This window comes from Sinohyriopsis cumingii, chromosome 14 (assembly GCF_028554795.1).
Source record: "Sinohyriopsis cumingii isolate HCF-2022 chromosome 14, ASM2855479v2, whole genome shotgun sequence".
NCBI classification, from domain to species: domain Eukaryota; kingdom Metazoa; phylum Mollusca; class Bivalvia; order Unionida; family Unionidae; genus Sinohyriopsis; species Sinohyriopsis cumingii.
In genome coordinates, this window is record NC_142974.1 from 96,316,844 (window position 1) to 96,388,932 (window position 72,089).

At 35.0% G+C, this 72,089-nt stretch overlaps 1 long non-coding RNA gene across 1 annotated transcript; it reads right to left on the reverse strand.

The window, feature by feature from the left end:
- Nucleotides 1-24,931: 24,931 nt before the first annotated feature.
- On the reverse strand, nt 24,932-34,508 carry LOC149784438 (uncharacterized). Its single transcript, XR_016413869.1, has 2 exons — nt 34,386-34,508; nt 24,932-25,985 (listed from the first exon to the last, which is right to left on the reverse strand). It is a non-coding gene; the product is annotated as an uncharacterized LOC149784438 (long non-coding RNA).
- Between the last annotated feature and the right edge of the window lie 37,581 nt (nt 34,509-72,089).

A 72,089-nucleotide genomic window follows, 5' to 3' on the forward strand; every position in this document is an offset into this window, starting at 1 on the left:
TAATGGGTTCTTGTACGATCAAATATCCAGGAGGTACTTGAGGTGTAAATGTGTATAAAATATATCCTTGCTGAGACTGACTAGATTTTCAAGATTAACTGCAATTGTTGATGTTATATTAACAATTCCTGGTGAAATTTGATGGCCGACACACTACAGATTATTGTTTCAGAATACCTACTGGCAGGGCTATTTTTCTCCATGGCTCAACAATGTTTAGAAAGTTTTCATTAAGATCGTTTACCGATTTTTTTTTATAGCTCGTCAGCGGAAAGTACTGGTATTACAAATTTTTAGCAAATCTGCTTTGGCTATTTTATATTGATCAATAAATACATTTTGAGTGTTGTATTATATTCAATACCTTTTGAGGTTTGTCCACTTCAATTCTTCATCAAACATCACCTCTTCAATGATATGCCAGTTGAGATATTCCTGATCTGAAGCAACTTGATTTAAATGTTTTTTTTTATATTTTTTTAATTTTATTGACCATCGTAATAGGTTGACCAGTGGGTCGGGGAACCATCCCAATGTGACCTTACAATCAAACATTTCTGTTTATCATATAATTTAGGGATAAGAAATATAATTTACAGGAAAAGAAAACACACACACAAGCATGCACACATGCATATGGCACACACTCTATGTGACATGGACTTTTGTGATATTACAGTATTTTGTTCCTGTTTACCGTCAAGTCAGATACAAGTTACATGTTCATTATTGAGGTCCATTTTTAAAGAAATTGGTCTTCTTTTTTATTTACCTTAGCAGTATTTTTTCAATGTTCTTATGCATTGCAACTATTGGCTTAAAAGCAAAATTAGAAGGATTTTTCATATTGAATTTGCAAGTATAAATATAATATTTTGCCATAATAAGCAGGAAATTACACAAACTGTCCAGTTGTTCACTCCCTAAGAATGTTTCTTTTTTTTTGACAAATGTACAATATTTGGGCAAAAAGGTGCAAAAATTTCAAAGAAACGGTACCAAAACTGTGAAGTAATACTGCAGTCATAAAAGAGGTGCTCAATACTTTCATTTTGACTCTTACAGAAAATACATTTGTTGTCATCTAATATGTTAATTCGTTTCAGAAAATCATTAGTAGCGATTATTATATGGATTAATTTAAAGTTAAAACAGATCAACTTGGTATCCTTGGTACAGCATTTCGTCCAGCTATAATTCTCAGACCACTCCTCACTATTTATGTTTTTATTAAATACTTGCATCCAGGTTTCTTGCTTCGCAGTGTGTTGCTTTTTAGCTTTATTTTAAAAAAAGATCTTTGTAAACAAACTTGAGTGAATTTTGCTTTTGCAAGTTCATTGTTTTATCCTCCTGCTTATCAAAATTATTATGTACTAAATGGTTTTTTATGGCATCTTTCATTGCTTTTGTAATTTTGGATATTAAGGATTATTTTAAAAAGTCATCGCTTCTGGTTTTTTGTTTTATCACTAAAAAAGGTATTAAATTACCGTGATCATCTACTAGATCATTCACAATTTCAAAACCGGCTTCTGTCCAGCATTTGTATTGATAAAACATTTTGGGGGGACAAAATTTAAAATATTCATGAATAGATGATATTCGTTAGACTTTGTGGTTCCTCTTTCCAATTAGATACTGCCAAATTACATCTCCCCCAAAACTGTTTTTAATGAACTTACTAAATTCTTCTAATTTCCTACAACCTAAATTCCAAATATCCTTTCTAAGTATAGTTGTATTGACTAAGTTCTGCCACATTCCATTTTCCATTTCCAGCAATCTTTTAACCCATCTTATCTTAATATACCTAATGAATGAAAATAGGTGTATATTTAGTCCTTCCTCGTTTTCTGGGGAAACTAGTATATCACGTTTTATTCTCTCTACTTTAGTGTGATTTAGTTCTACTTCAACTTTTGCTGCTGGGTTTGGAAGAGCTGAAAAAAGATGTATGAATATGGGCAGAACAAGAGTTTTTACAACAATTTCTTTACCAACTATTGACAGATGTCTTTGACTCCAGCTTGCCAGTATTCGTTTCACCCTTGTTAGTTTCTTCATATAATTAATTTCCACCATTTGTTTTAAATCTGTAAAAATTCCATGCCAAAAAGTGAAAAGTTAGAAAAGGACCAAATTAGCCCCATTTCGGGACATGTTCTTTCATTACAAAATTTCCTGTTTCCAATCCAAAAAGCATTTATTTTTGTCATGTTACATTTAAGTCCAGAAAAAAGAAAAACACCTGCAAGACATTCATAGTTGCTTCAAGAGAAAGTTGAGATCCATCAAGAATAATAAAAGCATCATTGGCATACTGACATCGGATGTCATGCCAATTTCCCCACAAACAATTCAACAATTGTTCTCAAACAATCTTCTTTCCTCGTTCTTTTCCATGTTTTCCATTCTTTGAATTCCTCCCTGCCCTCTGGAGTCACACACCAAGAACGTTAATGGCTAGTTTCTTGCCCCAACTTCATAAATTTCATCAAACTGACATGAATTTCTTTTCCCTATACTCAAGTCATCGTGTTGCTGATATTGTTCTGTGGCAGGAACATATTAAATTTCATTGACTATAAAAAGCGTGTGCCCATGATCGAGTGCATGAAACAATTTGAAACTCACCAACGTTCCTGTTAAGGATCATTCTTGATCATCATGGCGACAAAGCTGGTCTTAATATCATGGCAACAAGGGTAGTCCTAATTACATATTTCAACACGAGTACGGCATAAATGAAACATAGTTATCCCTAATAATCATTAGGTAAAACAAGATCTTACAAGTCTGACAGTGGCAACACAATGCATTTTGCTCAGACCACCAATATTGGCAAATGTGTTCCACTCCATGTGTTCTGTACACGTTTTATGATGACCAGCAGGGAATCGACCATATTCACACACCCATAGGTACAAGGAATACACACTGGATTTTCTCTAATTGAAATTTTTCCACTTCGTACAACATGTGTGTAGCATTCGTTAGTCCTATAAAAAAAAAATTCAGTGGATTTAAAGGTTGAAAGTCCACCACACAGCAATCTTAGGCAATGCGTTTAAATCCTCTGTCCGTTTTTAAAGATCGATCAAAGTCCTGCTCCCACATTTTAATAAATTGGTATCATTAACTTTCTAAACACTGGCTGGCATTGTTGATATGTTTAGTTGTACAACTCTTTTATTGTAAATTCTGAGAATAAATTTTTCAGGTCTAGTTGAGGAAAACAAGTTGAACCTCAATGAACTAAACATCCCTAAACAATTTATGCACTGAGTGCTTTCCAAATCCTAACTATGCACAAAAAATGGTTAAAAGTTTCTGCAGTTTCTAGCACTTTGTATCCACATGTCTTCAGTATCAAATACGTACTGAAGCCAGCGCAAGGCTTTTGCTAAATATTGACAGCAGAAAAAACAATAGGACTGAGGCGGTGTGATTACTAGTTTGTTTTCGGGTATCAACCTTTTGCGATCAACTCATCAACATGGTTTAGCAGTAGTAGAAATTCCCTTGATGGGATCATTACCTACTTGATCCCGAAATAATGTCGAAAATTTTCCACAATACCACCATAAAATGTTTTTTTCTTTTTTAAATTTAAGAGTCAAAATAGGGGAGCTGGTACCAAGCGTAGGAAGATTTCATTGTTCTCTGTATATACTGTCATAGTGCACTACATGCAAATATGGTAGCACATCATGTACATTAGCTCCGGTATTGAAAAAATGTGATAAACGCTTTTTACCATTTCCGTTATTCCAAATGTTTAGGTACTCTACTCAAACAATAGCCTAATAACTTTAAATTGCATGTTTCCCATATTCATGTAAGTAATTTTGGCTCCTTTTATGGTACCTGTTAGAAACGCAGTTCTTTATTCTGAATATTTCAAAAGAAAGTGTTAGTCTTAGCCCGATAAATTACTATAGCGTATCCATGGCAGTCATAATAACGAGCAACTTTTCTTCACTTCAAGTGTTGTAGGTGGGATCTAAAATCCATTCTGTAAAACCATAAGAATTATGACAGCCTCAGAATATCTTTTCTTGTCCTCCTAGTATAATGATGAAAAAGGATGTCTGATGCATGTCTGCGTCTATGGACAAGGTGTAACAGGGAGAAGGCGAAGAGGAACCGTAAATCGGCGCCACCCATGTTTACCCTCTTTGGTTTACCCACACCTACTCAAAGCTCTCTCAGAAAATAGAGTTACTACTAAAAAATGATTCCTACTAGTACAAGTCACATAGCTCATGTACGCGGTCTAAGTCACTTTTTGAAGCTACAAGTGTCATTTTGGAGAATTTGATCACATATACCTATACCTATATATATATATAGAGTTTATTCTCTTTATTCTGAGCCTTGTCCATCAAACTTCCATTAAAGATTATTGTAAAAATCCCTCTAAAAATGCTTAATGGCAAATTCAAGTTTTAGGCATAGTCAAGCAGGCAGGAAGATCTCGTTTATACCGGTTTCGTCGTGCGCTATGAGGTAGTGGGAATGCGCCTGCAGTAGGGAAAAAGTTGTACTCCAAACATAAACAGAGACGCGACAATGTCGTGATTTATAAACACAGCCTGGGAAACCACCCGCGGGAAAAAAGTCAATTATGTAACTTTGTATATATCTTCTGTATGGTAGGTCATATCTTTTATTTCAATTTGAACACAATACCTATTTTTGCCATACTAGTATACATGTATGAGCTTTAGTCCACGCAAAAGATTGGTCAAATTTTACATCAGGTTAAATTATCATTTTGAAGAAATATCATATGTACATGCCAAGTTGAACATCCATACAGGAGATAATTAAAGATACACGTGACTTCTTGTTCACGCGATCGTACACTTGATTCCCCCTGTACTAGTAATAGTTTAATCCAGTAAAGACTTGCTTGACCCGGTGTATGTCGAACTACCATTATAAAAATCCACAGCGATCAATAATTTTTGCCTGGAAATTTTTTTATGACAATTAGTGTGAAGATCACTCAAAAATCATGACTGAATAAACTTTGTTATAAATATATTACAACTAAATTTTATAAATAAAATTATATTTTAAACCAATATCAGTAAATGCACTTACATGACCTGTGTGACTTGTACTTTGTATATGTTTTCTATGTTTGTATATGTCTGTTCACAAACTTCAAAGCCCTTTCTTCCCCGTATTGTGCAAGATAATGTGTGTGTGTGTGTGTGTGTGTTGCGTGATGTGATAGTATGTTTGTCTGATTTCATCCCCCTTTGCCCTTTTCAATGGACAGAATATGTTGGGTCTATTAGTGCAATTTGTTGAAAAGTATGCTATTCATTATTGGTCACTACATACAGCTTGTTAGATACTAATAACAAGTGCTGGATAGTAAACAAAATGTAGGTGGTGGATACTTATCAAAATGTGGGTGTTCGATAGTATTAAATAAGTAGGCGTAGGATAATACAAACTTAGCGCTGGATATTTATAAGGAAGTATGTGTCTGATAGCAGATCACTAAGTTATGGGACAGTTGATAAAGTAATGTTAAACTCCCATTTGGGTACCTATTTTTCAGCCAAGAGGAGGGACACTTTGAACATTACCATTCCAAGTCGGGTCCGTAAATGTTTCAACCTAGAGGAGAGATATTTTAACATTACTATTCCGGTTTGGCTCTATATGGTATGCTATTGTTAAACTACGGCATAATGTTAATCCAGTAGGACTCTCGAGTACTGAGGTTGACAATTTCAAATAATGTATACAATATTTCCCCACGAAGATGGCAAATCACTTATAACAAATTAGCATAGTACCCTCAATTTGAAATTCACTTTTCATGCCATATAGTCCCCCCACCCCTGTATAAACCCATGGTATAATATTAAAAACAAGAAATTTGTTATACTTCTTTTGCAAAGAGTGGGTCATAAAGTTGCAACATTCCCATTCTGAAGTATGTTCTAAAATGCAGTAAAGCAGGTTTGGTTTTGTTGAAAGCGGGAAGATTTATACCAGAAAGTGTCTATGATGTATTTTTTTAAAAAAAAGGCTTCAAATGAAGCAAGAAATTTCTGTTTACTTTTTGCATTGGATGCAAGTTATGATGTAGAAAGGTCATAACACTGATAATGCTCGTAAATATTTAAATGTGGGTATGGTGTTAAATGGCAAGATTTCTCAAGTCTTTTATAGTGCCAACCACAATGTGTACTGACACTGTGAATACGATGGAGTTTATGTCATTAAGTGTTTTATAGTGCCAACCACAATGTGCACTGAAACTGTGAATACAAGGGAGTTTATGTCATTAAGTGTTTTATAGTGCCAACCACAATGTGCACTGACACTGTGAATACAAGGGAGTTTATGTCATTAAGTGTTTTATAGTGCCAACCACAATGTGTACTGACACTGTGAATACAAGGGAGTTTATGGCATTAAGTGTTTTATAGTGCCAACCACAATGTGTACTGACACTCTGAATACGATGGAGTTTATGTCATTAAGTGTTTTATAGTGCCAACCACAATGTGTACTGACACTCTGAATACGATGGAGTTTGTCATTAAGTGTTTTATAGTGCCAACCACAATGTGCACTGACACTGTGAATACAAGGGAGTTTTCCTTAAGTGTATTATAGTGGTAACCACAATGTATACTGATTTTATTGGTATGAACGCATAAAGTTTAAGTACTTTAGATAATATTATGAGCATTTATTTTTGGTAGTAGTTGTAATATCCAAGCATTTTTATTCTCATCCTTATTAAATATTCAACAATACAAGCTGTTAAGTGGCTGGTCTGGGCAGGCAGCCTAGACCTCTAATTCAATAGTGCAAAAAGTGCGCACAAACATGAAAAATAATCGACTCATTAGCTAAGAAAACAGACACCCAAAAATATAATATATTTTGTCTTGTAATTTCTTTAATGCTTAATCCAATCTTAAAACAGTTGGAAAATAAATTCAAGCCAAAAACAAAACAGGAAAATTAAGGGTTGTTCTACAAATATAGAAAAATATAGGATTCTTGACGCTCTAGATTAGAAAATTAAATAGAAAACTTTCTTGATTCCATTCACAATGTGACACTTTGTTTCATGTGTGGCTATTTTCAAGATAATTTTAGATTATATTATTCTCTAAGCATATTTCTTGCATTCACAAAATAACACTTTGTTTTACATGTGAACATTTAAAACAAATTCACTCTTGGATTATATTATTCTCCCTGAGCATATTTGTACACCAAATATTTCTAAGCAACATTTGTTTGATTTTCCAGTATCAATTTAATTATCACTGTGCATTCTCTCTCCCTCCCTCTCTCTCTCTCACACACACATTTAAAAATCATTCAGCAAAGAGAAAGTGGGTTAAATCTCTCTCTTTTTGCCACTCTCACACAAAAATTAAAGTAACTATGTGAAATAGAAGGCTGTGCTACTTAATTCTGACCTTCTGAAAATTGGAACCGATATACGGTTACATTCAATTTTTGGTTTAATGAGAAAATTTCAGAGGTGATCTGAATGAATTCCAATTTGAATGTGATGATGTGCCAATATCCTGGAATCTGGCAGTAGTTAACTAGTCTTGATGTGTCACAATGAATAATCTAAAGTGTCCCTGAACGAATTCACAGTAATCTCAAAATAATAATAGAATTCAAGAAGTATTAATTAGTACTTTGAAAGTCCAGTGAATAATTTAAATAAATAACTCTCTCAAACAAAACTGAACACACCAGTAAGACCGATTCCTCATAATGCAGGAATGAGTCATCCTGAACCAAACAATTTTATGTATCCCTCCACTTGACCCAGGTTGCAATTATAATTTTCTAAAGATACTCTGTCAGCTTAATGGAAAATTTGTTTCTGGAACCTTCTAAGGTCAGAATCAAGATATGAGTAAACATGTTAATAATTAATAATTATCTTAATACATAACATATCATGATTGAAAAATATTAACTATCTATTATGTTGTTACAAAAGAAATTTCACTAGTAAGGTAGGCCCTTACAATCTATAATTATAAACAAAAGAAATATTAAACACACAATACAAATTAAATATGCATAACACATCCCCTCATAAAGGAAAGGAAAGATTTATACCATAAAGCTTTCTTTCACATATTAATCAAATATACATATGATGCTATTAAAATTACATAAATGTCACAATATATACACACATAAAAATATCTTAGATTATCTTTACCATTGATGTGCAACATATCAGGTTTATTTCTGAAACAAAAAACTCCACCCTAACAATTTCTGATGTATTTTTCTTCATTTTTAATAAAGAAGGGGGCTTCTGATCACTGAATACAGTAATCGGAGAAGACACTGGTATAACCAATTTACACTTCAGAGTTATGCAAACCCAATATCAAAGCCAAACATTTCTTATCAGTTTATTTTCTGATGCTTGCTTAATTTTGTTTTGAAATATAGTATACTGTATGATAAACACCATTTTTCTCTTTCTGAATTGATACTCCACCAATCCCAACATCACCAGCATCAACAAACCGTAAAAGGCCTTGTTGATTATATGCTAGAAAGGTGAAGGAGAATATTTCATAATAAATGGCAACACTTCATATTGATAAAGACACAAATGCCAAAATTTTCTTTTCCCTTTCTGTTGGTGGAATTTGCCAGAATACTTTCAAAATGTCATACTTGGTGACATATTGTGCCTTTACAATTTTGTCCATGTAGTCATCGATTCCTGGCATTAGAAATTAATGTTTTGGTGACACCATTCACCTTTCTATAGTCAGTGCACAGGTGGAAAGTACTATCAGGCTTTGGCACTAGAATTAGTCACTTTTCCTTGGTTCAACGAAACAAATCTCAAGCAAATATTAAATTTGTTTCTCCAAACATTCCTGTTTGAAAGGATGCATGCTGTTAGGATGCCGTTTCACATGTGTGGAGTCCACAATTTCAATGTCATGGTAAACTTTGTTCTTTTCGGAACATTTGGATACAACTGCTCATATTTAAATAATAACTGTTTTAGTTCACTCTTTTCTTGTGACTGTAGATGTGAAGTTTCTTGTCCAGATTATTCAATATTTCTGTATTCTGTAGATCGGTTCAATCAAAGTCACCATAGTCCAATTGCATTCTATCATTAAAATCCTCTGTGTGTGGGATATGTGCAACTAAACTGAATGAGTGATTAATATGGCCATCTCTACCTACATACTCCTTTAATATATTTATATCACAAAGTTGTTTCTGTTTTCGCTTTCCAGCTTCCAAGAGTGTTAATGATATGATTTAAGTCTCTGACTTTCTTTTCGACTGTGTAACAAAAATAATACTTAGCCTAAAGAGCACTCTGAGGTATAGGTATGAAAACCTGAACTTTATCACTGAAAAGTACTTTCCATTGTATGAAAGCCATAGTGTTACGTGTTTAGGCTCTTACAAAACGTAACAAGAAAAAAAGTGAAGACAACGAGCTTTATAAAATTTAACAAATAATTTATTTCCCTAGAAAAACAACATAAAAATGAGAAAACGAACTTACGAATCAAATCAAAAATTAATCCAATTAAAAAGACCTAGCAAGAAAAAGTCCTAATGAAACTGAGTTTGAATCCCAATGAAATCCAAAATGGAAGACGATGTATGCTGTGGTCAGCATTGTCTTGACGTGTCAACAGTTCTTTATTGAATCACAAAAAAATAATATTCCAGTTTTTGAATTCTACGTAAATTTTGATACATGTCTTTGTCCAAGAATTAATTTAGAGCACTAGTATTTCCAGGGAAAACAAACTTGAAATCCAAATAAATTTAAGAAAACAGAATACATGTAATTAGCCAAAAACTGGTCATAACATGAAACACTTTAACTTCTCAATTGTTAAGGCACTAATAACTATTACTTCTCAAAATATTAATAATAAATATAGCTACAATGCAAAACAGATACCCCGATGTGAGTCAATCCTCTGAAAAGACCAGAATTTGTAACAACTGCTACATATTTGTCACGTACTCCAAGTATGACCTAGATTTAACTTTATGAATCTTACTCTGAGAAAGAATAAAAAAATATCAAAAATGTTGTTTACTTAAACTCTCACTGATTTCTGAATCAAGGACAGGAACTAGGTCAGCATTAGATACAAAGTTTCTATTATTAGTTGTTTACTAACGAATTAATTTCTGGATGATGTCAAATCCAGTAAATAAAATTACATTACAATAGCAAGTAATGGAATAAAAAAATTAAAACTTATAAACAAATAATTTAATTAAATTAAACATACATCACAATAGCTTGAGTAGGGGGGAAGTTTCATTTTTGCTACTTCACAAACTTTTGACAACTTATTTTTGAAATCAGAAACATAATCTAGAAGATTAATGTCTAAATCTTAATTTGAAAGAAGTTCTCTTTTAATAACTTCAATGGCCCACAGGCAGTATATCAGAAAACTAGTCCAAATGGACTAAAAGCCTAACAATTCTTGAATTGATTCCCAAACAGTAAATAACTGTAAATCTCTACCCTCTTACTAATCTTTTCCTGTATCAAAAACAATATGACCAAATCAAATTCTTCCGAGCTTAATGAAATCTTTCTAAAGCCCCTTGGCATTCAGGAGGATAGTCAGAAGATTCAAACTGTTGGATGCCTAATTCATGCATAACTTGCTGGAATATTCCAGACATAAAAGTTGACCCTTGATTAGACTGAACAAATTCTGGAAGGACAAAACTTGTATGAAAAAATAGGTAATGAAAAAGAAGAAGAAAAAAAATGTTATCAGCGATTTTACTTTTTACTATGGTTTTTACATTCATATTCCTCAATGAAATTGCCTCTGGAAACCTTGTGAATTATGATCAAAAAGTATTGGCAGCCTGACTTAGATAGATAAGGGATCGACACAGTCTACCGTTATTCTGCTAAATGGTTCATCAAATTGAGGAATTGGTTGTACATTAGACTTAGGTATCTTCTAATTGGATTTTCATACCATTTAACAAGCGTAAGCGATCTACAGTATTTACAAATATCACTTTTAATTTTCAGTAAATAAAAATTATTCAAAAACTCAGGTGATAAGACTTACTGACTCTTAAATGACCAGCCAATGATGTTTCATGAGCTAGACTAAGAATTTGCTATCTATACAACTTAGGAAGAACAAACTGATACCTTACGGACCAATCTTTACCAGCGGGTACCTCGTGTGGTCTCCATTTTCTCATAAGGACCCAATATTTCAACCAAAAAAAAAAAAAAAAGGAACTTTTGTGGCTTCAGTTTCGAAAAAAGCATTCTGAAAAAACAGAAGGATTCAAGATCTTCTTCCTGTTCAACAATGAATGATAGTCGTTATCACCCTGATTAAAATAGAGAGAATGAGCAGTAAAAAGAGGACTGATGTGCTCAATACCTCTAGAGTGATCAATACATGGAGCGCGCATGACTTGATCAAAAGACTGACCAATAAATAAGTCAGCTAAAGGAATAATTTCCTGATCAACGTCATTCTCAAGAGCTCTTTCTGCTATAGCTTTAGTAACTGCTTAACAAGATCAACGTTTTGATCCAAACAAGGTCTGTCAGTTACAAGTTACTAACCACAATCTTACCTTCAGCTGGTAATATATTAATACTTTGAATAGGTAAAGAAGGCCATCTTCCGACTGTCACGAGTCCTGAAAATAAGCCTGATAACAAATTTACACAGCGGAGAGGAACTAAACAAAGCCGCGCTATATTCTCTGAATAAAAACACTTCCATTAGAAGAAGACTTCTCAGATAAAGGCAAAGTACCTGCTAATAAAAGACTGTGAAAAGCTCATGTGTCCCTTTATACTGTAATAGAGATAAGATTGGCAGAATCAACAAGGGATGCAGAAACTTTTGACATTAATGGTTCATGATCCTCCATAATAAAATTAACTGTTTTTTTTAAAACAAATATATTGAAGACAATTCATGACTGTGACTTTTATGTCTTTTAAATAAGAGAATTTAGAATAGCTCTGTCTTTATGAGACTGAGATGGTCCTTTACCAAAAGAACTGCTGAGAGGAAGACTGATTCATAAATGAAACTTGTGAGTCAATGAATACTCGTCAGCTGTACAAGCATCATTGTCCAAAGGTTCCACCATTTTTCTCAGCAAGAAAAGTCTTCATATTGCTATGGATGTAATCCTTGAGCTCTTCAATTAATATGATCGTAATCTTTATCAACCTTCTTGGCCGAGGAACACCTGCTAAATGGTTTGTATTTTTCCTTTGCAAATTCGATGCAGTTTTGTCCAATTTATTTTTTTAAAGTTCCACAGCCTTTGTTGATATGCCTCTGGAACCAACATTTAATCCGTTAAACTACATTTCTTATCCGCATCATATTTTGCAGTTTGTTGTGCTGACAGTAAAGTGTAGACTTCATGAGCTTTGCCAATAGATACAATTTGTAATATTCGAGTCCAGTGTCCTCTTTGTCATTTCAAATATTCAGCAATTTTCTCTAAACCTAACATTTCTAGTAACATTAAAACCCGAACTTAGGTGTGACGAGAGAGAGAGAGAGAGAGTGCTTTCACATGCAAGTTCTTAGTTCTACTGAGATATATTACATTTACATTTCTTCTTTTTTCTCTTTCTTTCTGCATTTGCATCTTTTCATTTTTCAATTGCATCTATAGCTGCATTTGCATCTCTCTCTCTCTCTCTCTCTCATTTTCCTCTGCACAGAATTAAAACCTATTCTGCATTTGTCTCTCTCATTCCTCAATCTGTAATTGCATTGGTCTTCCTTCTTTCTCGCTTTGAAAGTGAAGCCTTCTTAACCTGATTTCAATGGGGTTTTTTTTTCTTCAGTTTCAATTTTTTTTCTTTCATTTTGAACCAGATAGAGACCAACTGATCAAACCCAAAGCACTTCTATCCCAAAAATTATTTTCCATCAAACACCGAACCAAAATATTTGTTATTTCTTACTTCGCTATAGAAGCATTTGCTTCAAAAATATCATTTTATCTGGAAAGGTGAAGCAATTTGTCCTTTTCAAGAACCTTAACGCTACCTAGGTAGGGTTTAAAATAACATTCTTGCCTTTAGATGACATTATGATAGCTTGTTACGTTTGCATTAGATTTCCCAAACGTGTAAAATTAGAATACCAGGAGACTGACAAAATTCCAAAGAAAGGGAAATGAAATTTCAAAAACAACTTGAAATTTTCTGAAATATTTTAGGGATATGTCAATTTAGGTTGAGCTGCCAATCTTCTGTTACGAATTTCTTACAAATAAAATGTCACTATATATATATATATATATATATATATATATATTTATATATGTGTGTGTGTCTCTCTCTCTCTCTCTATATATATGTTTCATTTCATGATATGATATTGATAAAATATAAAATAACATTGCGTGTTAGACTTGACCCTAATCCAAAATCTACTTTATTTTCTACTTGACCTGAATCATTGATCTTTTTTAATTCTGTAAACGGTAAACAACCAATACATATCCAAATAATTTCATATGAGAAAAGAGAAGCAAACATTTATTTGCGTCTGGGTCTAGGTTTTTTGAATTCCCCTGAAATATACCTTACCTACCTGATCTATTCCAAATTCTATATTATAATTTTATTAACAGACCTTCTAATTATAACTAAAATATTAGTTTGTGAACATTAAGAGGCTTCTAGAAGGTTATTTTCCAATAAGTAATAGCTTTTTTGTGTGAAGAAGATGCTAATGGTGATCTGAGGTCAAGTAGAGGATTATATATTCTTGTTACTAGAAGAATCAATTATTTATGCTATTTGATCTTGAGGGAGAATCTGCTGTATTATTATTGTATTCAGTAGTTCATTTGGGCTGTAATTTTATTAATTCAAATTATTTAATTCAAATGATTCTTCTCTGGAAATACAAAGTGCTCTTCAAAAATAACATTATTGGATACAGACTTGAACTTATAGTGAAACTGCAAATAAGGATTTAATTCTTAGATTGTATTATTGTGATCCAACAAAAGACTATGTAGATTGCCACAGGCATATCATTACTTTTCAGCATTGGATTTAATTTGGATATCCACTAACGTTTATTCAGAATATAATTATTAGGAAGTGTGTCTGTAATTCTATGATTATTTGGGATTTAATTCACAATACCATATTTATTTTTTATATTTTCACTTTTTATTTCAGGTGAATAAATTAACTGTTGAATTTTACAGAGCTCTTTGCTTCTCACTATTTTCTATTATTTGATTTAAGACCACCCACAGAGTGAAAAAATAAAAAATAAACATTGTTGGCTTGGCTGGCAAACCTAAACAAGCGCAGTTAGGTGTGCAACCACCAACACCCCATTCTAAGACCACAATTTCAGCTGAACAAAGGGACACAAAACATAAGCCAGGACAATCAAGAAAAAATAATAATACTAGAACAAAACAAACAGCAGTACCAAACACATCAGCATCCGCCATATAATTCAAAATTCAGATCAACCAAAAACAAAGTCAACAACAAACAAAAAATAACAAATATAAAACACATTTTACAAATCTACTCTTGTCAGTAAGTATTAAACATACATTCACTAACGACATAAATATACAACACAGGGTGTTACTATAAAATAAGTATGAACTGAGTTCTACAAACACTCACTTGCGAGACTTTGGCTGCCCCATCTTCGCTAGCCAAGGTTCTGACAACCCTATCTACACATTGGCATATTGAACAAACATTTCTGTGATTCGGGTCTTTTAATTTCAGCCACCATATCCTATCAAAATTAAGTTGTTCAAATTTGAACACTGTTCCTACGTGATCAAGTCAAGGGGTTCACACAACCTAAATGGACTGCTAAATAAACAATTTTCCTCTGCCGCTCAGTGTTTGCACAAATACCTTTCACTTGAATACATCTGTAATGGCTTCCCTCTGGTACATACTTTCAATGCTAAACTTAACAAACATGAAATCTAATAGATATTGCTTGGACAAGCACCAATGTAGCCGTTCGATCTGCCAAGGTGTAGATAGGGTTATCTGAATCTTGGCTAGAGAATATGTGGCTGCCGAAGATGGGAGAAAAACGAATAAATAAATAAATGTATTAATGTTAACTGAAATTTTAAAAATAATAAACAAATAACAGAGGGTTATTTCTCATAAATACGCGATAAAGAGAGAAGACAGGATGTAGACCACAGACATATTCTCAGTCACTGAAAACGAGGGCATGAAAAGATGGGTACACAAGCAGACAAACGGGGGTTAGGTGGTTGGGTTGGTAAGATATACTACACATTTTTAGTTAAAATATGCAGACCAAACAAACAGCCAGTACAAGAAACAAATTTTTCCTTTTTCATTGAATAGTTGTTGTCTTTTTCTGTTATATAAAGGACTGATGAATAAACAACACATAACATATTTGATCAAAGGAGAGGGAGAGAAAGAGAGAACTCGCTAACTAGAGATAGTAAATAAATCAATCCACAGGAAGGACACAAACTTTTTTCAATGGGTGGTGAAATCAGCCAAAAGGGTTTTTAACATCTGTGGAGAAGAATACAAGCCTATTTTCAAAAACAATTTAGGGGATGGAACGAATGATGACCTAGCAATGGTATTCTAACCAATTATGCCCCAATCCAGAAAGAAAAAAGAAACTAAAGGGAAAAAAATACCTTGAAATATATTTTTTTGTTTTTAAATATTAATCACAACAAACTGGACAGGGAGAGGGAGGCATTACTAAAAATATATAACATACTTTAACGTTCAGACAAATGGGAGGGGTACATCATAATCCTGCTAGTTTATCATTGCCAACAGTGAAAGAAAAGCTTTAAAAGTTCAGTTGTTGATATTGACACTGTCTGACTGTTGATCTTTTGCTTTAAAATTAAAATACAAAATCTCTGAAACACTTGTAATTGGATATATATTCTGATGCTACATTAGATTTATTTTATCAAATAATGAATTGATATACTGCATCTTGTCGAGATATTTCCATCTTAAATCGGTACAAAAAGGTGTACATTGTCTACATACTTGATAATTAACGACGAAGTTGGCTAACATTTTGAGTTTCAATATGAGAGTGTCTTCCTTTTCCGATCATTAAATCAGGTTTTGAGCACCAAAGAGACGAGATTCCTTTTCTGAAACTGAAAGGTAGATTTTATGTCAAATATATTTCAATTTCCATTAACGATCTGTACTGACTATGATATACTTTTTTGGTGGTAAAATTGCCTATCTTACTTGACTAGACCAATATTGACGAATCAGACATTGTCTGGCCATAGCTAGAACAGTGTTTCTTTTGTCCACTTTGTGTGTTGTCCATGCAGAGCCAAAACCACGAGAACAAATTTGCAACTTTACTGTCGCATGTGTATTTTGCTATCATCATCTAATTTCTTTAATACCAGTAAGGACATCTACTTGCAGACATATTGTTATGTATATTTAATTTATATTTTGTGCTGAACTTTATGTTCATGGTTGTAAGTTATAAACATATTTACATATGTAATGTTTGTGCATAATTGTTGTATATAAGTTGTTTGCGCAGCAAAAATACAAGGTCAGTCTTATTTACAGTTAGACTAGATTCTCTGTTGGAAAAATCAACATTCTAGTATGTTATAGTGTGAAGGAGCAAATTTCTGGCGATCTATGAAGTACACATTAACTTGGGCCAGAGAACAATTAATTAGATTTATGGGGACAGGTGCATATCAAATCAACATACTGCCATGATTGGTAATGTCTTTTTGACGGTAGAATTTTATTCTTAATTAAGCATTCATTTATTTAGCCAACAGAAGACTGGTGGAGACAAAAGTTAACTTCAATTCCATAGTGTAAATATCAGAATTGAAAGATTCCAGAACACTGTTACTCAAACTACAAGGTCAAGTCGACCACGACTTGAAAAAGGCGGCAGATACATTTGATTCTGATTGGTAATAATAAATTTAGGGCGCGTCTTTCACACGAAACTCATTGGGCATTAAATACTGTTTTCATCGAAATTCACTCAGTCTAAGCTTTTCTGCAAGAGAAAACAAGTGTAAGAAGATCCTGAGAGTAAATCTGGGAGAAATTCTCTCATAAAACTGTTGTCAAGGAAACCTGACGAACAAATTCGGCTGTAGAAGTGAGGAACGCTTGAAAGCTCAAAGGTAGCATGATTTCATGTATGTACAGACTTGAATGTGTGTATTCACTTAATACGACATAGCAAGCCATGTAATGTATATTTCATTCATTCACTTGTGTAAATTGAGGCTGACTCGGAACCGTTATGCCTCATGTGGTGTTAATGTGTTATGAATTAGCCATTAAACTAACTAGGGTCGTTATAGGACATATGGGGCCGACTGATAGCTTTGGCATCTGTTTAGCACCGATAGTAAGATCTGACAACGAGAGGGGATAATGCAAACCCCTGTATCATAAACAACAGAAAATTTAGGTTGTCTCTATTTTTTTTATGGGAGAAAATGGCTCCTGTGACGTATTATCTCTGAGGCATAATATCCGAGACGTATCCTGTGACATATTATCTCTGAGACATATCCTGTGACGTATTATCTCTGAGATGTATCCTGAGATCCAGGTGTCTGTGAATCTACGCACTAAGCACAGAGTTGAGGGTCAAAAGTCGCAAGACAGAGGGAAGTCGAAGGAACAGCTACAGTGGAAGTGGAGTGAACTGGAGCAGGTTATGCAATTGTACAAAGCATTGACTTTGATTGTTCACTCGATCCTATGATGAACTAATTCTATCAGTAACACAGGTCGGCTACTTTATTTAAATATATTTGTGTTTTGTAATTTGGTGAAAGTTTTATTTCTAAAAGCAGAGTATATTCCTGATGTAATGAATTCTTACAGTTGTTTTATGTAATTGATTAAGTTGTTTGTTTACATGTATGGAGGCTTGAGTTGTTCTGTTCTATATGTCTGGTCAGATCTCCATCTATTCCACTTATAAGTTTCACCACTTATATTTATATTTACTCAAATCAGACAATAACATCGAAGGCAGTCAACCTCTATATAGCAAGAACCAAATTAAGTGGACACCTTGAAAGAGGGTACAATCTGCCAACCCACAAACCTCTTGCACGAAGAGGGACTTTGTGTAAGGTTTCTACAAAGTGGACTGTGGGTTGCTTACATACAGGTCAAGTGAAAGTGGATACATAGGGATTTAATAAATAAATCAGTCTGTCAGATATAATTTGAGACGAATTGGAATTACTAGGAACTTATTGACTTTTGGATTAATTAATACACTACAATGGATTTTTGTGAACTCATTCAAAGACATACTGGATTGCGTCATTGTATTATATCAGGACATTCAAAATTATTGGAATGTAATTGAAACACTACACTTTTACACTTGGGATAAGCTATTTAGGATTAGTTGGGATTAAATACACAAAACAACATGGGTCTCTTAAACTTTCACTTTGTATTATATACCACTTTATTGTTTACCAATTTTACTTCAAACTGTTGGTTTCACTTTTTTCTGTTACACAATCTAAGACATAGATTCATAGCATACACAAACTGGTGGCTCATGTGGATCTGAAGTTCTTTAGAATATTTCTGAGATATTAAAAATTATCTTTAAAATTTAAACATATGCTGTTTCGGAATTTTCATTGTCCCTGGCAAAGATTTTAATTTCATACATTTTAAATTATTTTTAGCTAAACAAGTAAACATTCACAGTATTAACTAACTTTGTTTCCAATCCTACCAAGGATAGGTTTGAGCTTGATCTTTCAAAAGTGAAATCATCTTCAAAAAGGCTAGAGATAAAGAATATTTTGATTGAATATTTGGTGTAAAAGGAAATTTTGGTTGATAGCGCTTTGGGTTTCATTGGTATGTCAATATCTGACTTTGATAGGAAATCAATAGGAACTACAGCTATCCCAGATGGGATTGGAATTAAGAAAGTGACATCTTCGAAAGGGAATGATGGAAATGCAAATGGAGAGGGTGGGAGGAGGAACAACAGATGCAGAGAGAAGAAATGGAAATGCAATATAGATCTTTTTATAAAACTGAACTGAGCACTCACTTCCCATTTACATACAAATTCAGATTTCGGTGCTACCAGAAATATTAGGTTAGTGCCTCCTTTTAAAGAAAAAGAAGTAGCTGAATCCATTGATAACTTTGAGAAAATGGCTGAAAACTTGAAATGGCCAAGAGATCACTGGACTCTAATATCACAAAGTAAAGTTACTGGCAGAGCTCATGAAGTCTAGACTTCACTGTTAGTACAACCATGTGCTGATTATGATGTAGTTAAGGTTATGAAGGGTTATGAGTTGGTACTCAAGGCATATCAACAAGGGCTTAGGAACTGTAGAAACGAAACTGCTTAAGTCCATGTCGAATCTGCAAAGAAAAAAACGAACAACTTTATTATAGATGGTGTACAGCCAAGAAGTTTATAAGGATAATGATAACCTTAGAGACCCCATATTAAGTTAAGAGTTTCAAAAATGCACCTGTAGTGATGTCAAAACATATATTGATGAGCAAAAAGTATAAACTTTGGAAAATGCTCCACATACGGCTTTTGATTTTTCCTTGACTCACAAACTTTCATTTGTCAGTAAGTGTTCCTCTTTTGCAAAAAGTAATCTCAGACTCATACAAGTACTTTCAAAATCTCAATCTGGTAAAATCAAACACATCTGGTAAGACTGATCTGAAATTCCTATCTCTTCTTACGTGTACTTACTGCAAGAAGAAAGGACATATCATTTCTGATTGCTACAGGTGGAAAAATAAGCAACAGAAAAAGACAGAGCTGTTAAAAATGTTCTTATCTCAAAGAGGTAAATATCAGTGTCCTGTATTGAAGGCAATACATTTGTTGTATAACCCACCCACCACGCCCGATTCTATTTTGGAGATATATGAACCTTTCCTGTCACAACAGTTTACATCATTTATTGGTGATTCTGCCAAGCCTACAATTATAAAGATATAAAGAAGAGCTTCTCTGAGCCTTTTGACTTCTTTACCTTTAGAGGGTATTCATTATATTTACTTGGCAATGACCTAACTGGAGATGAGGTCAAGGTTAATATACTTATAACTGACAAGCCTTGCTTGGATCAAAATATTAATCGTATTTAGAATGAAATCCACAATTTCTATTTGTCCAGTTACCAGGGCTGTGTAAAAAAAAGAGCTCTTGCAAAGGATGTTGAAACATTCATTCAGCTTACCCATTGATTGATCATTCTTTTAATGTGGTCATCTATGCTCCTGGTATTGATCTATCTATAATTACTAATCTGTGATCTATTTACTACTCATTCTCTTTATTCTAATCAGGGTGACAAACGACAATCACTCATTGTCAAATATAAAAAAGATCCTCATATCTCCTGTCTGTTTCAGAGGGCTGTTAGTGAAACTGAAGCAACACAAGTTCAAGTTCATGGTCAGTAGGCTAAAAAGTTGTCGCTACAAGGTCATATCGCTGAGAAATTCTTAGTCTAGTTAACGAAACCCATTTGGCTAGTCATTTAAGAATTCAATATTACTTATCCCAAGATCCTGAATCATTTACAATGACTGAAAAATAAATGAGATGTTTGTAATACTGCAGATCCAGTCACTAGGCTCATCCACAACATACTCCTGCATTTCACGAACTATTTAGTAGAGTAATGGTAAAATGTGTTGGTCCCTTACCAAAAATTAAGTCAGGCAACCAACACTTGTCACCATAATGTGTGCATCAACAAGATTTCCAGTGGCAATTTTTTTAAAGAAATATTACAACAATAACCAGAATAAAAGCTTTGGTAAAGTTTTCTACACCTGTTAGCCTTTCCAAATGTGTCCAGTCTTGTAAAAGAGTCAAATGTTATATCTGGAATTTTCCAGCGAGTTATGCACAAATTAGGCATCCAATAACTTAAATTTTCTGCCTATCATCTTAAAAGTCAAGAGGCTTTGGAAAGATTTCAACAAACTTTGAAAAATATGATTTCATATCGCTTTGACACTAGAAGGGATTGGAATATGGGTGTTCATTTTCTGTTGTTTGCTGCTAGGGAATCAATTAAAAAATCATTGGGTTTGAGTATTTTTTAACTAGTTTTGGGACATATTGCATGTGGACCACTGAAGTTATTACAAAAACCTTTTTACTGCTCTAGTGGCCTACTGGTTAAAGCGTCCACACCAGATGTAGCAGGTCATGCGTTCGAACCCCGGCAGAGTCATACCAAAGACTTCTAAAAATGGTAATAACAGCTGCCTCGCTTGGCGCTCAGCATTACGAGGTTAGTGTTCCGACTGGTCGGCCTGGTGTCAGAATCATATGGTCATTTGCTACATATATTTAATTTACATTATATGTTATTTATTCCTTATATGCTGTGGGTTATATAAAATTATATCTTACAGATAACCTTGTCCAAAATCAAATTTATTGTCTACCTGAACAAAATAATTTTTTGGATTATGAAAACAACTAATACATAGTTTTTATTTCTATGTGAGTGTAGATTAAATATTATTATATTAGCATGAGTTAAGGACATTATGTTTATCATTTTCTTTATTATAATTCTAGTAACAGACCTTCTAAACGCAACTTAGATTGTTCAACAAATGAACTTTTGGCCCTAATATTCTTTTTGTCTTATTTTTTTAAATGCAATATTGTTTACTGGAAAAATATTTATTCATCATGTAAAATCTTGAAGCATAATTATTTTTTGTGTTCAGTGTTTGATTTAGGCTTGAATTTATTTATTCAAATTATTTATTCACTGGAAATAAAAAGTGCACATAAATATTATTCTTGAAGATTAACTTGGAATTAAAGTGAATTCAAACAATGACTTCTTGGATTATATTATTGTGTTAAAAAGAACACAAATAATGATGGCACATCATTACACCTTATGTCATTAGTTCATTCAAGACTACAGGCCACTACCCACAGGTCAACACCTTCAGTGTGGGATTTTATTTGGAATACCACTAAAGTTTATTCAGAATTTTAATCATTGTGTTAGAGATTCTAGCACTATTTGGGATTTAATTTGCAATAATGTAGGTTCTTTTTAAGTTTTCATTTTGAATTCTTGGGAAATAAATTATTTGTTGTATTTTACAAAACATGTTCTCACCCTTTTCTAATTATTTTAGTTAAGATCAATGAGCCACAATATCTTACAAAACTGAAAAGAAAGTAAATGACTTAAATTTATGATTAATTCTCATGGGAGGTGGAAACAGAAACAACTTCGTTATATAAATATGTTAAAGAAATATGTAGACAGAGATAGACCAGTTAATTATTCAATGAATTTAGTTATACCTATCCCATACAGTGAGGATGTAAATGATGAAATGTAATCTAACTGTAGTGACTTTGGTTTGACCAATCTTTACAACTCAAAAATATTAGACAATCTGGACAACAAATTTTCACAACAATAGGAAAAGTGTAAACTAAAACAACTATTTTATGAGCATGTGTTTCCACATATCCAACAGATACAAATAAAATCTCTCAACAATGAGAGTGTAGATTCTACACCTGTGAAACAGGAACCTTGCAGGATGAATCCTCTCAAGCATTGCTGCATGAATATTAAAATAAAAACAAATATATTTAAAAAAATAAATTCAATAATTGCCAGAAAATAGTTTTACAAAACCAAGTAAAAGTAACTAGAATTCACCAAGTATTCTTGTGCCTAAACCAGATAATACATTCCATATGTGTACTGGTTATAGAAAAGTCAATAGTAGTGTCACCAAAACAGTTTCATTTCCATTGCCATGAACAGATGATTGCATTGACAAATTTGAAAATGTGAACTATGTCACCAAAATGTGAACTTTTAAAAGGATCCTGGCAAATTCCATTCACAAAGGTTAAAATCTGACCAGCTTAAAATTTGTCCCGGGTCTTCTTGAGTGTAAGGTCACTGCAACTTAAATTGGAATGAAATAAAATCTCCAGAGAAATAGGTACGCACATTTTAAGTTGATCAAGGCCATAGTTATTATAAACAAAAGTAAAATCTACTCATCAAACTCATCTGAGACCTTGCAGATGTGAAAATTCACAAGCAATTTTACTGAAATCATATAAGGTGGATGCTAGAGTGCTCACAAACCAATAGGGTGTCTATATCTTCTATTACTATAAAATATGATTAAAGCCTGGCAATAATAAAACTATGTTGTGCTCTTGTTAAACTGCAGGGATCATGCTGGGCTTTGCCAATGTAGCAAGTTGCAATTTATTTTTTCCTTTTTGGTGACAAAATATACTATCTGGTGATCTTTTGGGTGTCAACGTTTTTGGCTTTTAAAAACTGTATATACAGTCTTGGGTTTGGAGTGAAGAAATTCAAAGGCACCATGACTGGAAGCCACAAACTTGGATATAAAATTGCACTGGAATCTACTGTTACATAAACAAATCCTCTGATCATATTGACACACCACCCTAACACAGCATTATTATATTTATTATAATCCACTTATGCTGAAGTCTGACTTTAGTACTCTGTGCTGTAACATAATCCAAATAGTCATGCTACCTGACTAGCTACAATCGACCACATGAAAACATGAAATCACCTTATTGGTAATATAAATGAACATTTTAAATGTTCGTTTATATTACCAATAAGGTGATTTCATGTTGTCAGAGATTTTTCCATACTTTATTTATAAAACATCAGACTCCTGTGGTGTATGTACCATGTAAACAGATATACAGTCATGTGCTACTAAGATAGTGAATATCAGCGTGAATTGTTTCATGAAACATGTTTGTTGACAATGGGATATAGATCAAACGAGAACTACCATTTTTTTATATATACATTAGTTATGTTTTCTAACAGGATTTGACCGTTGCATGAATTTTCTAACATATGATATATCACTCTAAATTATAGATTTTTCACATACATGTACATTATTTAACACATTGTGGAGTGTTCTACACAAATATATGCTGTCATTATACAAGTGTATTTAACACTAGTTGTCTTCATTTAATCAAACTTTCCATTGATTTTTTTTCCCTTTGGGTAAATCATAGTCACTAACTACAGGTCACTTCTTAAAAATTTCACCTGACAACTTAATTTCAATTTATTTTCAGCCACCACCACCCTACCCCCTAACTTATCTAGACATCCGCTTATGCTGACAATATTACCTTGGTCCTGAGGATGTTATGATAAATGGATAGAACTGTATTTTGAAAATGGCAACATTTTTTGAAAATTGGTAACAAAATATTGAGGTTAGCGATTTTTTGGGGACAACTTTTTAAAGCCAGCAACAACCCTGAACTGGATTGTAGTTGTGAATTTGATTAAAATCAGTGTAAATAGTGAATAGTAATGTTCACAAGCCATTTAGGGGCTGTCCATTTAGTACATAAGTATGGTTTTTATATATAACCCAAATGTATACACTTGCGCATGGGGAGGGTCTACTGATAATGTATGTACACATAGGAAATGGGGTGGGTGGGGTTAAAACATCGATAATAATTTGTCTGATATGTAACATAACCTGTTCAACTGGATTCAGTCGGCATTTGATGTTGTTGTGGGGTTTAATGCTATTTTTCATCTTGCTGAAGTTTATGCTGCAAAATATCTCTAAATTTTGTTTCAGTACATGTGATATACAGAATGCTTAAGTGAAATGAAAATGATGTGTCAAATAAATCTGGCAGCCTAAGAAATGTATGTACAATAGAGAATTAATTATCCTTTTGTGCTCCTTATCTTTATGAAACAAAAACAAGAACACACCTTTTTATAAAGAGACAAGAGGATTTATTTAGTGAGTCACAGTATTATTTGCTGATTAATACATCCAATAGTGAATTTGAATGTTCTGTTTGTCAAACAGATCCAGTAATAGTGAATTTCAATGTTTCTGTTTGCTGAACAAATCCAGTAATACTGAATTTGAATGGTTTTGATTGCTGAACAGATCCTGTAATACTTAATTTGAATGGTTCTAATTATTTAACAGATCCAGTAATGCTAAATTTGAATGGTTCTGAGAAATGTTGTTTCATACAAGATATAGCAACATGTAAAATGAATATAACAAAACCACTTGTATGATTCAACAAAATGTTTTGATAATAGCTACTTTATTTATATATGAAAAATCAAATGTAACTTTCAAGAAGTATAGATAGATAATAATTTTGTTTCTGGACCTACCCAGACATTAAAATCTCTCTCCACATATTTACAGGTCTGCTTACAACTCCTTAGATCCATGGAGCAATTATTAAAGTTAACATCTTCCTTTCCAACGCTGACTTCACAATGGTTCATTTGGGTATGTACATCATATTTCCTGTATCCTACTGGTATGTACATTGTATTTCCTGTATCCTACTGGTATGTACATTAGTGTTCCATATGGAGGTCTTCATTTCCTTGCTCAGCTGCCATTAAGTTGCTTATGGATAGCACATTTTCATAACTGAAACCAGGCTGTCCAAGACACATAAACTGTGTTACCAGAATTAGTATATTGAAAGACTTGGAGTCAAAATCTGACAACCTAAATGTTTTTTAAATCTTCCACTGTGAGAGATAATGTATCTGAAACACGCAGTACTGCATTTGGAATAATTCCAATTGGAGTCTGGAGATCTGCAATTTGAATCTGTTGAATGTTGATATCTATGGCTCTAATTTTTCCACTAACTTTTGTTTTCTCAAACATAAAAATATCTGCTTCCTGCCCATTTAGAGAACCCATCATCCGTAAAAATCTTTCACGAAGGAAAGAGCGAAATTCCTGCTTCACACAATCCTCTTTTACTGTCTCCATCATGATGGTACTGGAAGACAATAAAACGCTGAACATAGCTATAATGGATGTTATAGAATGTTATAGCTGCACAACAGTAAAGTACTAGCATTTGTGTCTTCTACAATAGCATTATTTGTATTTATGAACAGTGCAACTGCTAAATTGGTTTGCTTTAAATCTAACATACCTGGGCCCCTGCTGAACATGTGGTCCTCCTGACAGTTTTTAAACCTGGACCCCAGTAATCTGAAGACCGAGACTAGGACTCCTAATCTCAAAAGCTTACAAAGTTTTATCAATAACTATCTAGTACTCATAACAAAGCAAGTTCTATTCATTTTCACCTCATTACACTGTGTCTTATTCAGGTGTTACAAGAAAATAGCACCAAGCTACATTATGTCATGAGGTATTACTAGTCAGCCCTACTCTACAGTGTCATGAGGTATTAATAGTCAGCACTACTCAACAGTGTGTCATGAGGTATTACTAGTCAGCACTCCTCTACAGTGTGTCATGAGGTATTACTAGTCAGCACTCCTCTACAGTGTGTCATGAGGTATTAGTAGTCAGCACTCCTCTACAGTGTCATGAGGTATTACTAGTCAGCACTACTCTACAGTGTGTCATGAGGTATTACTAGTCAGAACTACTCTACAGCATGTCATGAGGTATTACTAGTCAGCACTCCTCTACAGTGTCATGAGGTATTACTAGTCATGACAATTTACATCTGAAGTCCTTGAAGTGAATATGACCAAGTCGTTCTAACAGTTTTTTTTAAAGATGCACATCTGGATTAAGGCCAAGCTGTATACTCTATACCCATATTACACACATCAATCATATACCAAAATAATGGTAATTAAAGGTTTTTTGAACAATTCCTAAGATACACAAGGTCTTTTCTAAATAGCCAATATAACCAGTGAGGAAACCCGGTGAAATTCTTTTTCTTTAAAATTCTAACCCTATACAAAATATTAAACTGTAGAGCACCACCATAATAACAATAATAATGCTTTATTTGTAGAGAGTGACTCGTTAGTAAATGACTATTCTCCCTTGAGGCTTTCATAAGAAAAGTATAATAATCTGCATGAAACAAAAAACAGTAATTACTATTTATATCAACATGTCTTTATAATCTAATAGTAACACATGCATTAAAGCTGCACCAATGTCTCTTTTTGCCGATTATGCCGATACCGCATGAGGCCAATTATTTCGGTATTGTTTTATAACAAGGACTGGTTCAGAAACAAAAATCTATCAGTGCAACGCAAGCATGTATTTTGCAGTGTGAGTTATAACAAGGTTGTTTATGCAGCAAGTGAATTTGAACTTCTGTACAAAAACAAACAGAAACTGGATAAGAAGTACATTGCTATTTATAGAAAACAATGATCACACAAACATAAAACTTGAAAAACTTTAAAACTAACACTGATAAAACTTATGGTTTGCCAATTCAAGATATAAATGAATGAAAATGCATTAAGCTAATATTTGAACTTACGTTCAATGATGCAGGTCGCCATTATTAGATTTCAATAAATGACTAAAACAATATTAATAACGATAGCCCAGTAATAATTAAAATTAATAATATGCATGCTTTAAGACTAAAGTTAGACCTCACTGTACGCAGACTGCAGCTAATACTGAAAGCCTAGTTGAGGTATATTGTGTTTAAGCAACAGTAACATTTCTCCCTTCTTGCCAAATAATAATCCAGGGTGATCCGAAAAAAATCTAGCCCGCACCACTTAACAGCTGCTCGCTCGGAACGCCTGAAGCTGGTGCAGACAAATAGCATCTAGCTAATTTGGCCAAGTAGGGGAACTGAAACCTGTGAGTGTTCCACCAGCCATATATGTCTTCTTGTGGCAACAGAGGGCTGACCAGATACAATTCAAGCATTGCATCAACAGCGTCATCCACATGGGATGTTTAATTGATGGTATGGACAGGTTCATCACAGACCACAGAAAATTAATCCCAGAGACGCAACGTTGAAGGTCCAATGGCATTTGTTTTAGTTGCAGTTTTTCTTTGTTTGGTCTGGGGTTCCTCCTGCTTGTCAGCATTCTGCTCCAAGCCATTCTTTGGATCTGGTCAAAAGTAATTCTTTGCTGAATAGGCGATGTTTCAATTGTGGATCCAAGATGGTGGCCAAGACAAACTTCTTGTTGCTGGCAGCATCACCAAAGTGTGTGTTCAGTGATGTCAACATATCACAGCGCATTGTCTGAATACCTTGACTTGCTTCATGCTCTCGAGCCAGCAACATTCGGAGCATTTTCAGCATAGGAAGAATGACAGATACTGATGTTTGGCTATCACTTACTTCATTGGTAATGTCAGCAAATGGGACTAACATGTCCACAATATCACAATATTGTTAAACAAGACCCACTGTTGGGCTGTTAGGCTAGGCAGGTCATAGAGAGTAATGTAAGCCCAAAAGACTTGTTTTTGTTCACGTAATGAAACCACATATTGTCTGCAGAATTCCAGCATGTCTTGGCATCCAGGATGAGTTTCTTATAGGCAGCGCCAAATTTTTCATGCTGCTCTTTGAGTTACTGTTATGCCAGGAGGGAATGCCAGAACTTGCTGACTATGGATTGCGAGATATCCAAAACATCCTTGATGGCTTGTTGTGACAGAATGCCATCACTGACAACGAGCTGCAGTGTGTGTGCAAAACAGCTGATGCTGTCGATTTCAGCCAGACGTGTTGCTTTAACCATGTTTGCACCTCTGTCACACAGAAGAACATGGATATGAGTTTTGGAAATGTTGTATTATTGCATAATTTGTCCAGTTTGCTCGCCAAATATTCTCCTGTGTGTGATTCATTGAGGGGGCGTTGCTGCTAAAGTCACCTGTTTTCCCTGAAAGTCTTCCATCAGCCAGTGTTCCATAAGACTAAAGGCTATGCCGATGGACGGGTCTGACCACACATCAGAGGTCAAACTAAGGTCAGACTGGGCAGAAACTAAATCATGCACCTTGCTTTGTATCACCTTATACATGTCAAGTATCAAAGATGTGGAAAAGAACAGCCGACTTGGAATTTTATAGTGCGTTCTGCTTTGGCCATCAGATGTCGAAATCCAATGTCTTCAACAATGGAAAATGATTGCACATCTACTGCCATGAACTCTGCAATAACTTTGTGCCAACGAATAGCTCTAGGGTCGTCAAATGCAAATGGCTAGTCAAAGTATGAGGATTTGCTGCAGCTGCTGAGGTTAACTGCACAGCATCCTTTTCTTTTTTATCTGCCAGAAACAGGCCATGTTCGACGATGTGCTTGCAGCACAAGTGATGGTCAAAATTTGAGTTGTATAGATTTCAGAATCCTTTCCACCTCTGGAAACGCGTGCTTTGCAAAGTGTGCAAATTTGCTTTGGACTCGTCGACTGAATTTACTTTGAGTGTTTCAAGCTCGACATTATGCATAGGCTTGGTAGGATATTTAATAGTGGACAATTGCTAGTCAATATTAATAATCCAATCAATTCACACTCTTGAAACAATGTTTAAAATCAAGTCAATTACTACTAAGTTGTCAATGTGGCTGGATGGATGCATGCACCATACTGCGAGTCGCATGCTGAAGCAGCTTAGCAGCTGGGGTATCCAGGGGTAACATCGCTGGTGCTGGCATGCCAATATCAATGCTGCATAATATTTGTATGTCAGAATTCAGCTGGTTCAGCGTGCGACTGCTATTCTTTGATTATCAGCATCGCAGGACCGGCTAAATAACAGATTAACTATAGTGAGTCATAGTTTCGTAGTAGTTAGAAATTTCGCTAGCTATCTAATCTGCCTAGCTATCTGCTAATGTGTAAGCAGGAGGTTCAACAGCCACATAAGGCCTCGCTTGCTGGTTGGCTGCTGTGACTGGGATGAGTGCATGAATGGTGTTGATAATTTGCTGTGTGCAGACAATCAGTGGTAGTTTGCAGCAAGTGTGGTAAAAAGTTTTACTTTTAAGAATATACTGTCTTTCAATTAACCCCCAAATCAAATGTTTTTTCCTTAATTTCCACTATTTAATTGTGATTTTAAATTCAAGCCATGTCAAGATGAATGTTATGGTTGAATTTATATTTTGGAAATTTGTTTACATAGGCAGCGATTATTTCTGCCGATACCGATTATACCAATTGTTTTAATAATCGACCCGATTATGAGTATGGCTGATTAATTGGTACACATTTAACATGATATCTCTTCTTAAATAATGCTACCATACACAAGAACATGTAAAATATGATCAAACCACTTTTCTTGCACTTCATTAAATATACCATCAATATTACACCTATAAAGCACGAACCAACTAGCTGATAAGATGTTGACATTTGTTCATTACAGTGAACATCCATGTTATCATGTATGTTCATTTGGGGGCGCTCACCAGTTATTATGTGCATTTGAGAGAGTGGCGTTTGTAAAGTGAAGTTGTTTGCATTTTAAAACATGCACACTGGAGAGAATGTTGGCATACATCTACGCTACCTTGATGTAATGTGGCTGACATTTCTTTGCATATTGTACTTTTAGAAATTGTAAATAATCTAAGCACACTGATAACTAAAATGACTAATCCCTTGTGCTAAAAAAAAATCGGCCTGAATCTGTCTAAAGTACACAATCCTTAGCAGCTATTAAAATAGGGAAAATACATTTTTGCCAAACTAGACAATACCAGCTTCTGAAAGTGCAATGAATAAATAACCAAATATATAAAAAGTAAAAAAAGTTATTGGCTCTTTTTTGTTTTTACAATTTACCTCATAGTCTGAAGTTCAGGAAGTGAAAATGACCAAGTGGAGTGAGCACTTTTTGAAAGGTGCACATCTGGAGTAAGGCCAAGCTGTATAATCTATAACTGATATTACACCCATCAATTGTACACCAAAATAAAGGGAATTAAAGGTTTTTTAAACAATACCTAAAATATACAAGGTCTTTTTTAAATAGCCAGTATAACCAGTGAAGAAACCCAAGGAAATTCTTTTCTTAAAAATTCTAACCCTATGCAAAATATGAAACTGTAGAGTGAAACCTTAAAATAAATATAAAAATGTATGCAATTATTTTTCTTATTTTTATACCATTATGTATGATATTCTAAATCAAATTGTACATTCACATTGATTTTATCCATGACAATAAGCTAATTATGCTTATTTTGCTCTTGCTTACATGATTTGCCATGAGACATGTTTGTGTTAGTAATGACCTTAATTTTGGGGAAATTAGAAGGCTTAGAATGTGGGAATAAAGTCAACTTGAATTTAAAACTGTTGCATTAAGTACAAGAAATATATATTCAAAATGTTTCTTTTCATTTATTTGGAATAAAAATTTTAAAAAAATGATGATAAAGCAAATTCACTTTCTTCCATATTAAACATAAATATTTTACCCTTTGACCTTTATGAACCTCATCTGTTCCATCTCTGTTCAAACTGTAAAATTTATTGTTGTCATCTCAGGAATAATTCTGGCTGGTTTCATGTTCCTGTCTTTCAGCATAACATTGGTTGCTATGTTGATAAAATGTAAAGTGTGTTTTTAAAATAACTCACTTTTTATCATGGGTGGGACTGGGCTTATTTGAGACTCTGACACTAATAAATACTGTTCTGCGGGAGGAAATACAGAAGAATTATTCAAAAGGACTGTTTTGATGCTTGTGACTTAAATGTTTCAGCCATACAATTTTAAATCATACAATAATACCATTATGATCTTTAAGGGGGTGCTCATCAGTTATTATGTACATCTGATAGAAGGGGCCCCCGAGTGGCCGAGTTGTCTAAAGCGCCCTCCATTACGGATCACTGCCATCTTACTGCTGTGTGTGTGGGTTTGAGTCTCAGATTCGGCTAATGTGAGAAAGCTTGCCAGTTGCTTTTCGTGGGTTGGTGGTTCTTTCTGGGGTTTTCCCGGGTTCTTCCTCCACCATTAATACTGGCCGCCATGTATAGGCTATTGTATACTGAAAATGGCGTTAAACCCTACAACAACAACAACAACATCTGAGAGAGTGATGTATGTAAGATGAAGCTGTTTGCATTTAAAACATGCACAGTGGAGAGAATGCTGGTATAACTCTATGCTACTTTGATGTAATATGGCTGACATTTCTTTGGTTATTGTACTTTTAGAAATGTAAGCACACTGCTAATAAAATGACTGCTCCCTTGTGCTAACAAAAATCAGCTTGAATTTGTCTAATGTACACTATCCTTATCAGCTATTAAAATAGGGAACAGTAAGTTTCTTTTAAGTTAGTGCAGCTGAACAAAAAATAATAAAAACAGTTACCTTGTCCATGTTTAGTTTTGTTTCATTTTATTGACAAGTTACTGTAAGGAGAGTTTAATTACAGAATGTAGCTCAGGTCAGGTGACCTACCTTACAACGGCTTTAATCCCTAACTGTAAAATTCATTGATACAGACTTGGTGAGATGAATATAATCTATTATATTGTAATGCCATGGGGACTATTAGATTTTTGTCCACATGGCTGTCAGACTCAGGCTCAGCTAGTCCTACATGTAACACATAGCACATGTTGATTTTGTTTAGGTTATATGTCTTACTATCCAAATAACGGCCTTGTATATTGTGTTCCAATGTCGTTGACATCGGAATGAGTAATCAAAGTTTCAGGAACATCTCACACGCTTGACAGCCTATATCGACACTCTTCCACTAATTTATGTGTAATTAATATACTTACTGTGCTGTCTTTATCCTGATGGAATGAAAATATGATACTAGCAAATGGATGCATTTTCATGTTCCATTGACATACATTTGAATTTGTTGCAATGCGACAGTAGTCGAGGTATGCAGAAGTAAGTTCAAGTAGGTACATGTAGGGGACAAGTTTCTTGAACAAAACAAAATGTTACTCACAGTTCCAATAGGCATAATATATTTTTATTCGTTTTGTTGAAGAATAATATTTCAACTTAACCTAATTTCTGCACTCCTGGCTTTCATCGCTTTCCAGCCAACTGAAATGTAAGCCAACAAAACTTGAAAATAGGTCATTTCTTTTGTGAAAATTTGAATTTATTAGAGAAAAGACATCACAGTAAGTAAAGTCTGACTAAAACATTATGACTTTACTTTGCAGAATAGCGTCATTATTTTAGTTGTCAGTTGTTTGAAATATTCATGAAAATTTGACTTTTGTAACAATGTAAGTAGACATCAAAACATGCTACACAGTGCCATTACTTAGGCTGTAAGACCTTGACGCCCACAACATAAATATCATTGTCAGGTCTTACATGTAGGACTAAGGCTCAGCCAACACAGGTATGTGAAAAAGCTTGCCAGTAGCTTCCCATTGATCAGTGGTTCTTACTGGCGTTTCCCTGGGTTCTTCCTTCAGTTATACTCGCTACCATACATAGCCTATTGTGTGCTGAAAAATGCCACAATACCCACAACATACTTGTTACGCTTGTCTGATCATTTAATTTCAAAGTATATGTTCTAAATAATGCAGTATGTTACAAACTTAAAATATTCCACATCAGTTATCTTTACTGATTTAAATATTTTACAATGATGATTCTGCCATTTATCCCAGAATCTCTTTTGCAACCCAAACCATTTTATCCACCAGTTGCTTTGCTCCAGGAGTTGTACACCCTGAGTGATTATTTTCAATTAGTGAGTCCAGTGTATTAGTTAATTTTAACCACAAGTGTTTGATGCGAGCCTGATTTGGAAGAAGAAAAAAATTATCTAAAGGGGAAAAAAAATCATACCTAGTGACAAAACTACCTCACTGTCCTCAGATTACCCCAGTGGCTAGTCCTACAATGTAAGACATAGCACATATTGGTTTTATTTTAGGCCATCATCCCCCCCCCCCAAACAAAAATGTCGGCTGATGTATCTTACGTTGTAGGACTACCCCATGGCCGGTTCTGACATAGGACATAGGGCCCTGTCATACTGTATGTCTCCCGCAAAGTTAGTCCTACAATGAAAGACACAGCACATGTTGTTTTTGTTTAAAGTGCTTGACGCCCATAACACAAATATCAGCGTCGAGGCCTTACATGTAGGACTACTGCGAAGTATGACAGGCGGGGTCTTATGTCCACAGGGGTTAGTTACAAAGAAAATTTGGTGTATGGGTCCATAAATCAAGGGATGTGGGTTCTAACCTGTAACGTGTTATACTGTTAGAGTTTAGAACCCCCATCCCTTGATTCATGGACGGATACTCCAAATTTTCTTTGTAACGAACCCTCGTGATTTCAACGTGTCCCTTAAATTAATATTTCCTTTAACCCTGAACGCTGTATTATCGCGGTACTTACTGCTCTTATCGGTACATATTATATATGTTTTGCTATTGCTACTTACTTATAATTTAAAAAGTTTAAATGACTTTCTCTCTTTCGTTGTCAATCGAAGCGCGTAAATGTAAATAAAACAGCATATGGTGGTGGACCCAGATTAAAGGACCATGGGGGAACAACTCTAAATGATCGCGGCATGAGCCTAACTTACGTATGGTAGCACGCACGTACAATGCTGTCGGGCATATCTGCGCACCAAAGGTTTCCGTCACCAATACTGAAGCAAAAGATAATACCGAATACGACTGATTGACGAAAATAAAATACCGCAATGCTTACCATTTCAAACGAGGCAATTGTCACCAGAATATTATGTTCAAAATAATATTAATATTGAACACCACCCCCGTGTTTTCATGACTCGCGATATGACGGCCAAATATTGGCACAGCTTTGAAAAGATGTAATATTTATCCATTGGGCTATATAAATGAAATACATTTCTTTGGACTATTTCTGTCAGCAGTTCAGTCGAGTGATTAAGTCAGGTTTATAGCTAGTTTTACAAAATTCAACGTAACAATGCCAATAATATTAAGCCATGTAAACCGATCTTGTAAAATAATTAGTAAAGTTCAACATTTAGAAAAAAAAATATTACGTTACAGAGAAACAACAATGGAAAGAGTGAAATGTGTTTATAAGGTCTTGTTTATGAGGAAAAATTATTAAAGAATTTAGAAACAGACTATAAGCCAAGGAATTTCTTGAGAACCCGTTCTAGCGGCAAGTTGACACGTTGGGTAGCAGATGATTTCGTCGGTGTGGGACAACTTCTTGCAAAATTGGAAACTTGGATTAAAATGCAGGATTCTTTTAAGGTATACATTTCCATCTTTTAAATAATGTATTTATTTGTACGATTCTAAAATATACATAGCAAATATGATTGTCTGGGTTACAGGTTTAAGAAGGTCATGAAGTGGGTCTTCATGTTGACATTTATATATCACATTTTCATATGTATTTAGAGTCGAAATGTGGGATATTTTTATTCAGTTTATGAATATCACTTTTCTTAATTAAAGTAAGACCATTCTTTATTGATACAAAATGGATTTTTGACCCAAAATAACACGTGATCCAATGTTTACAGACATGACATATCGTTGCGCAGAATTACCCGACGCGCAGAATTGGCCGACATGGTTGTATATATTTTCATGTACAGTGTATTAATTCGTTGCACTTTGAGCCTACTGTGGTAAAATTCATTTCCTATTTTAATACCTGAAAACATTTGTGTACTTTTTGACTTTACATGCTGACAATTTGAGGAGAAGGATAGACCATTCGATCAGATGTGTACTTAGTTTATGCACGATTTTCATGACTATATGAAAACAAATTATGGCAACCACGTCTCCTTAGGCTTGTATTATAATAAACATAAAATAGATCTTACCTACGAGAAGAAATGTCCACGCTTGTACTGGCATACTATTTTCCACAATAAACGAAAGCATCTAATGATAAAATAGAACACACAGAAATGTAATCCTGATTAGAATAAAGAGAATGATTAGTTAAAAAAGGATCACTGTGATTAATACCTTTTGATTGATCCAAACAAGGAGTGAAAGTGGCCTCATCAAAAGCCTGGCCTATACATGTGTCAGCTAAAGGAATACTTTCCTTATCAACATCATTCTCAAGAGCTTTCTTTGCCATAGCTCTGGTAACTACATAAGCTGGGAATAAATCAGGGAATTCTTTTTCAACTGGATCGACTTTCTGATCCAAGCAAGGCTTGTCAGTTACAAGTGAATTAACCACAACCTTGTCTCCAGCTAGGTCGTTGTCTAGTAATAAATGAAGGCCCTCAACGGGTAAAACATAGACTGTTCCAACTGTCACGACGCCTGAGACTAAGTCTGATGACAAATTTTCACAATGGAGAGGAACATTAACAAAGCCGCACTCTACTCCTTGAATACGAACACTATCATTAGAAGAAGACTTCCCAGAAGAAAGGGCAAGGTACCTGACAATGACAATAGAAGACCCTGAGAAGGTCCTGTGTCTCTTAAAATTTTAATAGGGATATGATTGGCTGAATCACCCAAGAGTAATATAGAACCCTTCGATATGAATGGTTCATAATTCTCCATAATACAGTCAGACTGGGGTTTATTAGACCCAACAAATGTATTGCTTTCAATACACGACCGTGACCTTGACCTCTTAGAAATAAGAGCATTTAGAATAGGTATGTCTTGATTATGGTGCCTATTTTTCAGTTTGTAGCAATCAGGAATAACGTGTCCTTTTTTCTTGCAATAGTTACACGTAGGAAGAGACAAGGATCTTGAATCAAGCTTCTCAGAAGCTTGGTTCTTAGAAGTTGTGCCAGTTTGAGTTTTAGAAGGGCTTGTATTAGACTGAAATACTGTTCTGCCAGAAGATTGTTGAGTAGAAGTCTTGTTTACAAAAGAAACTTTATGAGCTAAAGCATACCTGTAAGCGGCAAGATCAGCATTTTCCAAAGTTCCGTTCTTATGCTCGTCAGGATAAACCCTAATGTCACCATGGACACAGTTCTTAAACTCCTCAAACAATAAGAGTTGTCTGAGACTTTCGTAATCTTAATTAACCTTTTTAGAAGAGCACCACCTATCAAACTGTCGTGCTTTTTCCCACGCAAATTCGACATAGGCCTGGTCAGTTTCTTTTATATAGTTTCTGAATTTTTGCCTATAGGCCTCAGGGACTAACTCATAACCCAAGAGTGTCCTTAACTACATCTTAGTCAGCGCTCTGCTCTAGTGACAGTGAAATGTAAATATCACGAGCTCTATCAGTGAGTATACATTGCAATAATAGAGTCCAGTACTCTCTTGGCCACTTAAAACTCTCAGCAATTCTTTCAAAACGAAAAATAAAATATTTCTACTTCTTGCAAAAAAGGAGGTACTAACTTGATATTTCTTAAAACATCAAAAGTACGGGAGTGTTTTCCCTTGCCAGCTCTAATTCTTTCAACCGAATTGAAAATTCCCTTTCATTCTTCTCTCTTTGCATTTGCCATTGTCTTTTTCGCTCTTCACTCTCTTTTTGCAACTCCATTCGTCTTACTTCCATCTCTTTCTGAAACTGCATTTGTCTTTCATCTCTCTCTCTTTCTCTCTCTCTCTCTCTCTGAGCATGCATTCGTCTTACTTCCATCTCTCGTTCCATTTTTATCTTTTCGATCTGAAACTGAACATGCCTTATCTCTAATTCCAACTTTTTCAGCTGTACTTCCATTTTCAAAATTTCCTACTACTCCTAGGTAAAACTTTTTTTTTTATAAAATCTCTACTTTTGATGATATTTTAGAAAAAGCTGGCCGATTTCACTACAAATTTCAAAAACATGGGGAATTCAAATTTCAAAAACTAAACTCTGAAATATTCTAGCCAAAATTCAAAATTATCCTTAGGAAAAGCTACCCAATTCTTATGTTACGTGTTTAGGTTCGAATAAACAGCAACACAAGAAAGAGTGAAAACAACAAGCTTTAAAAATATAATAACTTATTTCCCTGAAAATAATCTGTAAAAATAAAAATAAAAATAAACTTACGGTTTTAAGAATCAAATCCAAAAAAATCTAATAATAATCCACGAATACAATTTTAGGAATCCTAATAATAAAATGTTCTAATGATTTCAAGTTCGAGTCACGACGAAGAACCCAAGATGGAAGACGATGACGTATGCTGTAACCAGTAGTGTTGAAGTCTACAGTTCCTTGTAGAAACAAGAAATATCACTCCGGTTTTGAAAATCTGAATAATCTTGTTATAATAGCTGTCTCTGCTCAAGAATCGCTCATGAGCACACGTATTTTCCAAGAAAAAAGAATTAATCCTTTTGAATCCAGGTAGTTTGAAATAACTCCAAACGACACAACACCTTCCAGTGTAAAGATAAAGCCCAACTGTGCTTGCTTCTCTAACACGATGGTTAAAACTCGAATTTTACGCCCCGGATAAGGGTCACGTGGTCATACTTATATATATATATATATATATATATATATATATATATATATATATATATATATATATATATATATATATATATATATATATATATAATCACGCATCCCCAGTATGTCCTTGATAAGACCCGATCATTTTACTCTAAGATATAAAAATTTTAAAAAATTGTTTACATCTTAAACCACATAGTCGCATCATGACCTCGACAACAACTAATCATCTTAAAATAAAAATAGAACTTATTTACGTGGTTGCTACTAATTTTGAATCAAGGTCAGGATCTAGGTCAACACCTGGTGTTTACTAAAACGAACTATTTTCTGGAAAAAGTATCATCTCCAGTGAATAAATTTACATTACAATAGCATGTAATACAAATTTTAAAAAAAATTAAAACTGAAAAGCAAACAATTAAATTGAAATAAAAATATATAAAATCAGATTGATTAAATCAAATATACATAACATCATTAGCAACATTTTGTAAATTTTGGTCCAAATTGCTCATCATGACACGAAATTGCAATATTAACTTTGTAAGGACATGTATGTCACCATCAGTATACGACCTATAATCATCAAACATCAGACGATACACTGAATAGATTTCGTAATCAAAACCAATGCGGGTATAGCAAGTTCGATTGGAGTTTTGAATATGATGATCAACATAATTGCGTGCACTTTACAAGAAAGTGATGTTCATTCTTTTTCATTGTAAACTTATATTAAATTTTTTTTGACATTTTAGAGGAAATTGTGCTGTAAGATACTTGCTTCCTTACTCGCTACAGCTTTACATCTGTTAAACAACCACTAGACTACGCGTGTCCACAATTAATCGGAAAATCACGTTTGCCGCGATAATATAGAGCCCGCGATAATATAGTCCGAGTTTCCTCTGATCCTTGCCACCCCATTTTTGATATTTGGACATTTATGTTGGGTGTAGGGTCAGAGTCCATTGCCTGTCGAAAAGTTGGAATTCGCCGACACCATTTATTTGGTGTCGGCATAGGGTAGCCGCTTATTAACCAGCCTAGCAAACTTTAACGAACTTTCACCGAGATATACCTGCATGAAAGTTGTAAAAGCATGCTTTAATGTTGATTGAATGCAAAATTGGTACATACGCAACCTTAGTGGTCTCCATGTTTTTCACGTTGTGATCGATGGCGACATTTGTTAATAAACGTTCATTAATTAGTTGTATAAAATTAATTATATTATTGAGATATACACAGTAACGTTATGACAGAATTATACTGTATATATATAATATAAATATTTAATTGAAAAAGGCGGTTATAGTATGACAGTCATGTAACCCAGCTTATGACGAAAGCAGTCTTGGTGTGACAAATCAGACTGAATAATTTTATATATATAAAAAATTGTGCGACTTACCATGACTTTGTCTGAAATTTGCATGACGCTGCGGTGTTTACTATGACTGTGCATTAGTAACTGAATCCTTTGCAGATAGAATAAGATCAGAAAAGGAAATCATTGGCATCCAAATTACCGGTAAAACAGATTCCTCTGAAATCTATTTATTTGCCGACGACAGTACAGGTTTCTGTTTTACTGAAAAATCTATTGAAACATTTATTTTGGTCACAGTTATGTTCCCATGTTTCTTGTGCAAAACTTAACGTCTCCAAATCAAATGGACCGATGGAAAAATGAAAAGTCTGAGCAACTATGTATGTAAGAACATGTCAATTGTATATTTTAATATGTACATGCTGAATAAAGATTTTATTTGTAAAAAGAAAATGAAAAAGTAAATCTTACCGAGGACATTGAAAGCTAAATGTTACCCTGAATAAATAGTTCCTTTTAAGTTTCCAAATGTCATACCGTAAACAAATCGTCGATGTTCAAGACACGTGCGATGCAATACATACAGTAGATTCCTCTGATAAATAAACAGGATTTAGAGCAGCAGTTAATTAAATCAATTGTCATCTCCTCAGTGCTGTTACGTCCAGAAATTAAAGCATGGAAAAGCTACAGGCTCGGATGGATTTACCTCCGAATTTTGCAGAACTTTAATAGGATATTGCAAAAAGAAAACTACTTCAATTACCAAGAGAATATCTGAACACGGGTAAAAAGGAGGGGGAAATAAATCTCCCCTCACTAAAACATATAAAAATTGCCAATATTATTAATAGAATAAGAAGTTCAAATGATGATCCAAAGTATGTTTGGCCATCTTTATACATTGGTTGGGCTTTATCTTAAAACACAAAATCTATATTTTTAGAAATAGTAGTTTTCCTAAAAATTAAGATTGTCCTATGAAGCTACAATATATACATAATGCTACAATATATACACAGTGCTATATATATACATAATACTACATTTTAAAAAGAAACTTATTCTTTGCAACTTTTTGTCCGTCTTTTTGTTTTTATTTTTTGTTTTCTTTTACTAGATATGGGGTCAGGATATGACCGGATATACATATGCAGGTATCGGAGAATAAAGCCAAAAGTAACGATGCATGCACGTGTACCTCAGAAAATGATTACTATTCAGCTTTACAATATATATATATATATATATATATATATATATATATATATATATATATATATATATATATATATATATATATATATATATATATATATATATATATATATAAACATTCGAAAAACCAGAAAATAACAAGATAATTTGACTAAACAAAGGCTGTCCAAACAATTGTTTTATATAGCAGTCACGACATTATAGTACACACATAACACACATGGACAGTAGGAAGATCACTAGCCATGATCACTGGAAATAGGGACCATGTTATTAAAACTATTGACGAGTACATCTTTTGGTGGGAGTACGCAACATGCAAAAAATATATTCAGAAAAAAGTGCATAAATTTAGGTATAGAGAAAGGAAACGGAGGTGGGGGGGGGGCTTTGAATTCAGGACCTTTGGAGTACAATTCTTAGAACAAATCCCGCAAACAAAAATGAATAAATAAATATATTTTCTTACAAGCTTCTTTTTTATGCTAGAACAGCAACAACAACACTTAATATCGGGAGTGGGCACAACAACAAAAAACAACATCACATAAAAGCATTTGAATGTTTCAGGAAAGAACCATTGGTGGGGGGACACAGTTTCTCTGCCCCAGAATCTACTAAACAAATAAACGATAAGATTCAGAGACCGAAAACATAAACGTGAAGAAAATATTCATTCCGGAATAAATATAGCTAATGATTTGGTCAGTGTTTTAAGTGAGCTTCACTATAATCCAGTCATCCAAGAAATAATTGTTGTCATTGTTTATAGCAACCAAAAGATTGATGATATATACGATCAGAAACTGTAAAGAAGATGACGGAAGTGTTCTAGGTGTTAATAGAACTTATAGCGTCTAGCACCTTCAATGGATCAGCATGTCATTCCACAACAGGTATGGCATGGTGTGCCACAAATGGACAAAGACAGATATGTTCAAGCAGCAGAGAGGGTGAACAGACCATAGAATTCCGACAAAACAAATAAAACAAACAAATAAAATCATCTCATAGAAAGGTCAAGATTTTACAAATGAACTTTTCTTGAGATGTTTTATTTCTGTAATGGACGATTGTACTAATGAAACCTCAGTTCGAAATAGTAGCTGAAAAAATAAAGTACTCTACGTGTTTATTTATTTCTTGTTTATTTTTTTGACGACCAACGTTGGTAGGTACCCTCTCTGCTGCTATTAATTTACCACCATACCAAGTTTGATGAATATTTTTCAATGCGTTCTCGCTGTCGTTTTTCCTCATCTGTTTTATCTTCATCTGAATCATGGGAATTTGTTCTATGTTTCAAGTAATATTCAAGTTCTGATGGTGGTTTTTCTATTTTTGGATTTATGTTCTTTCTGTGTTTATAATATATCATCAAACTTCGATATCGATTTCCACCGCAATTTTTGCAAATCTGATATAATCCTCTAACGCCGTTGTTTTCAACACAACTTCGTGGACCAGCATGAGGGTTTTTCTTTATAAGATAATTATGTTTCTTGCAGTATTCTCCACGACATTTTTTATTACATTTATCTGTTGTTCCTTGACGCAGCCACGCACAGTTGTTCATTATCTATTTAATTCAATTTAATTTTATCATCACCCCTGTTACCCAAATATTTTATCAATACCCACACGATATCTTGTTCTTGGATCATGTAAATTTATTGTTATAAATCCATGCGGAGTAGCTTGCGCTCGTGAGAAGAAATTTTTGAATTTAATTATATCCATGTCACCACCACACCAAGTTTGATGAATATTTCGCAACGTGTGTGTGTCTACGCCATTAAACACAACTAAAATGTTGCAGTTGTCTCTGATCACCTTCGGAATTTGTGTATATCGTTGAGTAACATAGATCACGTCTGTATTTTTATGTCTCCCTCGGGAAAATATTCTGGCTGGATTTGATTGTTTATCTAGCATCACATCGTCGTATACAACTAAATTATTAATAAATCCGTCTATGGAATCTACGGATGGTGCTTCATCAATATCGGTTATAAACTCTATAACATCATTATCTTCATCCAGTAATCGCGCGTTTTCATTGAAATCTTTAAGTACATCATAACATCGTTGATCATCAACGGATGGTGCTACTAAATATAATTTATCCCATTTCAACCATCTCATAATCAGATTAAGTAATAATTGCGTCTTACCCGATCCAGATGGTCCTATGATAATCATTCTGATGGAGTTCGGTAGCGCAGGATGATGCTTAACAGGTTCTCGCTGCCGAGTTGCTGAGAAATCAATTATATCCATATATATTATAACATGAATTTATATTGTTTACGCTGTAGAGTTAAAACTCCAACTACTGATTTAGCCACAGTTATAACAAAAAATAAAAAAATAGCGTACGGTGGAAAATGTTCTATATGCGGTAGAAAGAAATTTTCGTTTTTACCTAATAAGCGCGGTGGTGATATTGCTAATTTGATGTCAAAGTTTCCAGGTGCTCCATGGGCTAAATACAGTGGAGAAAAACATCTACCAGGATATAATTATTGCGGTCCTGGTACTCGACTCGATATCAGGCTCGATGATCAAGATCAACCAAAACCAGGCGAGGAACCAATAAACGCTATTGATCGAGCTTGTCATGCTCATGATGTAGCTTATAAAAGTCAAAATCTACAACATAGGCATATTGCAGATGTGAAATTAATTCATTCATTAAATTCTATAAAAAATAAAAATATTAGAGAATCATTAGCTAATTGGTTAGTAAGATCCTCGATGAAAGGTAAATTAGCGATTGGGGCTGGTAATTAATAATGGAATCAATTTATTATTCACCGAGAGGATACTGGAGAGGCAAAGCAGCAATTGGTAAACTCGCTGATGCAGCAGCGGTTAAACATTCTACTGCTAAAACGTGGTTATCTAAACAAGCAATATGGCAAATTTATCTACCACGTCCTAAACAAATTCAGTACGCGTATTTCGATGTCAGTGTTCCTAATGAAGTTCATCAAGCTGATATTCTGTTTTTACCGCATGATACTGTGCGTGGAAAAACGTACAAATACGCGCTAACCGTAGTTGATGTTGCAAGTAGATATAAAGAGGCAGAGCCGCTATCAGCGAAAACATCATCTGAAGTAGCCGATGCGTTTGAACGAATTTATCAACGAGGACTCGGACCACAAGGTGGTCTGCGATGGCCACAGCTACTACAGGTTGATCCTGGTAAGGAATTTCTTGGTCCAGTATCATCGCTGATGAAACAACATAATACCAAAATACGACGAGGTCATACTGCAATTCACCGTGATCAAGCAATTGTTGAGCGATTTAATCGAACACTTGCTGAACGGTTATTTGGATATCAATACGCGAGGGAATTTATTCAAGATAAAAGATCTCGCGAATGGGTTGCAAGATTACCAGGCGTGATAGCTGCATTAAATAATGAGATCACACGAACAACCAACATGAAACCCATTAGCGCGGTCACAAAAAAAAATATACCAACACAACGAAAAGATGTTGGAAAACAAAAAATATTAGGTGATGTCACAGTCAGATATTTATATGAGCCTGGTGAACTTGAAGGTGGTAAAGCGAGAGCAACTGATCCTATTTGGAGTGTTACCACACACAAAATATCTACCGTGACAAGATCCACTGGAAGAAATGTAGGCGTTTCCAGACCTGCAATCTACAGATTAGATTCGGCCGCTCCTCAACGTGGATTTACACGTGAACAACTACAAATAATCCCCGCGGATACACAACTACCACCAAAATCACTCCGGTGATTTCGATCACTTAACTAGCACTAGCGCCAAGGGTGCCAGCACCCAAGGTGCCAGCGCCAAGGGTGCCTGCACCCCGACGTCGATTACACTCAAGACAGGTTAACATGGTATTTTCTCGTGTATGACCGCGACTATTATCTTTTCTATCTACGGTAAATTGTCTTGAATCATTACTCGAATACCGCCATAACATTATACAATTACAACTGGTGCAATGATTGTTCGGCTGCTGTTTTAACTCAATAATAAATTCAACATCAAGATCAAAGTCACGTTTATTTTTTTTATCAGATTGTTTGTATCCGATTAATTTTTTTCTTATTATATCATCATCGATGATGTTAAATTTATCAACGATTTCAGGAATTATGATTCTACGTAATTGAGATATATTTCTGACCCTCGATACCGCCAAATAAACTAAATTTGACCACTCGATGCGATCGTCTACAATCCAGACTCGTGTATCAGAAATAGTTAATCCCTGAGACGAGTGGATCGTCATAGCGTATCCCAACACCCATGGAGATTTGTCAGCGTGTATTGCATCTTCGACCACACTGATATCAACGGCGACAATATCATTTAATACGAGATTTTGATTCTCAGTCTGTCCTGGAATATCAACATTAATATTCTGTTTTCGTGTATCTGATGGTCTATAACAGAACGGTACGGGTAGTTCTGAATATTTTTCTTTATGTAGCTGAAATAACTGCTGCTGTAAAGCGTCTCTGATTATTTTTCTACTTGCTACGATCAAATCGTTGGGTCTCCATGAGTTCAAAAAATCACTCATTGATGTCTCTGAGATCACTCCACGTATTATTTCACACTGAATTTTGTTTGATTGTAATCTGATTAATTTTTTAAACTCCCTCAAATTTGCATCAAGAGCTCTATGATCATCATCTATTTCTTCGTAATAATCAACGAAATTTTTTAACCAATCATGTGGAGATGGTCCAACAAAAGGCGGAGGTTGACCATGATCGCCACACATTATTATGGCGGTATTTTTCGTCAACAACCAATCAAGAAACGTTTTTAATGTATCCAATGACACCGTACATATCTCGTCCCAAATAATTATTTTAGGTATATATTTTTCTCCCATCCGTTCAGGAGTCCATGTATCTCCGCGCCACCGAAAGAAACTATGATACGTACACGATTGTACTTGCCGTTGTTTCATCTCGCGTGCAAGTCTATGTGTGGGTGTCAGCACGATTATATCTGAATTTCTAAAAACATTAGTCGTTCGAGTTGTTTTGCCGCATCCACCAGGTCCATTGAGATATACTGTCTTATATCTGGTTATTGGATCACTCAACGATGGTGCCTTCGATATTTCTGATATTTTATTACTCTCGCGATAAAAATCTCTCACTGGAACATCTGCTGATTCTACATAATTGTGTAATAGTTCCTTTTTTATTCTCCACGAACCCCATCGTTCATCATTACTTGTAAATTTCATAACAGGTTCTAAATATTTACTTGAAATATAAAACGAATCTGTTGCGACTCTGACTGCGGTCTCAGGAAATCTATTAATCATCGATAATAAATTTATAGAAACATAAGCCAACATGGAAGATCTTAGATGAGTATATTGTGGGGATACGTCATTTATGTAACTAACGATCGTACCTAATTTTGTTCCGTCGGATAAATAAACACTTTCTCGATTTACAAATATATTTTTCGCTGTTGTGTCAGCGATTATAAAATCGTACTCGGCATCATCTAAAATTAATCGTGCGTGATGTCTTTTATAATCATATGCACCACCTTGAGTAAATTTACCTATAATTTTTCTACCGAGATCTTTTGCGGTTTTGAGTTTATTAGGAATATCATCTTCGGAAACATCCTTAAACTCGCTGATAACTTCAGAATCTGACATGGGCAACCAAACTTTGGTCTGTGCATGATATGATATAATTGCCTCACTGACCACCAACGATGTCAGTATCATACAATCTAGCATATATCGCAACAAAACTATAGGTGCCCAACGTTTTTCACAAAAATGTCTACCAAACCAAACATAACAAATCTTGTGAAGATTTTCGTTAAACTCGAACGACTCAATACAGGCGAATCCAGTCAGATCAAAATCAGGTAATGGTCCATTAATTGCCACTCGCGTCATCTCGTTTGTTGGGTGACCAAATCTTTCAAAGTACACAGAACAATCTCCGTATCCCAGAAAACTTCCTGGATAACATGCAACCATATCAACCGAAATAACATCATTGTAATTGTATTTGGTATTCCATAATCCGCCATGTCCATATTCGACGCAACTTGCGCGTACGTCCTCGAGTAAATCAAATCGTGTTGGTTTCCATGAATTTCTTTCTCTGGCGAAATGAGCCGCAACAGATGGAACGGTAAAACAATTAGTTAGTAATTTGTCAGTATTTTCCGCGTGCTTGCACTGTAAAAACGTCGCAAGATTTTTCATCTCGTCATGGAGGGATTCTGTGCGATATATTTCACCGTTCGGTTTGACAAACTGATCAAATTCACCCTCCTCATTACTTTTAAATAACCATACCGATACAGGATCGGTTTTACTTATTTCGTTGATAAAATCAAACATATCTGCCCCAGAATTATCTGGGGAGTAAAATCTAACAGTTCGATCACGTGGAAATATTGTTACTGCGTTAGTCCATGCGTGCGCGTTATGATCGATAATATTTATTGGAGCTCCCTTCGATTTATATTTCGACTGGTACAGTACTTCTCCCGTTATTGTCGCCACAGTTATTGGAAATTTTAATATTTTTCCTAACTCAGGAACATCTTTTATTGTAGCACCGGTATCCTTAACTGAATCAGCCCACGAGTTTATTTTTTCACGCCTTAAATCAGTTAATCCATTTCCACGCATCGCGTTTGTAAAGTGTTCTATTACTCGTTCAGCCACACAATTTAACCTTGAAAATTTCATCGGCGCTAGTTTATCAACGTTGGGTTTTTTATTTATCTCATAAATTCCATAAATAACCGCCGTTACAGGATACGCTCGTTCATAATACGGTCTGTCAATACCCGTCAGTAGACCCGGTCTGGAATTTTTACTTAATATGATAGTTTTATTATTGCCAAGGACAGGATCATATTTGTCACGGATAATCCAACTACCTGTTTCTGTTAATACAATAAATTTTACTCTGAAGAAATATTTTTGATTGCCCTCGTATTCAGCGATGTAGTTAATGATAGTTGCCGCTCGCTTGTCGTTCATTGTGGCGTCCGTGACAGAGTCGACACTGACTTTGTCAGTGTTGCGTATAATCTTGAACGTTGACCATGTATGAGATGCACCATCCGTGTAAAATTCTTTCTTGGCGTCGTGAATTTTCGAGATCAAACTTTTATTTTTCGGATCAACCAGATCTCGTACTGGCAAGTCAGAAGATAATCTGTCAAGGTTGAATTTATATTTAACAGGCCTAGTTTGGGATAATCTCTCAAACTCGTTCATATAATTAAAACAAATATTTAAATAAAGAAAATTATATATATATATATATACAATGTCCCAATGCAGATGGTTGATGATCGGCTCAGTAAATCGATGCAACAAATTCTGTAGAAAGGAATTTTGTTGGATGCACTCACAAAACATACGACGAGGAAGTCTAGGACCAATACCATGTCTACGGTGTGGTATTGGAGTGCGAGGAAAAACAGAATTATGTGGAAAGTGCGGCGGGAAACGGTTCAGAGAACTTAAAAGATATTATGACAAAAAAAATAATAGCGGTGAAAACGCTATAAAATCCGTGAGGGATTATATATCAAGATTTCAGACAAACAATGATTTAAACGCATAATATTATTATAATGGAGCAAAATATATTTGTCCCACATCCTGTCATAACAAACTATGAATCAAATATTAATGGTATCATCAGACACTGTAGGTTAAAAAAACCAGTTGGTTGTATTAATAATCATGGTTATCTAAGGTTCACATGCGAGGGGGGAAAGAAACATTATCTATGTCATAGATTTACATACGAGTGTTTCAACGGATTGATCGAAGATGGTCTTGTTATTGATCATACTGACGGGGATACTCAAAACAATAATTTATCCAATTTACAAGCTATCTCTCGCAGCGAGAATAATACACGTGGAAATACAGGAAGATATAAGACAATCGGAAAGAGGGCGGTAATTTCCACAAACATAGAAACTGGCAAAGAAATTATGTTTCGTTCAATGCATTCAGCTGCAAAATATTTTGATATTCACTCGCATTCAGTACAAAAAGTCGCAGAAAATATATATAAAACAGCTTTATCGAAAAAATATAAACAGAAAATCATCTTTCAGTATCAATAACTATCATCACCACATTATTAACTATCATCACCACATTGAATTAATTTTTTTAATTTATGTCACAGTAGGTCCTCCATACACTACTGAATTTTTGATTATATAAAAGGGAGATTACTTTGTAATATATAGTTTTCTTCGTAGATTTTTGGTTTTTATGATCGTAATTAGTCAGTTTAACTAATTACATCGTAATTAATTACATCGTAATTAATTACTCGTAGAAGTATTATTTATGTTTTTTAAATATTTCCCCATCATACAACATTACGAGAGATCATGACAATGTTATTGATCCGTAGGAAGCTGTGTGTAGAACAGAAACCGTTGTCATGGTAATCGACCTGCAGGTGTGTGTTCATGCCACTGTTATTATTGATTATCAGTCTGCTTAGGAAAACCGCTGTTATAAATACAGAAACTGTTGTTATTCAGAAACTGTTATTATTCAGAAACTGTTATTATTCAGAAACTGTTATTATTCAGAAACTGTTATAAATACAGAAACTGTTATTATTCAGAAACTGTTTATAAATACAGAAACTGTTATTATTCAGAAACTGTTTATAAATACAGAAACTGTTATTATTCAGAAACTGTTATAAATACAGAAACTGTTATTATTCAGAAACTGTTATTATTCAGAAACTGTTATAAATACAGAAACTGTTATTATTCAGAAACTGTTATTATTCAGAAACTGTTATAAATACAGAAACTGTTATTATTCAGAAACCGCTGTTTACTGTAAATATTGGTTCCTTAGCTATATAGCTAACTATATATTAACTTCCAAAACATATGTTCGTAACAAGGTTTGATAGCTCAATCAGTATGGTATTGGACTGTGACGCTCGCGGTCCAGGATCAAACCCCCATGGCTGACAATTTGTCGGTGGTGTACGCATAATTGCGATTTTTATAATAGTGGGGGAACCGCAAAACCCCCCCCGCTCAGCAAAATTCCCACCCACAATATTGACTTGTGGGTGATACATATTTTCGTATCACCCGCTGGATTAATTATTGTGGGTGGGTTTTTGCTGAGCGTACATGTTTGTACTGTCCTTAGTTAGTTATATGTTTGTACTGTCCATGCATAATCTGAGCTCGCTAATACACTCGATAGGGGCTCTTCATTCATTGTATATAACCATTTCATTGTATATATGTTATGTGTATATCCTCTAAACTTGGTAGATTGCGGTGGCAAGCTACGAGTTTAATGAGGATTGTGCTGTCCTTAGTTAGTTATATGTTATGTGTATATCCTCTAAACTTGGTAGATTGCGGTGGCAAGCTACGAGTTTAATGAGGATTGTGCTGTCCTTAGTTAGTTATATGTTATGTGTATATCCTCTAAACTTGGTAGATTGCGGTGGCAAGCTACGAGTTTAATGAGGATTGTGCCGTCCCCCCTCTTGGGCCTCTAGACCGTTGTTTGGCGGGTTAGGGGCTCTCGTAGAGGGAATATTTGCCTAATGAACTTGGTAGATTGCGGTGGCAAGCTACGAGTTCTTGGTTGTGCTGTCCCTGAAACATCCCGACGAACTCGCTAATACACTCGATAGGTGTTCTAGGGATATTTTTTTTTATTTTAAAGATTCATATATTATATAATGAACCATGAAAATATCAATGATGTAATTGTTGCTATTAAAAAATTAAAAAAAGATGGAATTAATATATCTGATGAACTTAATCCTGAAAAAATAGTTTCTGACTTTGAGATTTTACAAGAACGTAAAACCCAGGGGACACACACACTATCATCTGAATACAGGCTCATGAAACGGATTCAGGCGGCAATGTTTCAGTCGCTAGCTACCGTAGAAGATGATCATGAGAAGGAGTTCGTTCCTCTCTCTGCCGCCGTAGAAAGAATTAAATCGTTATTATCCCACGAGTATGAGGCAAAGAAAACGATTAGTACTCGTATAAGACAATTAAGAAAAATTATGTCAGAGAGTAACTTCGTTACTGGTGAAACGATCCAAAGTAACTTCGTTACTGGTGAAACGATCCAAAGTAACTTCGTTACTGGTGATAATGAAAATGAAAGTTTTGGTAACTGGGGTCCATGTCAACGCTGACCACGTGTATTGGTAGTCAAAATCAAGAAAGTTCTAACTTTGTCAAATTGTTCCTAATAAATTTTATTTATTATAAATTTTATTTATTATAAATTAATTTTATTTATTAATAATATTATTTTTACTGAGGATTTATTTGTTTTTTTACTGAAATTTAACAAAATTGTACAAATTTCTTAATTTTGACTACCATTTACCCCATCAAATTTACAAAATTGTACAAATTTCTTAATTTGAGTACCATTTACCCCATCAAAAACATAAAATTGTACAAATTTCTTAATTTTGACTACCATTTACCCCATCAAAAACATAAAATTGTACAAATTTCTTAATTTTACAAATTATTTATTCACCGAATTAATTTATTTATTTCTGAATTAATTTATTTATTTACTGAATTAATTTGTTTTTTTTTACTGAAATTTAACAAAATTGTACAAATTTCTTAATTTTGACTACCATTTACCCCATCAAAAACATAAAATTGTACAAATTTCTTAATTTGACTACCATTTACCCCATCAAATTTACAAAATTGTACAAATTTCTTAATTTGAGTACCATTTACCCCATCAAAAACATAAAATTGTACAAATTTCCTAATTTTACAAATTATTTATTTCTGAATTATTATTTTATTTCTGAATTATTATTTATTTATAACTCTGATGGGTGAGTTGGTAAACCCTCCATTACATAAAGATCTACGACAAAAGTCTTACGACAAAAGTCTTACGACTTTACATACAGATTTATTACAAGTTCTTCTTCACGTATGTCAATTAAGCGATTAAGGTGGTCTGTGAGTTTAAAATTGATTCGTGTTAACATATTATTGTGACACCGCAAATACACGGGATTAGTTGGTTCTTGCACGATTAAACTTCCAGGGGGAACTTGTGGTGTGAACGTGTACAGGATGTATCCTTGTTGAGCTTGATTTGATCTTCCGAGATCTATTTGATAGCTGCCATCGATTACGTCACAAACCAGATTGACCGCGACCGTCGGTGTTATATTAACGATTCCCGGAGATACGTGTCTTCCGCCGCCATGTGGATCATTATCATGTCTAAGAACAGCTGCTGGTGGAATTAATTTTCTCCATGCATCGAGTATTTTAGGAAAAAACTCATCAATGACATCACTGACAGATTTTCTTAACTCGGTTACACTATACCCGGGAAATTTAAAATTTGGTACATCGGCTTCTGTTAATTTATATTTTTCTAACCATCTTTTTGCATCATATCCTTCAAATGATTCTAAACTAACCATCGCTTGAACTATTCGGTTATTAAAATATTCCATATCTGATATAAGCTGATTTAATATTTCCACACGCGTGATGATTTTTTCACGCGATGACGCTGATATGTCAAAAATATGTTCGTTAAAATATTGATTTAGTTGATCTAGTTGTTTTTTACATTCTTGATTGATTTCCTGAAAATATTTAATAATATCACTCCGATGAAGACTAAAACTATTTGCTTTTTCCCCGGAATTGTTAAAAGCCCATAACTCATCATAACTGAAAACGAAAAACCTGCTGAGCATCGATTTACCTTTTAAAATACGTAGTTCTTCCCCGTATGATGGATTAATTTCATGATATGATTGTCTATCCGTGACATAATCAGACTTTTTCGGTTCTGGTGGTATCGGTGTTATCGGTGGTGATATTTCAGGCCAACCTAGCACGGATCTTATCGTGGATTGATAAATATCAACGGCATAATCAGGCGAGTTTATTTCAATCGTCGAGGACAGGGTGGGTTCATGAACATTAATTGATATTTTTGCTTCTTTTCCCGTTATTGATTTTATTCTACGCGCAAATTCCTCACTGATCTCTTCAATCTCGTAACTGCCAGTTGGTATTCCAACAACAACCCAGTCAGGTGTTCCATCGGGTTTGTTGTTGTTAGCAAATACAAGCGAATTATTTGCTGGTGTACCATTAAATGATTTTGATCTGATATTTGGCCAGCTGTAATATACTCGTAATTGCGCTAGTGCTATTTCTTTTACTGGAATTGCAGTAGGAAAATTAACACTAAATTCAGGATTAATTGAACTTACCGAGATCATCGTTATCTTTGGCGGAGTTGTGTTGGTCACGATCTGCTGGAGTAATTCTGTCATTATTGATACTTGTATCTTTAATACCGATACCTTCGTCGTGTATTTTAGTTATCATTGAAAATTCGAAATCAGATATAATTCCATCACTGAGACTCGCTGATAACAACGAGGATAATTTCGAGTATGCTACCGTCGCTGTATGTAATTTTATTTTGTAATCGGATAATTTTTCGTTCGTACAAGTACATATTTTTTTTGTGATGATATTAAGCACACCTGCAATAGTTGTTGCTGCTGAAATACAAATAGTTACAGCTACTGGTGCCATCGTTGTCAACGCTGAAAATATTACACCGGTTCCAGCAACAACAGCGGATACTGAATAAACAATCACATCAGCGATAACCAATCGTCGTCGATATTTTTTTACTTTTACTGTATATTGATCGACTTGATCTTTTAGCGCCGCCTGCCATTCACGTGCTTGATTGTATCTGTATTGTCCACCGTCCATATATATTTTTATGCAGTAACCAATTGAGGTGTTTCAGCTACAAATTCCAAACACCACCAGAAGGATGTTGCGGTTAATTTCTTATCATCTGCTTCCAGAATAAATATTTCTTCGGTTCCGTTATTTAATACAACAGATACAACCCCGGAAAACCTGTCGGTGGAATGACGCCATGGAAACGTTGTAAATATTTCAAATTTTGCAGCACTAAACACAGACAACCTGTACACGCCAGTGACTGTTGCGGTATATTTGATAGTATTATTTTGCTGCGACCATGTTGCAAATCCGGATGATACCGTGCATACGATGTTTGTGATATGCCCGGGAGTTATTCCAGCTGGAATTTTAATCAAATTGGTTTTATTGATAATCTCAGGAATTCCCGCTACGACGTCTTGCTGTGTTTGTTTGATCGTGCCTAGGTCAGTTTTGATATCAGAAAGTTTCATGTCAATGGCGCGTGGAGTACCGAAGAATTTATCTATGGCATCATCGATTTTTTGAAAATTTCTTCGAAATCTTCCAAAAGCTCCTGCGTGAACGTCATACTCAGCCCGTAACGTGGATAATTTTAATCAAATTGGTTTTTCTGACAATCTCAGGAATTCCCGCTACGACGTCTTGCTGTGTTTGTTTGATCGTGTCTAGGTTATTTTTGATATCAACGACTTTCGTGTCAATGGCGCGTGGAGTACCGAAGAATTTATCTATGGTATCATCGGTTTTTTGAAAATTTCTTCGAAATCTTCCAAAAGCGCCTGCGTGAACGTCATACTCAGCCCGTAACGTGGATAATTTACCGTCTACGGTGCCATAGTTGACGTCGACGTATTTTTTTGTTGCTGCGTCTTCGTCAGATGTTGGATCTCTTAAAACTACTATTTTGTTCCCGTTCATGCTAAGTTCACCCATCATTGTGTCACCGGTGTTTCTCACGCGATTAGCAACACTTTTTGCAATTTCATCTCTGATGGTTTTAAGTGACATACTTGAATCTCTGATTCTACCACCGTCAGTAAACACGGGAATATTATCCGTAACTGCACCGAGTACTCGCCGGACTATATCATTCCATTTGATATTGCTGGTTTTTAGTTTACCATATCGATCCTGAAAAATAACAACTTCATCTGGGTCGACTCCAGCCAGGTTCATGATATCAGCGAGGTCATCCTTAGTCACATACTTCGACAGATCAACGTCGCCGAGCTTTTTCTTAACGCGTGAAGAAGATCTTCCGTAAATATCAACCATTATAATAAGACCCGTTGTTTAAAACGCCTTACGCGCAACAAATCGGTTGCTTGTATAATCGTGCACGACTTTATGTGGCGGCCTGGATGATTTTGATATAGCGTCGAGTACATTAATTACTTCACGGCCGCATATTGGCGGATCTGTCATTGTTTGTGTGGGTAGCGTTGAATACCAAACTTTGGAACCTCTGGTTGTTGCGTGGAGTGGTGCGACATACTTGATAAATTCAACAGGTGGAGCTAACCCGTACGAATCAAAATAAACAATTCCACGCGGGTCAACCGCGTATGATACCCAATGAGTACCAGGTCCAGAACGTTCATCGAGATTAATAATACCTGTTTCTAATTTGTTTGGTTGTTTCGGTAATTGATCTCGCATAAAAACACCTCTAAATGCAGATATTTTTAATTTTTTAGCGGCATCAAGTAAATCAAAATTTGATGCTGGAACGTCTAACGAAGTGATCCTGGAAGCCTTAGGCCTCTCCCCCAACGAGATCCTGGCAATCTTAAGCCGCGCCCCGTTTTTTTGTATCCTTGCCCTGTTGCTTTCTTTAGTGCCATTCCAGCGGCTGTTCCAACAGCACCTAACGCGGCCGCTTTTGCTACGGCTGGAGCAGCCGCAGCTATTAATGCCGGAATGGCCGCAAGTAGTGGAAATATACCACCTGTTTTAACCATGTCTTTGATGGCGCTCGGGGAGAGATGAAATTGAACTCCAGTTTTTGATTCTAGAGCTTTATTGAAATGTTTAATCTGATTATTTGTCAACGATAATTTGTTTGGACCACCACTAATATGATCTCGTTTTAGTGATATTTTAGTTCCGCATTTGTTGGCGGTTTTTGATTGAAGCTTTTTTACCTGACCCGGGGTCAGAGTAACATTAACATGACTATACGACATTTTTATATAAATAATATTTTTCTAAATAACACGATTAAATATTTTCCACCGGTGCATCAACGACCCTCATTCGACCACTACCACCTTCAAGTAACATGGCTTTGTCGCTAAGTATGACCGCGATCGCTCTGTAAAAGGCACCAGCACCTGGTGGGTTAGTAACATGAGCTCGAAAGTGTATATCAACAACAGATTGTTTGGATAAATCAAGACGTTCTAGTGAAAAATAATAAATCGGATATAGACCTGTAAAATCTAGTTGTGATATTTGCAAACCGGTATCTATATTTTGATCACGTCCCATGAATGACATTAAACGATGATATGCGCGCGCTACATGATTTTGTGCATAATTTAACAATATATTCTCAGCCGGTTCTTGATGTCCATTTATCCGTAAGGAAACTTCATTAACTCCAAGGTTATCAAATATCATATGTGAACGTTGTTGATCATTTATCCTAGCATTATCTTGTAGTGCAATAAAAATATGTCGTGGTGCAGAAACACCCTGTTGTGATGCTATATGCCATGTAAATAAACCATTAATATTGCTTTGAGCAGCATCTGTGGTTACTGTTAACCATGATAGCAATGATTTACCGCCTTGATCCATAAAAGATAGTAATTTTTGTTCCTCAGTAATAGATGGAGTCATTACTGGCATCCATAGTGAAAGTTTTGATATATTTACTTTACCAGCATCAGCAACACCAGCACCTCGCCAGATTGCATCATTATCATCACCTTTTCTTACGAGCACAATTGTGTGTTTAGCTCCAAAGATGACTTTTCTAACATTTCTGCAGAATCCAAAGATGTGAGATAATGGAATTGCACACGAAAAATTTCTATCATTTCCCGACAGCGCTGATCGGCGTGTTGCAAATCCCAGGTTGTAAGTCGCATTGACACTTTTTATAATATCAAAAGCAGCAGCTGGTCTGGCTGCGTGTTCAAAGTCAACTGTTTGTGGATCAGATGCAGTATTTTGTGGTGTCAGTAATTTAGTATACTGAACATGATCAGCGTTGTCAGTAAATCCTTGGCAAACATCATTGTTGGACCGGCTGATCTTGTAAAGTCGTCAGAATATCTCGCCAGACCAATTATTGTTGTAGCAACGTCGACATCATTCTGAATTGATTCAATATTTTTTCCATCAATCATGTATGTGGCGCCACTAAATAATGCCATGATCCCGTTGTTGACAAAACCAACACGCAAATTAGCAGCATATGCCGTATTAGCTACAACATCCGTTACAAGTCTACCTTCTACTTCAATAAACGCCTCAGCGGGCAAGAAATATCTACTTGTATCATGAACCTGTAATTCGATTCTCCCCCGCTGATTTGGTAGTCTTGCGTCATAAGAATAAAATTGATAATCACGTACCGACTCGTACTTAAGGACAGGTGCCTCCATATCAAATACTGGGTCTGATTCGCGCCTGAACATTTTTATTATAGTTACCATTTTTCCAAATGATGATCATCGTCGACGAAGACCGCTTCCTGCTATTAAATTTGCTGTTATATTTTTTTCTGCTTCTTCAGATATCGCCGCTAGTTTTTGATTTGCAGCCTGATTTATTATTTTACTTACGTCTGCGGGCATCACCTCAGTACTTGCCAGTTTCACCGGTGGTTGTTGTTTTCGTCGCAATAATCGTGCTAGTCTTTCTTTGATCGCCGAGAACGCCTTACCAGCAACATTGACAATTGCACCAGGAGCTTTATCACGAACAATATCAATAGCCTTCATCGATAATTGTTTTGCAACAGGTGCTACTTTTGGAGCTATCCTCGTGAATAATCCCCGAATGACATCACCAAGTCCATTTCCGTAAATAACACTATAGATTGGTAATCGTGAGTTTACCGCTCTGACCTGTGTGGGTTTACGATGATTATCATGCACAATCATCTTATTTTATTTACCATTTATCTAACAACTAGTCATCAACGAGCTCATCAATAAGTTCTCGGTAAACTCCGATATCCATGATACCACCTTGAAATAATCGCCGACAAATATCAGCTGCTTCATTGGTTATTTCTGGTGAATTATTTCCAGCTCGTTTTCCTCCTATGAGAACTTCTAACCGTGACACGTCATTGAGGATATTATCAGGACAAACAAAATTATTTCCCAGACCACTTCCCGTTGCTCCTTTTTCTGTTGTTTTCTTAAATAGTCTTAAGGGTGATCTTTTTTCTGCTGATTTTTTAAGTAGCTCTTCAGACCTTTTAAGTTCCGACTTCAACCTTTGCTGCGGCGAAGAAGATTGCTGTTGTTCTATTTGTTGCAGAGGTGGAGGAAGCTGATACTGGGAGGACTCTCCTTGTCCTAGTTGTTCCCGTCTCCCTCTAAGTCTATTTACTTCTTCATTAAATCTTTTAAATTCTTGACCTCTAGCTTGTTTTTTATTGTAATATACGCGATATATCCATTTAATGAAATCATCATCATTTGTTTTTCCATAAAAGGGTTTTAAAAAATTAGATTTATTAGATATATTTTTTGATATCATCTCAGGTAATTTCTCTCTTTCAGTTTTTCTAATTTCCTCAACAACTCCTTCGTTAACTCTTGCAATTAATTTTAAGCTCTCTCCTCCTGATTTGGATTTAGATGCAAGTTTTTCTCTCACATCGGCGACTTCAGTACGAAGTTCTCCAATACCTTCAAGTATTTCCTCATCAACAGGTGGAGGTTGAGCCGCAGCTATGTCAGTTGGAAGGTCTCGTAAAATCTTCTTTGCCTGTTTAGTTCTTCTTGCTATTTTTTCTGATACCGGAAGAAGATCTTCTTTGATGACAGTTGCAACTTTCTCAGTAGCTGCAGTGACGGGTTTAAACAGTTTTTTAGTGTCTTCTTCATACTCAACTTTTGCTTCTTGCTGCGCTTGTAGATTTTTTCTAAATGAGTCTTTGACAGGAAGAAATTTTTTAATTGCTTCTAATCGTTCTCGAGCTGTTCTTGCAGTATGAGATTCTGGATGTATCATTTTATTATAACATAATAATTTAATTAATATCAGCAGAAGAGGAGCAGCAGAGAGGGTACCTACCAACGTTGGTCGTCAAAAAAGTAAACAAGAAATAAATAAACACGTAGAGTACTTTATTTTTTCAGCTACTATTTCGAACTGAGGTTTTATTAGTATAATCGTCCATTACAGAAATAAAACATCTCAAGGAAAAGTTCATTTGTAAAATCTTGACCTTTCTATGAGATGATTTTATTTGTTTGTTTTATTTGTTTTGTCGGAATTCTATGGTCTGTTCACCCTCTCTGCTGCTGTTCATAACTTTATGTTGGCAAAACCACCGCCAGCAACAAATTCCAGATTTATCAGTGCCAGCAACATCAAATTTAAGTGTCCAAAGGCTTTCAAAAATGTTGGGAAAAACTCAGGCCAGCGGAAACGGCCATCATCAATCAGTGGCGTCACTAGTGTTGGTGTCACCCAGTGCGGTAACTCATAACGTCACTCCTTCCTGCACAAAAATTCAAACATTTTATAGACAGTCATTTTGGTGTCACCCCTCTGATGGTGTCAACATGTTTGCACATTTATTCATGAAATATATATTTTTCTCATAAATTGTTTTTTTTAATATATAATTTGTTACTTTATAATTTGCATGCATTGCTTTATAAATACACGTTTCATCTAAATCGGCAGACTTACGAAAACGCTGACGTTTAATTGAAAATGAAAATGTATTTTAAAAGAGTAAATCGAAATTCTTTCCATACCAGATTCAAAATTTGCAATGTCGGCCTTAGATGGCTGATATAGAACTTGATTATTCACTATGTTTTCCAAAACAGAAAGACATAGAATCCTATTGATGTGTACGTTATGATCCTCATTCAAAGTCTTATTTCACGGTGTCGTCCAGCTCACAGAAGTAAGCGAACTTGGTAAATAACATAAATAAACATTCATAATGCATCGCAACATTTAACATTATATTTAATTTCAGAAATGTTATAATTGAGCACACACACTTTTAACGTTTTACTCGCGCATTGTCGCTAAGTTGAACTTGAAGCATGTGCTAATATCACAGACACCTTATTTCATCCTCATCAGTCCCGCAGTCTGGTAGACCGTTGGGGCACCGCACAAGACCGAACAACCAGCTTCCTCCACTCCTCTCCCTTTTCCATCTTTCTCAGTGAGTCGCTCAATATCAAGCCTGTCCACTCTCGAATGTTATCTTCCCACCTATTTCTTTGCCTGCTTCTCTTCTTCTTCCTTGTACATTGCCTTGCAGGGTTGTCTTGGCAAGTCCTGATGATCGTGAGACAAGCCCGTACCACTGTAGTTTACGTTTTTTCATTGTGATCAGGAGGTCTTCGTGCAGTATTTCTTCATTGTTGACACGGTTTTTGTGACGCCGATGCTCTTTCGGAAACATCTCATTTATGTGGCCTGTATCCTATTCTCTAAGTCAGATGTTATGGTCCATGATTCGCAGGCGTAGAGAAATATGGAGATCACCATGAGTGCATCAGTCTGACCTTCGAACTGAGTGAGATGTTCTTGTCTTTCCAGATGGGCTTCATTTTGTGAGCGCTGTTGTTGTCTGTGCAATTCTGAAGTGTACTTTAGATTTCGATCCTTCATCTGTTACGGTTGCCTCCAAATACTTGAATATGTGGACTTGTTTCTAACTTCGTACCTTGGATACTGATGTCAGTGCTGATGCCCTTGTGTTGTTGATCATCATTTTGGTCTTCTCTGCACTGACTTCCTTGCCGTAGTCTGCAGAGAATTTGTCGAGGCTCTCTACTAAACTCGCTCATTCTTGCTCATTTCCTGCTAGTCCATCAATTTCGTCGGCAAAACGTAAGTTGGTGACTGTTCTGCCTACGATGCTGACCGTCCCTTCATGCTTTTCATGCACGTCAGTTATGATTCTCTCCAGAAAGATGTTGAATATTGTGGGAGAGAGTAGACAGCCTTGTCTGACTCCGACTATCGTTCCGAACCAGTCCCCTATGCTGGCGTTGAAGTATACTGCACTGGTGTATGGGCAGCCGTCGCCGCCAAAATTACATTAATCAAATGATCTAGTATGAAATCAAATGATTTAACCTAGCAAATGAAATGATCAATCTGGATTCCAAATGATGTGGTGTCACATGAAATAATTTAATGAACAAAACCGAATGATGCATTTAGATTTCAAATGACGTGGTATTAAAAAAAATGATGCAGAGTGAAATGAAATGATTTAACCCATCAAACTGAATGATGAATTCAGATTCTAAATGACGTTGTGTGATATGAAATGATGTAGCATGAAATGAAATGATTGAACCCCAAAAATGAAATAATGAATTCAGATTTCAAATGATGTGTCGTTAAATGAAATGATCTGGTATTAAATAAAATGATTTAAAGAACAAAACGGAATGATGATATCTGCTTCCAAATGACGTGCTATTAAATAAAATGATGTAGTCTAAAATGAAATGATTTAACTCAACAAATGAAATGATGAATTCAGATTCCAAATGATGTGGTATTAAATTAAATGATTTAAAGAACAAAACGGATTGATGAAATCTGCTTCCAAATGACGTAGTATTAAATGAAATTATGTAGTCTAGAATTAAATGATTTAACCCAAAAAATGAAATGATGTATTCAGATTCCACACGATCTGGCATTAGTTGAAATGGTCTGAAGAACAGAATGGAATGATCAGCTCATATTCCAAATGATGTGGTATTAAATGAAATGTATGGAATGTAAACGGTCTGATCAAAGTGTAGATCAGCTAGCGTAAATCCAAACAAACACGGGGGGTGGGGGGGGGGGGGCGCTCTGTTAGCCAGACTTACAACTGACGGGCGTATTTACAGAGTTCGTCTGAGATTTTAGCAGACGACATTTAACAGCTAAGGTTAGTGTTTCTTCTCGTTTGATATAAACAAGAGCTATGTTTTCCAATCAGGATAAATTTGTTTTCCAATCAGGATAAATTGACTATCCACATTAATGAATGTCTGTGTATTTTATTTTAGAATCTGTCTTCTACTGCACGAGTTTTCAATGCTTCATCTCAGCTAGAACTATCAGCTAAGGAGATTAAATCTTCATCTTATTTTATCAATAGTAATTACCATGTTTAACGACCTAACGTAGCATACGCACTAAACCAACAATTTGTTGCCCGCCACTTTTTATATGAAAGCTTTTTCATTCACACACACACACACACACACGGGGGGGGGGGGGAGCTGACTATAACCGGTTATAGACATTATTTAGATTGTATCCATTTCAAACGCCTGTGACGAAGGGAATGCTCTGATGGTTCTTCTTTAACATCTATAGGTAGACAGTTCCAAATGATTGGACCCAAACTATTTTTAAGCAATTCCATTTCGGGCTTAGAAAGAAGAAAGTTATAATTTTGCATAGAGCGATGTATCGATAGACCAGAAACTGTATTGACATTATTTTTCCTTTTACTGAACATATCGTTTATATAGTTTGGCGTCGAATCATTAGAAACCAAGTCTTTATACTTTGAACAAATTTCTTTTAGTAAAATTTCCACGTATGATGTTGTCACTCATATTTATCCGTAACATTAATTTCATGTCATACGCTATTATTATTCTCATCGCGTTCTAAGTCATACTTGCTGTACATAACTTACATGTTGACTGGAATGCATCTATCGCTCTTCTTTTCATAATATATTTTCTCAGTGCGCGCCTGCACATGTGATACTGCAGACATATATACATATTTTATGAAATAAAATCTATGAGAAAAGTTATAGATCCCTATTGGAGTTATTCTTCAATAACAAAACATTACAATCACCATCAGTATTTAGCACCACTTAGACCAATAACTGGATGGCGCCTCCAGTCATGTCAGAAAAATGTGGAGAAGTGCTACAGGGTGTGTACAGCACCACAATAAAACAATATCAAGAGAATAAATTAAAGACACCAGCAGCACAAATATCATGTTCACCAATAATACTAATACTAATACTAATAATATAATAATAATAATAATAATAAGAAGAAGAAGAAGAAGTAGAAGAAGAAAAATTTACTTGACATAATAAATCTGTTGATTGTGCACAAAGTTAGCTTTTCTTAAACTTTACGGTTTCGCTTGTTTCTGTTACTTAGTTTAACACCATATAGTTGTAACACTTCATATAGATCCAAACTTAAAGTAGCAAGAGATGCTAATTGTTGATACACGTTCCATGTTGATTTGCTTGATCTTTATAAAGATGTGGACAGTTTGTCTTTCTAAGGGCTCATCACATACCACCTTACAAATATGGAAGTCCTTGTAGTGTTGAAACATATATCGAAAGAAAGACAGCAATGGAATCAATTTCTTTTCTTCTTTCTGAATTATCCCAGTATCATGTCTCTATGATTCTTGTACAATATTTTGTTTTCACAATTTTTCAAGGAACTTTACAAAAGCATATATTACCATGAAGGTCCCATCTTCGTTTTTATAAAAAATGTAGACGCACCAGAAATAATATGCAGATGGAAACTGGAATGGAATTATGAAACTACCTGACATTAATAATTCATTCAAACTAGATATTCTTATAAAATACAAAGTTATTATTTTGGTACTAGGTTATATATATATTGGAAGATAAAAGACTAAAAGTTTGGCTTATGAAAAATATAAAATGTGGATAGAAAGAGAAACTACAAAAGAATAACTATTTAATTATTATGCAAATTGATAAAACTTGTAGCACGAATGTTGCATGCACAAGGTTCGTGTAAATTTTAATCATAAACGTTTATAAACTTCCATGTTAATATCATTTCAAAAACTTTAATTTAATTTAATTTTTATTTTTATTTTAAATTATTTATTTTGACTTAATATTTTAATATTTTAATGGCCGTAGTTTCTTCAGTGTTACTTCTAATATACATATAGCCATATATTATTACCGTTTACTGGTAATACATTTAAAATATAGCCAAGAAACAATGTCATGCCTTAAGTACATCCTCCTTTATAGTGACCAATATATAAGAAATAAAGCAACATATACACTGAGTTTCTTGATATGTGAAAAGCCTGTAAAACTGACAGGATTATACAATTTCGGAGACAACGCTGTTATTGGTTGATCTTAAAATTAGTCAGTACTTAAAAGTTATAAGATACCATGACAATAAATAAATAAATAAATAAATAAATAAATCTATTTATTCCTCTTCCTATTAGTATTATAAGAAGAAGAAGAAAAGCAAGAACAAGAAGAAAATGAATTATTTAAACTGATATAATGGTATGGTGATGACAACAATGATGATAGTGCTGCTAATGGTAATGATGATGAACTGGAGGTTGCTTATTGTTTGCTTGAACATTATTTTTAACCCGATTGTATATATTTGTGATCACCTAAAAAAAAACTCTTCTGCTAAAACATTTTTGGGAACCGATGAAAATTGGACTTAAATATTTCATGATGAGGTACAGTGCTTTTGTGGAATTGGTTTTTATATTTGTGTGTATGTGACACAATTACACAAACGTGTCAATTATTTTTTCTCACTTCCACAGATTATCACATCATCAGCTAAGGGTGATTTACCCTAGCTACCTTATGTTTTCTCGTCTCGGAATACACAAGGATGATAATGTCCTACTTTAATTTTAAGTTTGAATCTCTTCTGACTAAACTTGACTATTTTAGTAAAAAACTAATATCGCTCATTCATTTTATCTGATATTAAGTGGCATGACAAGGAGATCAAACCTTTGGGGGAGGGTTGCTCCACTGAGCTATTGGGCTTGACTTATATTTGGAAGCATACGATTAAGAAACCTTGATTTTAGGTAAGTGATGTCAGGAGAAGGAAGTATATAATATAAACTTGCATGCACTAGTGTTGTAAAGGAGGGTGGGGGTGCGGACGGAGTGTTTGCTCCGGGCGCTAGTGGCATTGGGGCACCAAAACCATGGATGGGCGCCAGAGGTGTTGTGGCGCAAAAAAAAAAAAAAAAAACTTAGGCTATCATCGTCGTTCCGACGCCATTTACGTTTAGTACGCCACTGCTTGCATGCAAAGTTAGACTGTATTTATACTTTAAAACAAACATTGCTCTTGTGGCAATGACAATTTGTTACTTTTGACATGACATATAATTATTATTATTATTATTATTATTGATATTTTGTTCTTGTTGGCACTGCCAATGACATCAAAGTAGAAAAGTGTTAAAATATGCTTCGCTTCTGTAAAACAAGACGAGAATTCGAAACTCGCGGCGGCATCCCAATTCTTTTGTAAATACCTTTTTTGGCATTTTTATGTTCAAAATTTCTTTCAAATTCGCTCATCCCCGTTTTACTTTTTTAACTTTTATCTTGAAAATGTATCGCCTTTTTATATTGATACCCACATTTATCTTTCTATGTGTCAGGCTGTCTAACAAGAGGTCACAATTTTTTAAACACATTTTTTTTTGTATTTTTAAATTCAAATTATTTTTAAAAAGTTTGCTCATCCCATTATTAATTTTTTGTTTACTTTTTGAGATTTTTTTTTATTATGTTGAAACAGGCAAGTGTGCTAGGTACAAATAAATACCAAAATAGCCACTACTTAAATCGATGGATATCAGGTAAAATCTAGCATGGGTCCAGCAGTCAGTAGAAAGCAGAAAGTACAAGCTTCGACCGTTCTATGGCAGAGAGAGAGAGAGAGAGTGAGAGAGAGAACAACGTCTTTACCCTAAGGGCTACGTGGTATCACTTACAAATCGCTGATGCTGTTGTTTTTTAAATAAAATTCTGATAGAATCCATGGCCTTTCCTTGTTATTTTCTTACATCATTTGCTAAATTTTGGGTTTATTCATACATGATCTGTGCTTCTTCTTCGCCATAAAACACTCCAAAGGAGGTAACTGTTTATTGTTCACGTATTATTCTTTTAAAATATGACTAAGTTCACTCCCCCCTCCATTTTTTAATACGTTTGGAAAGGAGAGTGGGGTGTTTGAAGTACGCTAAGAGTCGTGAATAAGGGATTCTAAGAAAAATTATATTCGATATCAAAGAGGAAATATAAAAGAAGAAAGAAAAAAAAAACTAATATGTCGCTGCAAACTGGATTCAATGGCGGAAAAAGAAGAATTGATAACATATAGACCTTGGAAGAATAATGCGTATGCACGTAGGGCCGGTAATGTAAAATATACCAAAAGTGTCTGGAAACACATTTTTGGCTTAGTGTGTAAGGTCATTAAACATGGTAATTAATATTGATCAAATAAAACCAAGATTTAATCTCTTTAATTGATAGATCTCGCTTTGTTGAAACCTAAGAAACACGCGCAGTACAGGGCAGAACTTGAAGAAAAAAATACACGCACATTCATTAATGTGGATAAAATCACTTTATGCTGATTGGAAAACATGGTTCTTGTTTATAAAATACGAAAAGAAACACCTTTGCTTTGCTGTCCAACTGTCGTCTGCAAAAATTTCAGCCGAATGCTGTAAATACGCCAGTCGATTATTTTAGGCGCGCTGATATCATACGTCATAGATAACAGCGCCCCTCCCCCCACCCCCCATCCCCCGTGTTTGTTTGGATTTACGCTAGCTGATTTACACTTTGATCAGACCGTTTACATTCCATACATTTCATTTAATACCACATCATTTGGAATATGAGCTGATCATTCCATTTTGTTCTTCAGACCATTTCAACTAATGCCAGATCGTGTGGAATCTGAATACATCATTTCATTTTTTGGGTTAAATCATTTAATTCTAGACTACAAAATTTCATTTAATACTACGTCATTTGGAAGCAGATTTCATCAATCCGTTTTGTTCTTTAAATCATTTAATTTAATACCACATCATTTGGAATCTGAATTCATCATTTCATTTGTTGAGTTAAATCACTTCATTTCATACTACGTAATTTCATTTAATAATATGTCATTTGGAAGCAGATTTCATCAATCCGTTTTGTTCTTTAAATCATTTTATTTAATACCAGATCATTTGGAATTTAAAATCATGATTTCATTTGTTGAGTTAAATCATTTCATTTTATTCTAAATCATTTTATTGAATACCAGATCAGGAGTTAAGTGGGATACCCTAGCGACAATGGAAATTAGCATTACAGACCCCCTTGGGACAATCTGGCGACAATGGAAAATTAACACGGAGAAAAATCGTGGGACAATCTGGCGACAAGGGAAATTAACATGGAGAAAAATCGTGGGACTGTTTAGCGACAAGGGAAATTAACATGGAGAAAAATCGTGGGACTGTTGAGCGTCAAGGGGAATTGAACATGGGAATAGAGTGTGGGTCTGTCTAGGGACTAGGGGAATTTAACATATGGAAATTGAACATGGTGGGTCTGTATAGCGTCAAGGGGAATTGAACATGGTGGGATTGTCTAGGGACAATGATGGTAGAGGGTCAAACACAACAGAGACAAAAACATACATACACTAGTACAAGCGTGAGATTTATATATAAAGCATTACCAAGATCTGAAATCTTGCTGGGGTGTTCAAAAATTTGCATAATTGTAATGATGCTATAAATAGCTATAATCAAGGAAATGCTCAACGACAAAATGGATGTGACTAAAAGTAACGCTAAAATGACGAAATTGTCCCAGAATTTAAAGGAAAATAAACATATCCCCGAAAATTAAGTTACAATGGTTTAGTCTAAAATGGATAAAATTAGTAACTACTTACAATATCAACTTGTGTGACGATCGTGGATAAATACCTATGTATCTATAATCAGCTGAAATTCCTATGAAATCCCACTATCTATTTATAGCTCCAACTTGTGGGTTATTCCTTTGGAAAATCCCACTATCTTTTTATAGCCTCAGCTTGAGTGACGTTCCTGTTTATGAACTCTAGTATATATGTATAGCTACAAAATGTGGAAATACCCAAGTCCATATTTATAGTCTCAAAATTTCCAGCGTCAGTGACGTCACTGTACTGAACACTAGGGGATAAATGGCAACAGTGTTGCAAGTGGCTGACCTGAATACGCGCTACTGTAGGTAGGTAGGTAGGTAGAGTGTATCTGATAGTGATAAAGTGAGTTTTATAGGGACAACCAGAGACCAATACACACACACACACACACAACATACGCGCGCAGCCACACACACACACAACATACGCGCGCAGACACACGCACAAACACACACACACACACACAGAGGGAAGAGGAAAAAACAAACCACAAATATACTATCAACACAGAGGGGAGATAATACAAACCCCAAATAAACTATCCACACAAACGTACGCGAACGCATACAAACCCCAAATATACTATCCACACAAGGTCGCTAACGCTTACAAACCACAAATATACTATCCACACTCGGGAGGAAGAAGAAAAAAACAACCAAATATACGATCTACACTACGTACGCGAACACACACACACACACACAACATACGCGCGCAGACACACACACGCACGCGCACACACACACACACACACAGAGGGAAGAGGAAAAAAACAAACCCCAAATATTCTATCAACACAGAAGGGAGATAATACAAACCCCAAATATACTATCAACACAGAGGGGAGATAATACAAACCCCAAATAAACTATCCACACAAACGTACGCGAACGCATACAAACCCCAAATATACTATCCATACAAACGTACGCGATCGTATACAAACCCCAAATATACTATCCACACTCGGGAGAAGAAGAAAAAAACAACCAAATATACGATCTACACAACGTACGCGAACACACACACACACACACACACACACACACACACACACACACACACACACACATGCACACCACAGAGGGAAGAAGAAAACCATTATACACTATCCACACGGAGTGAAGAAATAACCCTTTATATATACTATCAACAGAGAGTGAAGAAAATAACCCATTATATTCCATCAAAACAGAGTGAAGAAGAAAAAGTATTTTGAAAGCACCTAAGCCCTCACCTGCAATGATCAACTCTGACAAACACCTACACCCCACCCCCCACTCCCAACACTACAAAACCCATTTAACCCGTTATTTTATGGCATCAGTGTGTGATTTAGGAAACATCAAGACACAAAATGATGGATGAATAGACTGACTATTGTTTGTGGACTTGCATGCCTAAAGAGCGTGCGTGAAGGAAAACATCCTTCCATTTCAATTCTAACTAAAACATGATCCAGAGGGATAGAGAGAGGTGAAAGAGAACACTTTCATAAAGTGTGAGTAAAAACAAAACACGCCATCCTTATTATACAATGTCAAGACCAAGAGACACTTACGTTTTCTTTCTGGTCTATTCTCTTTTAGAAGGTAGTATGAAATTTCACATCAGGGCCAACGCATCGGCTCACATTGTCAATTTTTCCATTTCCATGTCTTTACTGGCACAAGTTCTTCATCATCTTCAATTTCTTCTTCTTCTTCTGAATCCTTCTTCTCTGTTTCGTCTTGTTTCTGTTTCTTCTCTTTTCTCGTAGGGCACTCTGAATTCCAGTGTCCTTTCTCCTGACAACGATATTAGGTATCTTGACTTGTGTCTCTCTTTCTTAGACGAAGCGGGTATTCTGGAGACAAATACCCGTTTACCTTTGCAGATATAGCAAACTTCATTAGCACACACTTTCGTATGACTCTCATCAAATCAACGACCAAAAGAGTAAGTTTTGTTGCCACTTTCGCATGTGAATTATGCTTTCGTATGACTTTTAGCAAATATTTGACCAGCAGGTCGATCTGTGCTGACTCTTCCATCTTCTTGATCGTTTGAGAGTGGAATGAATACTCTGACGCTAAGACACTCTCCTTATATACAGGGACCTGCTGCGTATGAAACCTAGTCAAATGTAATTTTGCAATAAGATGAAACGATTTCATTGAGGGAGTAAAAGGCAATGATGTACCGTATCGCCTCACACAAAACCTGAAGTGTTAGCTCAGATCCGTGTCAGCGATTTTGAAGACGACATAACTGAGCTTTCATCAATGCTCTCCATTTATGCCACAAAACCACGAGTCCTGATTCACGCCAAACGAAATTTCGTTCGGTCCATAAAAAATAGTATCACATCTGAGAAACGCAAAAACGAACTTCCAGAAAACTGAGAACGACGAATTACACCTACAACGTGAAATGTATGAGTTCAAGTAGTGCGTAAAACTTAGTCAAATTAAATTTTTATAGTCAAGACGAAACGATCTCTTTTCGAAGAAGAAAGCAGACACCAAGCGACAATGGCGATCCGTGTCACACAACACTTTTCAAAATGTATATGATCAGAGGTTTGTTCTAGCGATCTGCACGGTTAAATTAAATGTTGATGTATTTTGCAATAAGACGGACACAATTTCCATGGGATCGCCCATGGAACCATTGTTCGTGCATTAATTTAATTTTTTAAAATATTTTTTTATATAAATCGCCTATAGGATAGACCCAGTACAGCATGGCCATTCTCGTCACTGTGTGAATAGCTACTCAAGTCAATTCGAAGTGAACGCGGTAAGAAAATAAGTATAGCCAATGAAATGGCTTACAACGGGTGATGCATTGTTTTGTTCTAGGACTGTGTGGCATAATAATCCCTATGTTCTTGCGTTGTTACCATTACAGTGCAGACAGACTGAAATGTGAACTTACAAGCCCTCTTTGTGTGTGTTGTACCATTTCTTCTTACCACATCAAAATACTGAGCGTCACAGTATTGGTTCGCGTTTTCAAGCTGACCATTTTTTTTATATCTCACTTAAATATTTTAACATAAACACTCACACTCACATCGGTAGAGTCAGAACAGACGTGTTACAGTATTGAGGGGCATGTTATCTTTTTTTTTTCTTTTTCAAACTATTAAATTTGGGGTTTGTATGAAGTAAAGAACCGAAAGTACAGTGAAACTCAAAGATGATGACCCAGTCTGTCTGTCTATTGATGCGTGTATTTACTTAAGAAGAAATATGACCTCTAAAACACAAAGAGATACGGCAAGCATGATTAGAATGAACATAACGATGTTTTCCTTCACGCCCGTGTAATTTAGAGTTTCAATCCTCTTTGAAGACAAACTTGGTCTCCTTTTGTAGGGCTTGAAATAATAAAAAACCTGAAAAAATCTTAAGCACTTTGCTATAGATAATTTCATCAACAGACTAAACAACATAAATACCGTTACAACACTAGAAAACCTTAAATCTTCTATCAAAAAGAAATGCATCAAAAAATTAAAGATTAACGATAACTAACCAATGAAACCGAATTTAACAAAGGCAGTGACATGTGAAGAAATGTCTCCCACTTTGGGCGAATGTACTCTGTCATGCACCATCAACTTGAAAAAAATTATAAACAGAGAGAAACCTGAATTCAAAATTCAGTTGGTTTTTTTTTCTTCAAAATTGTTTCGTTTCTTTTTTCTTTTTTTGGAACAAATCTAAGCACTAATATAGAGTGGAAAAGGGAAAATGCACATACAAGCTTTGATATTTCTGAAAAAATGAGGGGATATTCCTAACGTTCATAACCACCTATGGACTTGGACTTGTCTGTGACTTATCCACAAAACAAGATGTACATATTTCTGGTCAAGCTGCAAGTGTGTGCGTGTTTTTGAAAATGGTAAAAATTGGATATACAATTTTCTCGTGACACTTATAAAGTGAAGAGTCTGTGCAAGTGTCAAAAGCCAAAGTCATATAAGTTTTGTATTTTGTACGGCTTGTAAAGATTTCCACTTTAGAAAATGTGAAGTATCACAAGTTATTATCACAAACAGAAGTGGAACATAGGGGCTTGCAAGAAAGAAAATAACCCAGACAGTTGGTGTCATCAAGAGTGCTAGAGACGGTACCCGAACTTGCTTGCTTGCTTACTTGAATTAAAGTGATTTTCGCTCTAATGGAGCATATATCACTGGTTTAATAACGCACCGCGTGATTTTTAATTACTCCTGGGGAAGGAAAGAGAGCCTCATCTCCCAGGCTTTTATGTACTCACAGACTACTTTTAAATTTAGCCACTCAGGTGTAGGACTAACTAGTCCTTAACAACCTGACTGAAAGGCTTTAAACATGAGTGGGAATAGT